The following is a 72,089-nucleotide window of genomic DNA, read 5'->3' as shown; positions in this document are numbered from 1 at the left end:
TCATAATCATCCCAATTTGGGTTGCAATTGACTTGGATTTAACAAGTAATTAAATAATTGATGCATTTTTGAAGCCTTGGCACTGAATAGATAGAAAAATGCAACTAAAATCATGAAAAACATTTGTTGATTTCAAATAGATAATGTTAACACAATTCATGATGTATCTAATCGATGCTAAGTTTTTGCCAAATGTTGAGGCTGGATATTATTCAATTATTGGGACTAAAAGCTTGTTCCAGATTATATAATGATGCATTATGGGGATTTCTATGATGAAAACCCCATATGAGTAGACAATGTGCAATCAATTTTAAAATGTATACATTAAAATCAACTTGCTACATCTTTTGAGACACTTTCAAAATGTTTTCGTGTCATTTATAAAGCCTAACTGGAAGACAAATCACTAAACTAATTACATTTTATTGTCAGAACTTTAACTCTCAATGCATGACTAACTAGAAAGTACTTATTTAGGTTAGTGAAAGCAAATGCTTACCTATTATTGAACTATTACAAGTCAGATCGACCACTATTCATATATTTAGGCTTGAGCTCTTCTATTCTCTTAATGAAGTCCGTCTTCTCGATGCAGCCGTCGCACACCTCGTCCCAGTCGTTGAGGATCTTCTTCAGGTCTCTGACTTTCAATTTCTTTAAATCAACATTGTTTAAGTCAATCTGCTTATCGAATCGCAGATCACAGATCTGGGCGTCCTTTTTCCTTAACTTTTCACAGATTTTATCAGCGGGCATTGACCAACTGAGCGGCTTCGAGAGCTCACCCAAGATACCAGTTGCGGACTCTTCTAGGCCACCTAAATAGTAGCAAAACCTGTTCTCCTTGCTCTTAGAGTTTTTGCAGAACTTCTTGAACTCGGCCTCTATCAATTTAGGGTCTTTCTTTACGCTGTCTGATAACGTGGCTCCGAATTTCTCGACTGTTTTCACGCACACCTCACATTCGCCTTCTCTTAAAGCGAACGCCCCCTGCAGCACAGCCGCAAGTAATAGTAAATTAAACACACTGAATTTCAACATTATAAATACGTTTCTGTAACAAAATAATTTATACTACTTTTAACTTCAGCACTTTTAGCAGAGAGAGCGTCGAGATCGAAATAAAATGAAAGGAAGGAAGGAATCTCGTCCATTCATGAAAATGAAGACGTTGACAGCTTTACTTGGCGAGCTGTGATTGGCGCACGTTTCACAGTCCAGAACTCCAGATGCAGTCCAGTTATGAAACGTTCCGGCTAATGTCGATATTAATATTTTAAATTGATATCAATAAATTTATTTGAAACCAGTAAATTTCACAGAAATTAAATTCTTTAATATTTTAATCTAGTATTTGCATACATTTGATTCAGTGAGTGCTTTGGCTGCAAAATACTCGGTTTTTAGTTAGTTTGCCTCTTTTTAGAATAGAACCTTTAAAAAATCAAATGTCAAATTTGTGTCGTCATGGAAACCACATTTTGTTTATCAATATTCAAAAAAGTGTGGTCTAGTCGATAAAACGACATTATTTCCAAGCATACAAAAATTGCTAAATACAATAATGACTGAATCTCAGAAAACACAATTTGAGGCGAACCCTCGTGCGTTCCTTGAGCAGCACATCACCGCTTTACAAAGCGAGTCGAAGATTACCCGAAAACAGGCCCTGGTTAAGATCAACGAAGAGATATTTGAGAACCCGGAGCACAAAGATTGCGACTTAACTGTCGTTTTCCCAGACGTCTATGCTTACGTCTTGAAGAGTATCGCTGATTCTTCCGAGGCTTGTCGAGAGATTGCAGCAGCAATAATCTCCAACTTCATCGGCCGGTTACCGCTAAACGATTATTATTTAACGTATATTTTACCAGTTCTAGTCCGTCGGATTGGTTGTCCAGAGATTGTAGAAGAATCTGAAGAGATTCGTTTAATTTTAGTACAGCTAGTTCACCAGATAATTATGAAATACAATGTGACACATCTCCTTAGTCCATTCATCAATGATTTCACAAGCATCCTCGCGAAGACCAGCACGGACCCGTTTCCGAAGGTAAAGCTGGAGGCCTGCGAGTGCATCATTCTGCTGTCGAGGACCCTGGCTCGGGACTTCCATTTCCAGAGTGAGAGCTATGTGAAACCAGTCCTGTCTAACTTTGCTCATCAACATTATAAGGTTCGGGTGGCGTCAGTTAGAGCTATTGGTAAGTTTTACGATAAATTAGTAGTTTAAACAGAAGTTATAAGTAATAAAGGTAAAAGTATTAAATATATAAAGATAAATGCCTAATATGCTCCCTTGCCTTATACCTATAATTACTTAGGCATTGCTTATGCACAATGGACAATGGCTTAAGCTTAAGCTTCCCAAACTGTGCGCCACGCCAGTAGAGAGGGGTGCCGTGAGGCAATCCAACACCATAAAAATAGATAGGTTACATGGTGAGGACAACCTATTACCTATCTATTTCGAATAGAAGAGAAGAGAATCAAGGTTAGGGCACCGCCACCGAAATTTTAAACTTGCAAGTGCACCGTGGATTGGAAAAGATTGAGAACCCCTGGCCTAAGCTATTCAATGTTAGAACTGTTAATTTTCCACATTGTTGTTATAGTCAACCTACTCATTGAATATTATGAATATTTACTACAGCTAGTTTGGGGCTAAATATGGTCATGGTGTGCTACTCGTGTACACACGCTCTCCCTTTTTTTTCTAGGAGCAATAGTAATAGCCGGAAACGCTAAGTGTTTTGAGCTGTCCATCACTCCAATGGCTGAAAAGCTGTTTGACGAGAATAGCCAAGTCCGGCTGGCGGTCACGGAGGAGGTTGGCAACTGGATGCTGAACTACCGAGACCGTTACTCGTTCTGGCATCGCATGATTCCTCTGCTGTTGACCAGGCAAGTTTACATTGTCCTCAGATGATTAAAGTGTAACTTAAAAAGTAATTACAAGAAAGCGTGTCTATTTTAAATTTATTTGTTTATCATTAGTTAAAATTCCTACGATTAAATTTGTAGGAGGTAATAACAATTTATTTATTCCATTGGTGACACATGAAAAACTTCTCAGACTAAAATGGTTTGTTATGTGGTTTTATTAATTTAATTAAGATTTAGTTTAAGAATGTTACACATAGTTGCTGAGTAGATAGATAGATACGTCCGTATTCTTGGTTTTCATTGTAAATGTAAAATTATTATAGAAATAAGTAACCAATTTGTACCCAAGGTTATCTATTGCGGTTCATCGCGGAAACGCAGCGAGCGTGTTGGGAACTTTTGCGCCTGGAATGACCCGGGGTGGGTTATTTGATTAGTTGTTATTGTGCTTTTATGTTGACTGTTTTTTTGTTTTGTAATTTAATCATATAACGAATTGCTGTCATCCTGAAAGATAATAAACTAATAAAGTATATTTCACTTTTAATTTGTACCCTCTCACTTATTATTAAGTCCCAATTAAAATTATATGAACTTATTAGTAACAAATTTTTCAGCATGAGTGATGTAATAGAAAACATCAGAGAAACAGCCGCAAAGCTCTGGACGGACATCGGCCTTCAATACATGGAAGAAAATGAGGAGGACCTCAAGAAAAGAACGGACTTCCTCAAGGACGTGCCGTCACATTACCCCGACGTGAAGAGACCCAATCTGGGCTGCAGGCAGCTGGTGCAGAGCAATATTGGGAAGATTGTGCCGGCTATTGGAAGAGGTAACAATAAGACATAATCATACAATAAAAATATTATAAACAAATCATTGCAATAAGGGCCAATTTTTTTGACGTTTTTATTTTAATTTCGATTAAGTTTCGATAATATTTAAATAAAGTTAGAGAGGGTTATAGGTGGCATAATATTGGCAAAATATTATTTAGTTATGATTCCTTAACACGATAAGAAGAAGCAGTTATTCCCTATTTTATACATCATGATTGTTCTAGAAATGGAAGGCTGGCAGGCAGACGCCCGTCTCCGCGTAGCTCAGCTACTGTGCTGGCTTGTACTATGCGCGGAAGAAGGTTCCACACAACACGCCAACACCATTGTGCGAACCCTACACCGTGGGGCTAGTGACGATGATGACCGAGTTATTCTAGAGGTGATCTTATTTTTTATAGAAATAGAGGTGATACTAGCATGGCGAGAAAATTCCAGAGAGCACGCCAACACCGCTTGCAAATGTGGTTGCTACGCCGTGGTGCACTTGACGTCTGGTAGCGGAATTATTCCTTCACAATTAAATATAAAAAATTGAGTTTACCAATTAAAACCTGAGGTCTTATTCCCTGTCCAGGTGAAACGCGCCGCGGAGCTATTCGGCTACTTCATTAGTCCAGACACGTGGTGGCCACTGCTGGAGGCCGAGATGGACTCGTGGGGGGCTCTCATCGTCCTCGCGAATATCATTAAAGGCTCCAAAGCGGATCTGGTGCTGCCCAAGTTGAAGGACATATTCAAGGAGCTGGCTGATCCAGACAGGTGTAGGGTTAGAAAGGTAAGGGGCCTCAAGATCAACCAACAAGCAACAAGGATTATTATCCAATATAGACAATTTATTAGCCCGGACACTGGTGTCCCTATGGTATCTGGTACCATCAGATATATATAGGGTCTGTACGACTAGTACTTAAACAAATTTGCAGGAAAAATACCAAAGAGGCCTCCTCTACGTGTCGGAAGCGGTGCTGGATCTTTGCGGCGAGGGATGCCAACGAGTAGCAGAAGAGTTGTTCACCATCAACTTCACCGTCTACGCCATGCCTGCGGATGATAAGGCCCAGTTCATGGCTCTATGTGAGTGCCTCTGATATAACTGGAGTTTAATACATGAATTAAATTTAGTTTTTACGCCTATAACATAGCCCGTTTGCAAATAGTCACTTCTAAAAACTACTCCGTTGTTATCTAACGTGCCAATCTGCCAATTCAACGAGTAACTATTATGTCACATGGGTCATTTTCCGAGTTGGTGTGTTGGTGGATTTCTCAAGAAGTTTCTAAGTTTTTGACTACGCTCAATAATCAAACCCCTCACTTTACTCCGATATAACATTTCTATCGCACGTATTCCGTTCCAGCAAACCTGGACAAGCTCCGTTTTGTAGAGAATTGCGGGCGTACCCTCACCACGCTATACGAGAAGCATATTCGGCACATCCTGGCCGCCATCACCTCGGAGGCCCTGACTTGGACGCTGCTGACGCCAGACAGGTGTCTTCTGGAATGCGTGCTGATGAATACTGGTACGTATTACAGCAAACCTGGAAAAGCTCCGTTTTGTAGAGAATTGCGGGCGTACCCTCACCACGCTGTACGAGAAGCATATTCGGCATATCCTGGCCGCTATCACATCGGACGCCCTGACTTGGGTGTTGATGGTGCCAGATAGATTTCAAAGGCGTGCTGATGAATACTGACAAGTTTTCTACACTGAAAAGTTTGAAACATAGGCTATCTAAGATAAATAACTTACTGGACACGCAGACTAAAAGTTTTTGATGACAAGGTAAGGAATTCACCTTACTTATGGTCCTCCGCAGACTTAACTGAATCAGATCAGACCTGAATGTCTAAGGTTATGAATAATTTCAGATCTAAGCAATTGTTCAGAATAGTGAACTCTACATATGTTCAAAGTGGCCACTATTACAATAGTGCCAAGTATAGTGTAGTTTATCCTGCAATTGCTGTTCTTATAGTGCCTTTTTGCTGTTCACTTCTCAGGTTCAGCCATGTCGTCTAACCTGCACCTCATAGCCCCCCTCTTGAAGGAATGCCTCGCGACCCCCAAAGTGGATCCCGAGGTCAAGCTGAAGATGTTCACCTCTCTCTCCACCGCGCTGTTGCGGCGGCAGGACAACTTTAACAAGTGCAGCGGCGACATACTAGAGGCTTTCTTGAAAATTATCATTGAAGGTACCACCAGTCAGCCGTAAAAGTGCATGGCGAATTTATCAATGAATTTATTTATAATTTCTCCGTGCAATTTCGCATCTCACTGTACATTATAATATGAAATCTTATTGAGCATTTGGCTCATACACTTACACCTAGGCTAGTTCCTCTATATCTAGTCTTGTGAAGGACAATTAGGCCAATATGTAGAGTATAGAAATCGCGCGTAAATAAATCAAATCCGAATATAATTCAAGTCAATATGATATGCCTTACAACATTTTGTAATCATAAGCTTCGTTTATTTTTTTTTATTTTTTTTATTAGCCTTTTTTAGTGTCTCACTGCTGTGCATCGGGCAAAGGCCTCTCGTTTCCACCACTCGACCCTGCGTTGTATATTCCCACTAATTCTGGTAGAATGTAATTGTTCATTTTATTTTATAATTCTTCACAGAGGTGATATTGGTTAATTTGGTATGGGAACCAGGCCGCACTGCTGAAGCAATTCGCACGGCAGCCATAGCATGTCTGTGTTCAGCATTACAAGAGAACCCTCGTAACGAGCTTGAGACGGAGAGCGGGGCTGACGGAGACAAGCAGGACAAAGACAAGGCAAGTTGAACTCTATTGTTACGGAAATAAAACTCAATTTGATATGATAGACACTATCCGCACGGCCGCCATAGCGTGCTTGTGTTCAGCATTACAAGAGAACCCTCACTACGAGCTGGAGACAGACAGCGGGGCTGACGGAGACAAGCAGGACACGGACAAGGCAAGTTGAACTGTATTGTAATGTGAATAAATGTCAATTTAGTGTAGCATCACAAAAGATCTTTCGTGATGTGGATGTCAATAGAAATCCGAAAGATAATGTGCTATGCGTTAAGAAGTAAAAGCATGATTCGTGAGTTCCAGACTCAGCTGTCATAGGTCTACATAATTCGGTTTGTTAGGCACCAATGCTTCTGCAAATGGCGAGTACATCACTCACCTTCGGTTTGCCGATGATATCGTAGTCATGGCTGAGACCATGGAGGACCTCAGTGCGATGCTCGCTGATCTCAGCAGAGTATCTGAACGAGTTGGTCTGAAAATGAACATGGACAAGACGAAGATCATGTCTAACGTCCATGTTGTGCCAACTCCCGTATTAATCGGAGGCTCTGCGGTCGAAGTTGTTGACGATTATGTATACCTAGGACAAACAGTCCAGTTAGGTAGGTCCAACTTCGAGAAAGAGGTCACTCGTCGAATCCGACTCGGTTGGGCAGCGTTCGGGAAGCTCCACAGTATCTTTTCGTCCAAATTGCCGCAGTGTCTTAAGTCAAAAGTCTTTGACCAGTGTGTGTTGCCAGTGATGACATACGGATCTGAGACGTGGGCGCTAACGATGGGCCTCATAAGAAGGCTCAAGGTCACGCAAAGGGCAATGGAGAGAGCTATGCTCGGGGTTTCTCTGCGTGATAGAGTCAGAAATGATGATATCCGCAGTAGAACTAGGGTCACCGATATAGCTCGCAGAATTGCAAACCTTAAGTGGCAGTGGGCGGGGCACATTGCTCGCAGAACTGATGGCCGGTGGGGCCGGAAGGTTCTGGAGTGGCGTCCGCGTACCGGAAGACGAACTGCCGGTAGGCCTCCAACGAGATGGAGCGACGACCTGGTGAAGGTCGCGGGAATTCGGTGGTTGCGAGCGGCACAGGATCGGTCGGAGTGGCGAGCCTTGGGGGAGGCCTATGTCCAGCAGTGGACGTCTATCGGCTGACATGATGATGATGATGATGAATGCTTCTGCGCAAAGCACTTTTAAGTACCTACCTATAGGTAATTAAATTATAATCTAAGTCTGACAGTGACTTTAATTAAACTATTAACTTTCCAGGAAGTAAATCTATTCCCAACAAAAGAGTCCCTGGAGCCATTCTTAGAGCAAATAGTCCCGTTGCTGAACAGTTTACTGGATGACAACTCGGCACTGACTAGACAACATACTCTTCGGGCGATTTGCTGTCTAGCTACATTGGCAACTCGGCGAGGTTGCTTCGCTGCTGAAATATTACACAAGTTGTACTTTGGTAAGTTCAATCGTGTTTACAAATCGGTTTAGAGCTGGCGTTGAAAGACGCCAAACAAAATTTCTTGTCCAACTCTTGTACAGTCGCCATCAGACATATCGGAGCGGCCAAGGTGGTCACCAATATCTGAACACGCCTCTATTGTCAAGGCGTTAGAGTGCGTGTTCAGATATTTTTGAGCACCTCGGCCGCTCCGACATATCTGATGGCGACTGTACACACAATCTATTTCTTGTTTCGTAGGTATTCAGGTTGTATGACTGTGTTTTGTTTGCGATAACCAGCAAAACGATGCAACAAGAAGTTTGGGCAAATACGGACGGAAAATCTTATACCTTTAAACGAGCAATTTATATATTTCAGGGATCTCGGAAACGGCTCAACGATTTCGATGAAATTTGCTGTATGGGGGGTTTCGGGGGCTATCGATCTAGCTAGGTTTATCTCTGGGAAAACGTGCATTTTTTTAGTTTTTATACATTTTTCCGAGCTAAGTTCGGTCTCCCAGATATTACTAATAAAAAGGTTTTATTAAAATTTTATGTTTTCATGTTGACAGGAGTGTTGAAACGTCTCGACGACAGCAACGACAAAGTCCGTTCCTTCGCCGTCCAAACCCTCACCACGTTGTTCAAAAACCGCCCTCTCCCGTACGACACCATACTCTACAACGCACACATCGATGCTACGTACAGCGCCATGCTTATACACCTTGACGACACCTCCGAGGAGTTTCGCAAGGAGATGCTAGGTAACACTTTAATGCTTGTTTTATAAGGTTTATTTTAGGACGTATAACATAATACTGCACAACGCAAATGTAAGTGCGCTATATGCACTGTACAGTCAAGGGCATAATATTATTTCTATACATTCCCATATTTTCGTGTTCACATATTTTTGAGCCATTTGTCTGGATCGATATTTTTGCCTTCGACTGTACAGCGCCATACTTTGATTTTGAATAAGTAGTTGGATGACTCCTTATGAGGAGTTCGGCAAGGAGATGGGAGGTGAGGAAATTTGGAACTTGTGGTCTAGTGATTAAGGTTCATTTTAGAACACTCTGTGACGGCTGTGTCTCCCTTATCCATCCACCCAAAAAAACACCAAGTACCTATAGTTAAAGTAACCGCTAAAGTATCCTTTGAACTACACTTTAGAATTTTCGCACATTTAAGAACAAGAAATTAATGTTAAAGTTTCATTTTACATTGTACATATTTTTGTTTTTCAGATGCCTTGATGACGCTAAGTACCATTGACGCGGCGCTTCTCATGAAAAAAGTGAAAGCAAATATTCAGCTGTACAGAAATAAAGCGGCCTATGAACGGCTGTCTAGCCATATTGAGAAGATATTGAAGTCTTAGCTTAATTTATATTTTTATTTTTATCGTAAAAGTCAATTTCCATGTAGGCCCCACCGACTAGATGGTTCGACAAGCTAAGAAGGCCACCTCAGGCAAACTCCATCAAGCGGTGAGGGATAAGGGAAATCGAGACAGATGGAGACAGACAGAGACAAATCACAGGAGCTGCAAAACCAAGTGGTCACAATCCTCAGTAATGAGGGACCGACAAATAAGTAGAAGAGTAGGGTTGACCTTACAATAATTTGGGACCTACGCAAATGGTCCTATTTATATGGAGACTTAGGGTGTGGCATCCGTGGGAATGTCCAGATCCCTCAAGAGTGTTGGGCAAAATGAGGAAAATCAATTTTCGTCATGGCTGATCAATGATCATACAAATATTGTAATAGTAAAGTGGCCTTAGTTCATGCAAAGAGGATATAATAAGATAGAGCGGTACTGTCATAGTAAATTTTGTAACTACTGTAAATTCACTGCCATCTATCGACATACTTTAAAACTAAAAATGAAGATTTATAAAAATACGTTAAAATGTGTTTAAATATGGATAAATGATTTTTTTATTTGCATTAATTATTTTTATATGATTTTGACCCATGTTCTTTAACGGATATGCGTTAAAATTATAAATAACAAACGAAACCGTCAACGCCATCCATACGGGAGTAGGCCAAAGCTAGTGGCGCTATCTGATCGAGAATCAAATTTTCGTGATTTTTGAGGCACGTTTATTCCTTAGACTGTATCCATCTATTACGGAGTTATATCTATCTTTGGTTCATGGCTTAATTTATAGTTTGTCAAAGGACTGTCTCATTTCAAACATAGACAGAGAGAATCATACTATCTTTATCTTACACTAGTACTAGCACCCAAAAGAAAAGGATGAGTATAGTATTTTTTGTTATTATTTACTGACAATTTGGCTTGACCAAATATAGCTAACGACATTAAGAAGGTGTTGCAAAAGGCTACATGTAGAGGCAGTTAGCATGAATGACTGATATCAGGTACAGCGAGCTGCAAAAGTGCTTAGCCACTATGAACGGGATTCGTTTATAAAGTGGGTATGCACTTATTTAGCTGTCTATCGCTCGAATATGCAAGAGCGATAGAGAGGCAGATAACGAAATTTCGTTTTTCGCGGTAGACCCTAAGCATAAATGGTTTCATTTTTAGCCGTAGCGAGCGCTGTGATCGTATTATTGCATAATGTTTTTTTAAATATTGAACTCTAAAAACGTTTTGGTGGTAACCACTGGGAAAAAAATCCCACCTTTTACCATTGCACCACTTGGTGGTACAATTATATTGATTAGGTATAGGTACCTAATATATTATGCAAACAAAAGTATATACTTATTGGTTTGTAATTGATTGCTGCTGGCATTAGTCAACAGAGCAGTATTCACTCAAAGCATACCATGAAGTCCCTTGTCTGCTTCTTGTTTTTTTAATAGTAATTTTATAATATTATTTACAGTAGGTAGATAGGTACATGAGTTTTTTTCATGCAGATTAAGGATGGTATATGCAGATAGCTAAATTTAGAGTTGTCTAGAGGCAACTTAATTAGTTTAATTGTAAGATCCTTTCTAGATTTTAGTTTATAGTTTAGAAGTGCAATAAATTGGTTTTATCTTGAAAGCAGTTTTATTTGTTCTGAGTAAGGGTGGTATTCCACCAATTTCTTTGTCCAATGTGCATTGCGTCTCACTCTCTCATTAAGTAAAATGTGAGACGCAAATACACATTGGGTTTGGACCAAGATAGAGGACAGATGGGATACCATCCTAAGACAAGACAGGATAATTTTTATCCTGGATACAATCTCCTGAAAATGAGCTTGAAAGTTTTTATCAAGTAGTACAGTCAGCATCAAATAGATAGTGACGGCCAAAGTAGCCAATCGTAACACACCGTTGTTATCATATAAATAAAGATCAAACTTCTATGAAATTATGACGTTTAAAATATACTTGTACAGTCTGTGCTATCAAAATCGCTGCAGAGTTAGCTTGGTTAGAGTTAGTTTTGCCAAAAACGGGTACACTTAGCGAGAAAGCGATATTTTTTCTCGCTCTTACTTATGGGTGCGTCACACACGCAACGCTTTTAAAGCTCTCGTGCCTATGGGGCCTTAGAACTTGCAGAATTAAAAAAAAAATATAGTTAGTCAAGCAAATCTTGTCAGTAGAAAAAGGCGCGAAATTCAAATTTTTTATGGGACGATATCGCGCCTACATTTTTTGAATTTGCCGCCTTTTACTACTGACAAGATTTGATTGACCAACTTTATATTCAAATCGGTTAAGTAATGACAGTTCTTAATTCGGTTAAAAACCGGAACGATCAAAAGGGGGGTGATACCCGAACGCACCTGAATGCTAAAAAGTTATGAATGACAGCTGCTCAGCTGTCAATCGTCTAGTCTAGACGAGAGCAAAGAGTAGTATTAGTATATAGAGCGGCGCGTTGTATCGCGATATCGAATATTCTTTCTTGTTTTTAATGAACTATAGGCATAAATAACGACATATCTCTAATTAAATAATTCTGAAAGGAATTAACTATTCTTTTTAATAATTTGCATCATGGAAGTCACTCGCAAAAGTACGTAAAAAAATAATAAAGTAGTGTTGCTTTGTGCACAAGGTGTTTACAAGATTCGTGTTCTTTTTTCAGATTTGAAGGAGTCCTTGCCTCTTGTGAGTGAGTCTATAAAGAGAGCGGACTTTCTAGTGATAGACGCGGAGTTTACGGGGTTAATACATGGGCCCGACGTTACTATGTTTGATTCTCCGGGGGAGTATTACTTACGGACTATGGCGGGTTGTAAGGATTTTTTGTTAATCCAGTTCGGGCTGTGTGCGTTCTACTGGGACGAGGATGCGAAGCAGTACATGAACGACGCGTATAATTTTTATCTGTTCCCGCGCGGACGGCCCGGCCCAGAGCGGATGTTTCTCTGTCAAAGCTCCAGTTTGGATTTTCTGTCAGCTCAGGGGTTTGATTTCAACAAGCTAATACGAGACGGTAAGTTGCATTGTTTACTAACGTTTTTTTATGGAATTTAAGTCATAATTTTAAAGTAAATAAAAAAAAAAAAACTATTTAGCAGTAGAGATAATATAACCTCTCAAACCCGCATATAAGCATACTTCTTTAATTGACCATGGTTTAGTATCCAACCCTTGACATAGGGTTATATAACATCTCACAATTTTTTTATTATGTTGAAATATTTTTCTTAATAGCGACTCATGCTCAACTGGTTTTATACAAATAATGCTGCTGCTGCTGCTGCTGCTACTGTGCTAAGTGAACTATGATTTAGACGTACCAGCATCAGCTGCCTGTCTAAAATGAAATAATAATAATAATAATAGATAATCTAGTCAGCGGCAAGTCACCACCTGCCTCGATAACGTGTTTTAACATTGTTATGGCAGGTGTCCGGAGATCTTTACAATAACCCAGTCTCATTGTCCACCCAAACTTCAATCCATAGATCGGTATACTGTTCATTTTTTCTGCAATAGTCCCATTGCCTGCTGCAACCGGTTCATGGATGTCTATTGTTGCGCCTGTGAACGGGTTCCAGCAGGCGTTCTACATGACATTAAAGCTCTCCAAGGGGCCTCTACGTGTTGGATCTATATCCCCACGCAAGCCTATCAAAAGACCGGGATTTATAGGCCCGTGATATCCAAGGAGATACAAATAATAATAATAATAATAATGCCAAGCTGTATATTTTTCAACTCTCCAAGTTTGATCTTTATTATAATTTACGTTGAACCATTGTAGATGTACAATACATAAAAAATCATAATTCTATACTTGTAGCTGTAGTTAATCTTGTATGGCGTATTTGTTTAGTTTGTTTACTCAAACCCCATAAATATCATCATGGGCTATGAAAATCTTAAATCAGTTAAAAGTTGTTATAAACATTAATGTTTTCATTGTGACCTACCAATTATCCTGATGTATTAAGAAAGTATATTACTGGTGGTGACTACTTTAAAACCAATGAGTTTTTCGGAATTTATGTAATTTACTCCCATCTTAAATGGCCGCCAACCCACTTGCAGGGCGACAGTAGTACAACTTTTTTTTATCAGAGTAGAATTATTTAAATTTACGTACTTCTTACAAATTAATGACATATTTTGTAGATTTGAGAGCTTGTTCCAGGCATCCCATACATGACGGAGCCAACCGAGACCCGTCTAAGAGAAATGCTCACGGAGAGACAGAAATTGTATGCCAATGAGAATAACATCATCCCGGTGCCGGACGAGAATAAACAGCAGATTGAAGATATTTGGTAAAAATCTTAACATTAGTTTTTAGTTATGCTCCTTAATCTGTAAACTTGAGAAGCTGACACACTTCTAAAGGCAGTCATGCCAGAGCCTTTTTTTCCTATTAGGATTGAAAGAGCTTATGATGCTGAGTAGAAATAACATAAAAATTACCAAATCTTTAAAAAAAGAGGAGTATAAACATGTTGTGCCGTTGAATTATTACTACGTACAATGTAATATCGTACAGTGTACAGTGTAAAGCCGTAGGACTGACCAAGAACGTTGCTCAAGACAGAAAGGCGCGGAAGGATCTTGTGGAGGCCCTATGCACCTCCGGGGTGCCCTAGGACAAGCAACACAATACAATCAATACACAATGTAATGTTAAACCAAGAATGCTATCTAATCAGAGACAGCTAAGGAAACATTAACAGTTACATTGGAAACAAACAAGTTCTTGTATCATACCTACCAGTATCATAGCTTGAAATTTTTACCAACCTGTACTTAGTGTATACCAAAAGTCCTATATACTCTCCTCTCCTATCCCTAATCCTCGTAAAGGGCAAGTATATCTAGTCTTTATTCTATTACACATCACTTTCGTAGCTTGTTAACAGATCTCTCTTCTCTAACATTGCATTTTTTTTTATTTTTTTTTTAAATAGCCTACTTTAGTGTCCCACTGCTGGGCAAAGGCCTCCCCTCGTTTCCTCCACTCGACAACATTGCATTGCATTATTATTTGCATTATTATTATTTTTTCAGTAAAAAAGTGCGTCAGTTCCTGGACGAGCAGAAATCTGAAGAGATGGAGATCGACCGCTGTAACGCGTTCATCAGGCGGCTGTGTTTCCAGGAACTTGGCTCGCGTTTCAAGGGGGAGGCGTACGTGGAAACCAAAGTACTGGAGAACAAGAACAGGTATGCCAAGCATCTAATCTGCAGAGAGGCTATGCAGAGATTTCTAACTTTTTTTCTGTATTTACCTCTGTGACCTATTAGAGAGACTGATTTTACCCCCAATTTAAAATCAATCCAGGGAAATATACAACCCTGGGCTGGTAAAACCCGACGGATTTTAAGACATTTGCGGACTTGACCGCATTTAGTGACTAAAATGTCATATGTACTTAAACTGAAATTGGTCTTGTTTTAAAGATAATGACAATTCTTGAGCAAATATGTTTCTGTAATAACTTAGTGAAAAACGCCTTTTTGGCTGCGACTATGACTATGTGACTTGGTTTAGACATACCTACTGACATACATTAAAGTTTTAAAGGAAACTCGCAATATTTGCAACAATGTTTTTAATGTTTTATTTTCGCCAAGATGTATAAGACTAACGATGTCAACGATGGCCAAGATGAGAAAGAATAACGTGTCGTGTGCAGAAAACGCAAAAAAAAAATGTTTTTTTTTTTTGCCGAATTTGACCAAAACTCATATAACAATTATAAATATATATATTAGTTACTCTCTTACCCTCATGGAATAGTTGTTTATGGGCTGGATTATTATCTTTTCGGGGGCTGGTTGTATGGAATTTGGCTTTTTCGCTGGCCAGATTGTTGACCAGTGGGCTATGGTGTTCACTTTCTATCAGGTGGAACTATTTTTATTCAATAATTAGTACTAAGACAGACCATGGCTATGATTGTTTGATTCGTAGAGTACTGAAAGTGACACGGGTAACGCCGGAGAACGCGGCTCAAGATCGAGAAGCCATGAAGAAGGACAAGGAATGGGAGGAGTTTGAAGAGGCAGTCGGTTTCTCTAAAGTGGCGCGGATGATCAGTCAGTCGGTGAGTAGTCCATCTTTACCCAGGGTTTTGTAATGACAGATAATAACCAGAAAATGCAGTGCGAGACCGTAAGGTCAAAAAAGGAGCAGGAATGAGGTTTTCTCCTTTCACTCTTCCTCCAGAAACCAGTTGGGTTTTCTAAGAGGCAATAATTAACTACTTTTTAAGTTTCATAGTTAGGTACAAAGCTCATACCGCCGGTTTCATTGCTATTTGAGTGACTTCAGGCCTTTTTTAGGCCTATTTTAAGCGTTCGTTCACGTCGCGGTGTCATATCATACTTATGTCATTACTTACTATACCTTATTTATTTTACTTATCCCTGTAACATAATGTTTTTTATACTGAATTTTAGGAGAAGCTGGTGGTCGGACATAACATGTTGTTAGATGTGCTTCACACGCTCAACCATTTCTTCCAACCGTTGCCACCAGACTACCAGACCTTCAAAGAATTTGCACACTGCATGTTTCCTAGGTGAGTATTATCATTCCATATGCCAGGCTACTAAGCCTTTGTATGACTGCGATTATTGCTGATTTATTGCGATTGCCACCTACTACAATATTCGGTCAATTTATATACTTACCAACATACTTATAAGTTCAGAGAAACTTATTGACACCGAGCCGGGGTACAAACCACGACCCCCGCTTTGGAAGTCGCGCGTCTTAGAGCTCTTGCCCACTGACGTCCAGTTTTTTGCGGGATACGGTTTTCTGCAGGATTCCGTTTTAGTAGTATACGTACTAATATAGTAACGTTCACACGAGCATTCTGTTTGCGGGATACTGCACGCATACTACGGAAAACTGGATCCCGCAGAAAACCGTACCCGCAAAAAACTGGACGTCAGTGGGAAAGCGGCCTTACCCGAGGGCCATGAAACGCACGCTCCACGGTTACGCTGACCCCACCATACATTGGTTAAAACAAATGTATGGCGGTCGGTGTCAGCGTCGACCGTACACGCACGAGCGTGCGTTTCATGGTTGGGACATTCCAGCCATAGTGGCGAGCAATCAGCGGCGCGTTCGGCTGGGCGTGAAGCGCGGAGTCCACTTAGTTTACTTTGTACTATGTTTGTACCCTTATCGCTCAGGTACTAGTGCTTTCGTATACATTTTCCCAATAAAATTATGATTACCGGCGGCACACTTAAGCTTAGCTTAATGTATGTATAGGTATATAATAAGATATGATTGTTCACAGCCTACTGGACACAAAATACATGTCCAGTTTGCCACCCTTCAAGGACAAGGTGAATTCCAGCGTGCTGCAGCATTTACTGGCCACCCTATCAGAACCGCCTTTCGGCCTGCCTACAGTCGGTAAGTTGAAACAATTAAAACTTCAAAATTGCAATGCGCTCGGAAAAAAAATGTCAATTATACATTGCAAAGGTTTTCGCAAAAATTTTAGCCTGGGAGCCCTGGGAATACTTACGGGCATGTACGGACGACTGCGATCTTTAAAGTAGTATGTATAACGCACCGTTCGCTGTGTACGAATTGGTTATATTGTTCAGTTCAGTTATTCGGATTGTTCTAAATTCGTATTCAAAGATTTCCCATGAGAGTAGTTTTAACAAGATAAAATTAGCGGAAACAAGTCGTCAAGTAATCCCCTTTCCCCTGTGTGTTCTCGAATTGTAGTAGGTATTTGTTGTTTTATATAATAACCTGCTGTTGCCCGCGACTTCGTACGCGTGGATTTGTATGTTGGTGGTTATATATTTTACATGAGCATAGAATATTATGCAGCAAAAGATATCAGTAGGGACAGTTGATCATCATCACTACATAGTATAAAACAAAGTCGCTTCCTACTGTCTGTCTGTCCCTATGTATGCTTAGATCTTTAAAACTACGCAATGGATTTTGATGCGGGTTTTTTTATAGATAGAGTGATTCAAGGGGAAGGTTTATATGTATAACCAAAGATAGATATAACTCCGTAATAGATGGATACAGTCTAAGGAAAAAACGTGCCTCGAAAATCAAAAAAAATTGATTCTCGTTCAGAGGGCGCTACTAGTTTTGGCCTACAGTCGTATAGATGGCGTTGACGGTTTCGTTTGTTATTTAACAATTTTAACGCATATCAGTGAAAGAACATTGGTCAAAATCATAAAAATAATTAATGCAAATAAAAAAAATCATTTATCTATATTTAAATACATTCTATCGTATTTTTATAAATCTTCATTTTTAGTTTTAAAGTGTGTCGACAGATGGCAGTGAATTTACTGGGGTTACAAAATTTACTATGACAGTAACGCTCTAGTATCAGTTACTCTATGGTATAACACATCAGTAAGCCGGGGCGGGTCGCTAGGTTGTTAATAATTATACAACGCATGAAGTTTACAGTTTGCTTTCACAAACTACGAAGTGGCAAGCCTCTAACTGAAAAAAAAAATATACCGGACAAGTGCGAGTCGGACTCGCCCACCGAGGGTTCCGTACTTTTTAGTATTTATTGTTATAGCGGGAACAGAAATACATCATCTGTAAAAATTTCAACTTTCTAGCTATCACGGTTTATGAGATACAGCCTGGTGACAGACAGACAGACGGACAGACGGACCGCCGGACGGGATTTAACCCCCTTAGGAGATGAATTTTCAAAAACGTCGAAATTACTTTTTTTTTGAATCGGCTATTATGGCTTTCTAAGGAGTTTCAAAGCATTTGTAATTGATTCAAACTTTCAACCCCTTTTTAAATTACTTTTCCTGTATTCTAATAATATGTCCATATACAAAGTTTCAAGTCCCGCACTTGAAAAAATTCTAGATCTCAATACAAATTTTCAACCCCTTTTTCACCACCTTAGGGGATGAATTTTCAAAAACGTTGAAATTAGTTTTCTTCTCTTTTAATTATATATCTTTCCACGAAGTTTCAAAAAGTACCTAGCTTAAAATAAAATTAGGACCCCTACGAACTTTCAACCCTTTTTTAACCCCTAAAAAAAAAGTAATTTCGACGTTTTTGAAAATTCAACTCCTAAGTTGAATTTTCAAAAACGTCGAATTTTTTTGTTTTTTGTAATCGGCTATTATGGCTTTCTAAGAAGTTTCAAAGCATTTGTAATGGATTCAAAAATTTAACCCCTTTTTAACCCTGTTAGGGGATGACTTTTTGAAAACACTGAAATTACTTTTCCTGTATTCTAATAATATGTCCATATACGAAGTTTCAAGTCCCGCACTTGAAAAAAAATTATATCTCCATACAAACTTTCAACCCCTTTTTCACCACCTTAGGGGATGAATTTTCAAAAACACTAAAATTAGTTTTCTTGTATTTTAATAGTATATCTTTTTACGAAGTTTCAAATTGCTAGCTTAAAATAAAACTTGAACCCCATACAAATTTTGGACCCTCATTTCATTCCCTTAGGGCAGGGGTCGGCAACCTTTTAGCTGCCAAGGGCCACATAGCGGTTAGCAAAATTGCAGCGGGCCGCACACTGTTAATAATTCGTGAATTTATTACGCAAAAGGTACATTGCCGTTTGTCAAAAAGGACTACTTTTAATATACATTTTTGCTGCGGCGCCCCTCATACTTTAAAGGTCGGGCTTCGCCCGACATTCACCGCGCTTGGCGCGCTCTTACATGCAGGGCGCCTGCGGCGTCCGTCACAGTTATTCAGCGCCCTGCGCGCTCTTACATACAGGGCGCCGGCGGCGCCCCTCACACTTAAAGGTCGGGCGAAGCGCGCTTACTAGCAGGGCGCCAGCGGCGCCCTCCACACTTAAAGGTCGGGCGAAGCCCGACATTCAGCGAACCCTCCACACTTAAAGGTTGGGCGAAACCCGACATTCAGCGCGCTCTTAAATTGCAATAGGCAGACACTCATATTGGCACGTCTGTGCATATTGAGTGATCAGCACATTTAATGTAGATCTTGTGATATATATATTCCTCGACCGTTATTCCAATTTACTTGGGGTCGGCCCTCCTTGTCCATCTTCTCCATTGCACGCGATTTGGTGCGGTGTCTTTATTGACGTTTAAATCTTTGAGGTCTTTCTCGACCGTCGTCAACCAGGTGGAAGGGCGTCTTCCCCGTCCTCTTTGTATCGTCGGCAAGTTTATATGGTCTTCAGGGCGTCTCTGTAGGTGCCCATAGCATCGGAGGCGTTTTTCTACTACTTTGTCAGCTATAGGTGCGACCTTGAAGCTTCCTCTTATGTAGCTATTGCGGACCTTATCTTCCTACCTTATGTGGATCTTGTGATAATGGGTCCCAACTCCAAAAAAATTAAATTGAAATTAAAGACTTTTCTGTCTCACTCCATCACTTTAGTGACGTAGGACTAATGTAGCCTGGAGGCTCGCGGGCCGCAAGCGAGGGGTTCCTGCCTTAGGGGATGAATTTTGAAAAATCCCTTCTTAGTGGATACTAACGTTATAAAAACTACCTATTGTGAAAAAATCAGCTCTCTAGGTCCAACGGTTTGGGCTGGGCGTTGATTTAAGTGAGTCAGTCAGTCAGGACTTTTACGTTTATATATATAGATACATACATATATTATATACAAGGAGAGTGTCAATGAATTATTTATCTACCATTTATGGCGTATGCGTTTCAAAATTACGCTTCATGCAAATTTTTTATGTTTTACTTTGTAAGTAATTACTATGATTTAGCGTTCTCTTTTTATTTTTAAACATCAAACCAACTTAATTTCAGAGAAATATATTTCTAAAACTTCCAAATAATTCCAGGATCGTCATCAGGCCGCGGCTACACCCTCTCAGATGACAAGCCACACGAAGCCGGCTACGACGCCTTCGTGACCGGCCTGTGCTTCCTAGCGATGCGGTCGCACGTGTCTCGCATGCGCGGAGAGAGCGAGAGGTCCGAGCCTAGCGCGGCGCTGCTCAGGCCGTTTCTTAATAAGCTATTCCTTACGAAGACTGCGTATCAGGATTCGCCGTATATGAATATTGATGGACCGGATCGTAAGTTGTTCCTATACAGTGTGCACTAGTGATCCTAGTAAAAAAGAAACCGGCCAAGTGAGAGTCGGACTCGCGCACCGAGGGTTCCGTTTTTTTTTTAAGTATTTGTTGTTATAGCGGCAGCAGAAATACATCGTCTATGAAAATTTCAACTGTCTAGCTATCACGGTTCATGAGATACAGCCTGGTGCCAGACAGACAGACGGACAGCGGAGTCTTAGTAATAGGGTCCCGTTTTTACCCTTTGGGTACGGAACCCTAAAAAAATTGTCAGTAGAACATTTTCAGAATTCAAAATTTGTGTGGTACATCGAACCTTCCCGACTACGTTTCTCAAATTTGCGGCATTTTTCTACTGACTAAATTGATTTTCAACGACACTATGTCGTAAGCGGTGCATTTTGCTGTTCACAGTAGTAGAAGTGGATGAAAAGGTACCAAAAAAAGTTTGAGCTTAGGAGAACACATTTGAGATAAACGTGTGTCAAGCAAAAATACTTTGTCGATACTATGTCATTTATGAGCGCTTATAGAAAGTTATAAACTTTGTTCTGACACACACTGACAGTGACACGACACTGTATTTTGAACGGTATGGATGGTATAGAAAGGATGCCAAAACTCTAATGGCAGAATTGTTGCAAAAGTGACCGCTTTCAGCTTTAAATAATAGTTCCTAATCTCTCCGGTGGCGCTAGGTAGGCTCTGAGACCAAAGAGTATTGTAATATATAGGAGACTCTATATTATGAACCATAGAGTTATAATAATGTAGAGATGAAAGGAGGGGAGGGGCAGCAAATAACCCGACCAAATTACGTAGGTTGTTTCTGGTATGTTGTCAGGAATGTTAAAACGTGTTTTTAATTTTGTCGCATTGCGTATGTTCTGTCCCTCACGGTCGCACATCTATATAAATACTAGGTGTATTGTCTAGGTACTTCAGTGTATGGTGGCGCCGCCTATTTACTGTTTTTTGCGGTCACTTTTTGATACATGAAGATTCATTTCCTTACCTCTACCTTCCATAGTGAACGGCGAGTGGGACGAGTTCTGGTTAGGTTACAAACGAGGCGATGAACTGATTGATGGTAGTTTGGAGAAAGGTTAGACGTCACTATTTCGTTGACTGCAAACTGTCATACGACATGATGTTGAAAGTTGAATTTTAATTAAATGAAAATATATTAAATAGGTGTCATCAGTGCCAACAGATTGCTTGTTTAGTCAATAACAAATTAAATGAAATATTTTGTTCGCAGCTACCCCGTCCAGAGACCACGTGTTCCATCTCACGTACCCCATGGAGTGGCAGAGGAATGAAATCAATCAGTTGTTCAGTCCTTTCGGTAAGATCCATAATCATCAGCGCTTTTACGGTAGCATCCAGTTGGATCTGGGGATCGCTTTGGCAAGAATGGGCGAAGGCATTGGTTTTTACGAAATTGAATGTCATCTGACCTTTCAACTCTGAGGGAAAAGATGTCTTAGTGCCATTCGACTGATTTCTTCACGAGTTTCACTTAATTGAAGAGCAACAAGTAAATATTAAATGATATTACTAACATAAGCTCTAATAAAAATAAAAACTGCCTGCCTTAGCGCTACGCCACTAGTGTACCTTTCAGTAAGTAAGATTATTAGATTTTATATTTTCGCTAAATGAAAAATTGATTACAAAGTGACACCTCTTCACAGGTCCCATAGTGGTACAGTTCATCGACGACACGTCTGCGTTCGTGGCGCTCTCGCGACGGGAGCAAGCGAGGGACGTGATGCGAACGCTCGCGAAACATTCACGGACCACACTCGTGCCGTACGCCAAGTTCAAACACGTGGTAAATATTATAGTGGTACAGTTCGTTGACGACACGTCTGCGTTCGTGGCGCGTTTTTCCTCTGAGGCGGAGATGTGTGGAGATGAGAGCAGATGTGCAGGAATCAACCAAAAAAATCTGACATTTAATGAATTCCGATAACGTTTTTTTTGCTAGCTTTTTAAATTGACCACAGATAACTTAACCGTAGATGACCATAAAGATAGCTGTATTTTCGTTTTAGTATTGTTTTGATATGTTTCTTATTTGTATATCTGTACATATGTTTTTGTAAATATATAAATATGTTTTTTATTTATTTTGTGATTTGCATGTCTTCTGGCTGAATGCGCTGATACCAATATTTATTATGTATGATAACATTTATGTACGTGCATTTGTAGCAAATAAAAAAGTTTGAGTTTAGTTGTAATACTTGTAATCCAGCGGAGAAGAGATATATTATGGATTACAACCGATGCTATTGGTTGATTCCCGCACGTCTCCTCTCATCATTTTCAGAGCTCAACAAGGGAAAGGAGTGTTAGGGTTGCCAGAGCTCAACAAGGGAGAGGAGTGTTAGGGTCGGCAACGCGCGTGTAATTTTCCGGTGTTGCAGGCGTCCATAGGCTACGGTAACTGCTTACCATCAGGCGGGCCGTATGCTTGATTGCCACCGACGTGGTATAAAAAAAAAATCTCCGTCTCAGTGAAAAGGCAACCTAACGATTTTTTTTTACCAACAGGCTATTCAAGATAGCAGACACTGGCGCAAGGAGGAGTACACGTGCGTATATCACTTACTTATCGCTGTTATAGCCGTAGGCTTTTTTTTCCTTCTGTTCTTGGTATCCAAGGTAGCGGAGCCAATGATTCTTAAATAGTTAGATTAAACTTTAGACGTCCAGGATATTTGGCGATTCTCCTCTAGCCACCCAGATACCTATAAAAAGGTCTCACGTACCATTCTAGTTTGGATCTTTATTTTGACAAATCAAACTTGCATTTGTCTTGGCAAGTTTGACGAGTGGGCGGATAGAGGTTAAGATTAGAAGAAAGAAATAAATTGAAAATTGAAATATGTAATCACTTAATCATGAAAAAATACGAAAGACTAAAAGAAAATCGAATTTTTGCTTATGAAATATTGATGATGTAAAAATTTTACACCTTCACGGTTTCCTTCTATTTTATGGAAGTAAATACGTAGGTACCTATTATTATAGGTAAAAAGCATTTATATTATATAATATACATTAAATAGGATCATAGGTAAATAAGGTACAGTCGCCATCAGATATATCGGAGCGGCCGTGGTGCTCAAAAATATCTGAACACGCGCTCTAGCGCCTTGACAATAGAGGCGTGTTCAGATATTTGTGAGCACCTTGGCCGCTCCCATATATCTGATGGCGACTGTACCTATTTAAAAAAATATTGGTGTCTAGACACAGACATACTTCTCGAAATTTTAATATAGTGACATTGTTTTAAATATACTTCTTGACCTTAATTTTAAATTACCTTCTTAAAACGTAAATTTATAGAATCGTCATTTAGGTTGAATCTGACAAAGAAAGCTTGTTAACTCTTTGAACGCTACACCCATAACGCGATTAACGCGTCGTCGTAAACCCTATCGGAATGTAGGAAGGTTGATATTACACTGTAAACATGCGCGTCTATTGACGTTTTTGGCGGACAAAGGGTTGAACATATTATTAAAAATATAATTCATATAATATCATTCTCGTCCAGGGGCCTATTGTATAATAAAATACAAGCTAATACCAAAGATATACATATGTAACTCGGTATAGGTATAAGATAAGTAAAGTCTAAGGAAAAAACGTGCCTCGGAAATCAAGAAAAAGTTATGCTCGAATAGATGGCGCCACACCTTCGGCCTATACTCGTGTAGATAGCGTTTGCGACACGGTTTGACATTTAACAATTTTAACTCATATCAGTGAAAGAACATGGGCCAAAGTCATATGGCGTTCTAAAAAAAATACATATATAGTTGGTCAAACCCTCAAACAAATTGTCAGTAAATAAGAACAAAAAAAAAACTATACTCATCCTTTTCTTTTGGGTGCTAGTACTAGTGTAAGACAAATATAGTATGATTCTCTCTGTCTATGTTTGAAATAAGGCAGTCCTTTGACAAACTATACATATACATTTTTTGATATTTTTATACATTTTCATTTTTAGTTTTAATCCTGTGTCGATAGATGGCACTAAATTTACTGTGTCTACAAAATGTACTATCTATGACAATAACCCTCTATACACTCTATTCTCTCGCTTGTATTTTATTATGCAATAGGTCCCACCCCAGGTGTCAAAAATAAAAATAAAACACATTTCCTGTTGAATCATTTTCAGTAGGGATCATTTTCTTTTACACTTACTAAGTGAAGAAGCATTCCGATTTATTTTATTTTTAATAATTTTAGGAGTTTTTTTTGTTGATATTTCGTAGTCTTAGATATTTCCTGTGCATTTTGGCTATGAAACATATGATCTGAGAATATAAAATTATGTTAGATACTGTTTACAGGTATGTACAGTCGCCATCAGATATATCTGAGCGGCCAAAGCGTTCACAAATATCTGAACACGCCTCTATTGTCAAGGCGCTAGATGCGTGTTCAGATATTTTTAAGCGCTTCAACCGCTCCGATATATCTAATGGCGACTGTACATCATGTAGTAGATTAATATAATTAAGGTTTTTAGGTTTTTTTTTGTTTTTTGATTTTTAATGTTGGGCTGGGCCACACATTTATAAAATGTCGTATGTCGTATAATGCTTAGTTAAGTAAGTGTTTTTCTACTGCTTTATTTCGCATAAACTTGTTTTACGAAAGTCGGTTACTTTATGAATAGGTATTATATTGTTTGCGGCTTACGAAAGATCCTCAGAAATATTACGTTTGTAGTTAAAAAAAATTGCAATATTTTTAACATCAGGTACATACTTGGTGTACTTGCCTGCATTGAAACAACTTTTGTGCGAAAATAAGTGCCCTCTATTAAGTTACCAATTTCCGTGTTCTTATTACGTTTATGTCACGTATATGATACATTTTATCCGAATCTCACCAATTAAATCCTAGCGATGTTGCGTACCAGTTGGTTCGGAATTTTTAGGTTATTGTCGAAATATATTGAAAAAATGAAACGCATTGCTGATTTGAACACCAGCATATAACCAATAGACTAAGGATCTCTGGAATGCCATAAATTGATCAAAATTTAATAGCCATTGAAGATATTAAATCACAATTTCAAGTACCCTCTGTATTGAGACGTTGATTGGCAATTTTTAAGCCCATTATGTAATACGCCGAACGTATGTAAACGTGACATGACTCGAAATAACAATGTGACTCTAACGTTATAATCTGTATTGAGACGTTGATTGGCAATTTTTAAGCCCATTATGTAACACGCCGAACGTATGTAAACGTGACATGACTCGAAATAACAATGTGACTCTAACGTTATAATTATTTAAGGCTGACACTCGGTTGCACAAAGTCCATTAGGGCCAGTCCTATCATTCAAAATATTTATTGGCGAGTGCAAATACTCATGTTTTTGTGTCTTCAAAGTTGTATGTCGTATCCCATAGTCTTGACTTATTCAGCTCACTAAATTTTGCCGGTTATAGAAAATTTCGGGTTTTCAGTAAATGGAATGAAATACTAACTTTTTACGAATTAGAAAAGGATAACACATGCCCACATGCCACCTCTTTTTATTTCTTGAAGATATAAAGTGATAGCATCCGACTAGGCGACATTGTTTTAAGCGACACTTGTGCAAGTGAGTAATACATATACATACATAATGTAAGATCTCATAGATTTAAGTGTCTTTTGAAAATAAATATTACTTTTCTGCAAATTTGTTTTATTTGTTAGAGTCATATTGTTATATAGGGTGATTTTGAAATGAACGCATTCCTTTAGGGAGCTAATACTAAAGTTTATTTACAACAAATAAGTCCGTTTCGCGATTTGGGGGTTGGTCCCATAGTAAAAGTAGCTCAGTATAATCCCAAAACCTCCCTGGCAACGGGAATGCACTTATTTTTTAGCCACCCTGTATAGTCCGTAACTCTACATATATAATATGCCCTAGCGATAGTGCTCGTTTTACAACGGTTTTAAATTTTGCATCCGTGAGCTCAACTAGTTTACTTAGGTATATAATATTTTTTCCATTTTTAAATTAAATAAAAAAATATATATTTATTTGGTAGCATACAATGTTTCGGTAATTGGGCTAGTATCTCTTTTTAAGTATTGTAAATACTTGTATTAAGAGAATACCGCTCTTCCACTATAGGTAAGTTACAGATATTTACATTAGTTGTAGTTTTTTTTATTTACAATTACAATTTAACATTAAAATTAAAATAACAATATCATGCTAAAATATGAACATAATACAAATCAGCTTCATGCAGGCAAGCTTTCAACCGGTCCATTGCTGTATTGGCAGTCCATAATAACTTCTTAGCTTCTTACAAACCTCAGTTAAACGGTATATAGACCTATATCTAATTTACGGAATACGTTTCAAAAGTAGAATAACCGTTTAAACCAGAGACTAGTAAATATTTAAGACGAACAAACTCCATACAACACCGCGTTCCTCGCGAAGCTTTTTACTAGTTTTCCATTTTAGCTTTATACGTATAAAATCTGTCGTGTCGAATGGCGCGATCTAATTTAAAATATTTTAAACCTTTATTTGTGCTTTACTTCAATCCTTTTTTATGACTTTTAACTGCGCGGTCAGTCAAGTCCAATTTTACGTTTAGAAATTATAAATAAGAAGCAGTAGCGTTGCAGTTTTCAGACGCAAATAACTAAAATGTAAAAATTATATTTAATGTCATTTATTTACAACATTGACGATACTCGCAGCGTTGTATTGAGGCTGGGTCATACACATATTTTTATAGTATGCTTAACTTGTTCGTGTCTTTCCTGTGGTCATCGCAAAGTTAATGGAATCTAAAGCTGTCTTGTAAACTGCACCCTTACAGGCGGGATACATTTTTTCAGTATTTTAGACTAAGAAAAAAGGCATATACTTATATGCACCGGAGTTGTTAACTTTTATAGAATTGTCCACAGAAGTGACCTTTTCTAAAATGTGTTTGACCCGGCTGTCAGTCTTCTTTATTTACTAGAGACTGGTTTAAACATAGGTTCGTTAAACAAAGTCGCGTATTCTGTAACGGCACAGCGTATTTCAGTGCGCATTCTAGTTTTATAGGAGCTATTGTACGGCGCGGAATCGTGAGAGGATATCGGTAAGGTGACCACGCTGCAAAAAGTATCTTAAATTCCGTATTTATTTTCGCAATTTGGAAGTGTCTGGAGAACAATGTTATATAGATAGCATGTTTATTAGAAACATTAGAATCTCACAATCTCACTGAAAGTAGAATCGATTGACATCTTTCAAAAAATTCATACATGATGCTTGTAATTGGCACTCTTTGAATATAGGTACAGGATGTTTAAGCCAAATTGACTGCTCCTTTTGAGGAAAACTCTGGAACCTTAGGTAAGACATACGAAAATTTGTTTTTAGGAGTTACCAGGATTTTCCTTTGATTGATAAAAAAACATGTTTTCTCTTACCTATGGTTCCCTAGTTGACCAAGGAGGATATATATAAACATAAATATCCCAAAAACATTTTATTACGGAAGAATCAAAAGCGCGTCCCCGGCGGCGTCCCCCGTTTCGTTCTAAATGCTGCGACACTATGTGGTATACTGACAAGTTAAATCGGCACCTCTTTATGAAACGTAAAAGATGTTTACTATATGGATGGACTTAGTAAGAGACACGTTTCGTTTGTTCGATTTAAATTTTGCCCTATATGTATGTGCAAAATTTGCCAGTGGCGGATTTGCCCTAAGGCCCAGTAGGCTCGGGCCTAGGTCGGCCAGATATTAGGGGCGGCAGTCTATATGATGGGTGCTGAAAAGGGGCGGTTACTACAAGCTTAGGGCGGCCAACACTGCAAATCCGCCACTGATTGAAAGAGCAAAACGATGTTTTATTTTGTTTTTCTGTAGGTAGATATTTTCGTAAAATCATAACTGCCACAAAGTTATTTTTGTATACTAAATTAGTGTATAATAGTCTTTTTTTCTACGGCCAGCCTATGGTCACCCCACGGCTGGACAATGGCGCGTGGCGATACGGCGACCCCGCGACCTCGCGCGCCGCTTCCGCCATCTCGCATTCGAATGCGCGCGCATTTGCATGTCGCCGACACGTGCGCGCTAGCCTCATTTACGTGCTGGCTTTTAATATTGTTGGCGAAGAGATCAAAACCAGACAATAAGTCGATCATAAATGCATTGACAAACGTATTTACAGTTTTTGCTGACTATTATCAAAAATATGTACCTCTAGAACAACTGATTGATCTTAAATAGTTCAAAAATTGTACAAAAGCAGGATATAAAAACAGTTTAACTGAAACGGTGATGGTATCTACGCATACCTTGAGAATGTATTTAGTAACCATAGGGATTTAGGTTCTTAATTCATAATCGTGTACTACATAATATTAACAGTCGGTAGTGATCCTGCTTAGGAAGCAGGAGGTCCCGGGTTCAAATCCTGGTAAGGGCATTTAATTGTGTGTTCATCACTAACATAGTATAAAACAAAGTCGCTTTCCGCTGTCTGTCCGTCTGACCCTATGTATGCTTCGAACGGATTTTGATGCGTTTTTTTAATAGATAGAGTGATTCAAGAGGAAAGTTTATGTGTATAATTTGTAAAGGTTTTATGTAAATTAGTTGAACTACCCGTGCGAAGCCGGGGCGGGTCGCTTAGTCACAGATATTTATTTCTGAGTTAGGTATGGATGTTTTCTATATATTAAAGTGTGTATTATATATATCGTCGTCTAGTACCCACACCGCAACACAAGCCTTATTGAGCTTTCTGTGAGGCTAGGTACATAGATTTGTGTAAGATTGTCCCATAATATTTATTCATTTATTATTATTTATAATATTTATATACGTGTACTTTTTAAACAAGACTAGTAAAGATGTGTATAGTAGGACTAGTTACACTTACGCGTCATCATTAGCATGCCAGGAGTCACGCGCAGCAGATGTATCGATCTAACCATTACCGCCACACATTTAATGTTCTATGGACGACTTATAGTATCCGCTATTATGCAGATACACTATAATATTAAACAAGAAAACAAGTAATATTAGGGCCACCCTACACTACCCTAGTAGCATTTTGGTTGGCATTTTACTGGGCCTCTGTTTATTTATAGAGGCCCAACAAAATGCCGTACCAAAATACTACTAGGGTAGCGTCTCCCGAGCGTCGGCGTCTAGTCAACTTTATGGCTGTTGCTCGACGCAACGTTGGCGCAACCGCGCAGCGATGCCATTTTCCATAGCGCTTACTAGACGAGGACGAGACGACGTTAAGCCCACGTGATCATTTGCATGTCAGCTGCCGTGCGCGGATGACGTGTCGATCTGACGATTCCCGCCCACCCACTACTATATTCAATGACGATGTTAGCAGCTTGAGCTAGGAATATGGTTTTATGAGAATTGATTTCCATTGTGGCGTTACGTTCAGTAGCTGGTTGCTTTAATATATCGAGTATTGGTGAAACTAAACTAGTTGGGTTCTAGGCATGTCGCAGAAGGAGGCAGCGGAGCGTGCGCGTGAGAACGACCCTAACGCGCATCCACTCCGCCGACGACGGGCTGGGGGCAGAGCCAGGCGCTATGCGCGCCTGCTGCCTCCACCGTAGCGGGCTGCGCAGGGCTCCGGGGGAGTCCCTGCGGTTTTTCTAGCTCACAGGACGGGTCACTCACCAAGTGGCACCCAAAAATGCTCACGGCCTGCGGGCCGCCCGCCGGGGCGCTTGCGGTCGAATGCTTTTAGCGACCCTGCGGCACCCCATCTAAGGCGGATTCGGCACTCGTTGGTGGTTTTAGACGGTAGTCCTCTGGTTAGTCCGTCATCCCTCCTGGTTCCCCCGGACCAGGTGGCATGCGTAAACGCATTTCCCCAACGTTAAAAAAAAAAAAAAAAGGCATGTCCTGGAAAGAAAGACATTTTATTGTCAGTTTTGTATGTAAGACGCTAATTGAGCGCGCACTAGTTATGGTTATGCTTTCCTTTAAATATACAAAACATCTTACGTTACTTTGTAAAGCTAATAGGTACTTCGTACCTTCTTAGGACTTGATCTTTTACCGGACACGAATTACGAGCGAAGCAGGTTAATTACTTCATAAATTCATAATGAAGACACCTTATTATGAACATTAGAGACCAAAATCATCAAAATGCCGTTACTATATCGTAGAGACGTAGACAAATAAATTTTTGCTTACATAGTAGTTTATAATGTAGTTACCTATAGTTCGTTTTTTTAGCATTAGAAAAAAGGTAAATAATCTTGACATGTACAATACAATTGAAAAATATTGAAAAAGCTTTAAAAAAATAGTTTATATTACTTATGAAAGTAAAAGAATGTAAAAGATCGTATATGATTTATAATTGTAACGTATTTGCTGTGACTTATTTTTAAGTAGTAATCGTAAGTAGGCGATCATTTTCATTGCTCACGAGTACAGTTTTAACGACTTTATGTATTAAAACATGGTATATGTAGCGCTCCCTAATGATAACTACGTCAATTAATTTTTATATCGGCTGGTATCTAATGCAAATTAGTCGATGGCATTTAAGCTTATCTTTATGTCTTTATACAAGAATGTTACATCGGCAATTTTAAAGTTGTTAAACTGTGAAATTTTGCAAGTTACTTCGTAATAATAATAAGGCATGTAGATGTACCTAGATAATGAATAAATGTCGCCGCCTTTGATAAACCTTTTATGTTATCAAGAGATTAAATTCATTAAAATATTGTTGACTAGCTTTTGCCCGCGACTTCGTCTGCCTGGACTAAGTAACCGCAGCTAGAGTAAGAATAGCGCCTGAATAAAGTCTAATGGCAATCATTCAATTTGAGCATATGCTTAATTGCTTACACAAATTATCAGGCAAGTCATTAATTATCTCAATTCCACCCCGCCTTTGACCCTCTTAAGGGATGATTTTCGGGATAAAAACTATCCTATGTCTTTCTCCGGGACTCAAAGTATCTATATGCCAAATTTCAACTAAATCGGACACAGACAGACAGACGGACTTTCGCATTTATGATATTAGTATGGATAGTATGGATTATGCCACAGTGTTTGCTATACTCAAATGCAATCTGTCTTTTGCTGTATCTTTTAGCGAATCGTGTAGTACAACTAAGGGATCGTGCCGACGACACTATCCAACGTCAATTTCACTTGACATGTCACGAAGTCCACCGACTGTCGTTTCAAAATGTCAAGCCTGTCATCTTGACAGCTTTTAACTCGTTTAGGATGTCACGATCGGATGATAATCCTTTGACCTTCGCGAGCTTCGCCGTGACAAAAATAAGTTGATGGGATATTTTTTGACGGGTGTGTTTGATGTTTTATACCTACAAAATTTTGATTTGTCGTTCTGAAATTTGTATAGGTGTTTTTTCTCTTCCTACTTCTAACCAAAAAAAACTGTACTCAGTTTTTACTTGAGTAGGTATACCTATCTTTCAAAAACGGCAATTACATCCACGAACACATAGATCCTGCTCTGATTTGTTTGTACAAGCTTTAATCGAAAGCTCAGCTCATAACATTCGTCCCCGATGTACCGATAAGCGAACAAATGATACATACAAAACCAAAACAGCATACAGAAAAACAGAGTTCCCTTTAAATTTGAACTTAATTCCCTTTTAATACGGTCGGATTTTAAATGGCTGAGTGCTTACAGTTATTGCGTTCGGTGTTGAAACGAACAAAAGTCAAAAACAATTGCAAGCGCAATCCGCGCATCGTAAAGAGTCATCGCGCGTGCGCGGGATGTGTATTCTCATTGGTTGCACGATTTTGCGTTCAAGTCAAGTTCTTGGGTGAACCATCGAAACGTGAGCTAGATGTCTGTAACTAGCATCTTCAAACGGCCTCACGGACTCACGGATAATCATGCAATCAAGCATGCGATTTGCAATACATTGCGGCATCTGATCGATCGATTGAATTCGTTGCTTCTCCTTCGCCAGAAATGATCTAAAATCGCATGACATTTGTTGCAAGGTCTGTAGAAGCCTTAAACCAATTTGTCAGTAGGAAAGAGTTTGCCAGAATTGGGTCTAGGTACTGCCATATTCATTTGACGCTTGTTTGCATTTTGCATGACAAAGGAACGACACCGTGTCCAACGTGGCGTTTGCTTATCGTCATTAAGCTTATTCTGCAGTCAGTCAGTACCTAGAATACTATTTCATATAATTAAATGTTTTTTAATAACTTTTTGAGATAACCACTTAAACATCACTGACAGATATCACTATCTCTTTTAACCCATTTGACTGCAAAAAACGTCAACTGACGCGCGCGGCTACAGCCACAGAATAAATAATAGTACGTACAAAAAGGAAATTTCCTACAAAACCGAAGTTTGACAGCGGTTCAGGGACGAATCATGCTGTCCCTTTCTAATATATGGCACTATCCCTTTCGGCTTTTTAGGGTTGTCAAAATTCAAGTCATTATGTTATCTGTGGTCGTGCACGCAAAGGGACGTCAAGTTGTGTCAACCCTAATAATTGCTCGGAGCAATGCTGAGCCGAACGGAGCCGAGAATACCCGAAAGGAGGGGTTTCACACCCCTGCTACAGCCCAGTACCTTCCTGCATTCCAACAAGGTTCACGATGACGCACCACACACGATAGGCGCGGCGTTCAAAGGGTTAAAAGTCGCTCGAGCCATAATTGGCGTTTACTCGGCAAGCATCAGTAACAACACGTCAGATGCTATCTCCACTGAGTTACGTGTCCATACAACAGAACAGCTGTTCTCTAGATAGCTTGAGATGATTTAGGCTACACAGTGGTCACTAGCACGTGGACATCAGTTAAAGATATCGAGGAAAAACACATTTCAGGAAAAGGTCACTTCTGGGGACAAAACTTCAAAAGTTAACGACCCGGGTACATACTTGAGTCTCCAGTACTGAGAAAACTTTACGCTGTCTACAGGAAAGACGCGAACGAGTTAAGCATACAATAAAACGTGTATGACCCACATAGTTGTTCATGTTTATATTTATTTGTAAGCGATACGAATTATTATACGAGTGATACAATGTGCCTGTACTGCTTGTTGATAGCTTTTCATTGATGAGTTTCATGAGTGGGGTCGTGAATTGGTGCTTGGGTTACATTTGAAAGCTTTTTTAGGGTTTCCAATTTATCATGTATCTAGTATGTATGTAATTTGTTATGTATCTCCGAATAAACATAATAAGCCAGTGAACAGTTGATATTTAAGCACTAACACTTTTTTTGAGTTATCAGGAAATAAAAACAGAATTCGAAAGGAAATTTAGTTTACATTGCATCGCAACGAAATATGAATTTTTGGTTAGTGGTAGATGGAAACTACATAAAGTGTTAAAAAATAAGCGATCGCGCCAAAACACATTAAAAAAACGGTACTTTGTTTAGTTGTTTACGTTTTATGGCTGCCTCACTTATCGCTTGCAATAATAAAACATAACGCACACACACATAATATTGGGGCAATTATGGTGTGGTATTGGCAGCATTACTTACTTTTTTCTGTTTTTCCGAGTGATCCATTACTAACCGTTTTTAAAGGCATACTAGATACTTTAAATTCCTTCAACGTCTGATACTGATTTCTTTCCCGCAGTCCACACATCTTTTACGGTCATTTAAGTTTCACAGGCCATAAGCGGCAGTGTGAAAACACCCTAATTACACGGGCTCCATTGCCTTGTACAGGACGGCAAAAAATAGATAACACGAGATAACAGCTCTGTAACATTGGTGTGACATGAGCCGTAATTGATCGCGTGTAAGGAGACATCTGTACGGTTAGTAAATAGAAATAGTGAAGCAGAAGGAATCGAAACTCATTATTGTTATCTTTTAACACTTGATTGGAGCAGCTACATCGTTGATTGTCACAAGTCACAACCTCCTTTTTTCTGTCCCTGGGTCAGTGATAACTGACCGGCCATTTGCGAATTAAAGAGCTCACTGTTTCGACTTTGACGCCCCGCCCGCTGTGTCACAAGTTACTAGCCCTCAAACTTTTATCGACATCGCAACTTGTCGTGATCGAAATACACAAACTTAATTTACGCGGACATATGACGATATGACACCTAGGACACCTAGGCCACAAAATGTTGAATTTCGCTTCTTACTGGTGATATCTCCAGTTTTATTTACCGGGCACAAGCTGTCTTTAAAACATGGACTAGAGCTCCAGCATGTGCCGACCTTTTACTCGCACTTCCATGTTAGTCCGCTACCTGAACCACACACGACTATAATTGACACACGGTCGCGTGTCAAGTGTCCAAATACGTGCGCGAAACGCCGCCGGCGCAATTTGCCCCGGACGCGTCACTCACCTGTAATTGGCTGCCATTAACTAATGAGATCCGACGATAACATCGCCGGTACGCGCAAAGCGGGTATCACCGCGATCGCTCCGTTAGTTTTTGGTCGAGGGATGCGCTGAGATTTGGACGACGCCGAATTTCTCCGGTACGCGCTACGTGTGAAACGCTTTTTTACTGAAACTAATTTCCGATCCTGGTATTCTTTATATTCAGTATTAACTTACCGCCAGGCGAAGGACATCTATCCGACAGCGTGATATCGGATTACAAAGCGATTGGAACAGTTAGGTACTCACTTGTAACCATGCTCATCAGCAGGGAGGGGGCAGGGTAGATAGAGCCTCACTCAACGGGGTGTTTCATTAAAAATGGAGGTACAAGGGACGATGAGGGTATTTATTTGTAGGAAATAAAAGGCACCATTAATGTGCCTTTCGGATGTAGGTAGTCTAGAGGTTCGCTGGTTACAATAGGTCGTGCACAATATACATTGCACTTAAGTTCATTATGGATTTACTATAAATCACTTCACAATATAAAATATAAACTTAGAAAACGATGTAGGAAAATAATGTTTACTGATCGAAGATTTGTATTGAACTGAGAAATCTGAGCCTGCGAAAGGAATTCCAAGAAGGATTTAAATTTGAAAAGGGAATTTAAAATGTTAAGTGGCAGAAATAGTATGAAGGTTGATAACACTATGTGTATGTGTGTTGTGTGTTACACAACGCTCCGTAACACGCATCGTTACATAAATATCAAGAAAATCTGAATCATCAAAAGGGCTCTTCGGAGAAACTTTTTAGTGACGATGTCACCTCACCGACATTCTAATGATTTGATGTGTGATGCAATTATAGCATATACCTAATAGCCTTTTGTAGTGATGCTCTCTCTACTTATCTACTACTGATTACTGAATACCCGATGTCCGTGTCATCTCACCGACAGCCAAAGGATACCCGATGGCGAGTCGGTGTCGAGTTCTCCGATATCGTTGTATGAACTAATTGCAGCAGATACCTGCTTGTAGCGATGATCTCATCCTTAGCGCCCATAGCGCCTTAGCATCCATACCGCCGTAAAATCAGCAACCGACCCTAACAAATTGCCGAAAAATATATCGCCGAATCCAATTCCCCTCACTACCAGTGTCCGTGTCACCTCACCGACAGCCGAAGGATACCCGACGGCGTGTCGAGATCTTCGATACCGATGTGCGAACCGATTGCAGCAGATACCTGCTTGTAGCGATGCTCTCGATCGATTTCGTCACCGGTAAAAGGGACGCCGCGCGTTTCGCTAATTATAAAAGGTATTTTGTAGTGGCAAATAACGGGTTCGTTTCGTTGTAACCAAAAATTATTGCATTCATAACACTGGCTAATCATGTGTCATCTACAGAATTTGTATGAAAAGTGAAATTATACTTTTTACGATTTATGTAGCTTTACCTGCCCGGGTGTCGGTCAGTAATAATTGGATAAGTCTTTGACCACGGACTTCCCGGTTATCCATTAACCTTTGATTTCTGGCGCCTTAGTTTATTCTTAATGTGTAGTAGAAGTTATCACAGCAATTTAAAACATAACGGCTTCAATATCGATGAAAAAAAAGTGTGGCAGGAAACCTTAACGGAAACGCGCAAAAATATTATGCGAAACTCTGCCAGGGCGCCACTACCACAATCTGAGGGTCTATCGTGAAACAAGAAAAAGTTGATGTAATAGAAGCCTTCATAGCATAACGAAAAGCCAGTGTAAAATCGACATAAACTTATCTAATCCCATTATCTCCAAGGGCTTTAGAAATTCGCTTCAACATTCAAAACTTATTACACGAAATTAATCAGCTTAAATCATTTACGCTCACAAACACGGTATCTGCGATCATTTCATTACCTCCATCCTCTATCACAAACAAATCAAGACAACCTTCAAGAGACATTTATCACGCGTCATATTCCTGAATAAAACAGTTTATAAAAAGGCATAAAAACCAAGCTGTCCTTAATGCAATATGTCTTTTAGTTAATTGTTTCCTATTTGGTTGTTTACGGTCTCTGTCGCGCACGAGGCTCGTTACGCAAGTGAGAAAGGGAAGCGTGCTCTTAACACGTCAGGTTGGCAGCCGTGACAAACGTTCGCTATTCTGCCAGTCGCCTTGGATTAGAAGTTTAGAACTATAGTGAGAGCACGGTGGGTTAAGGCAAGGGCGTTTAGAGTTGCACAATTCTGTAGATTCTGACGAGTCGTCGTTTTCTTCACTTCAAAATAAATGCAAGCAGACAAAGACGAGACGCAGGCACAGAATAAATAATAGTACTACCGTACGGAAAGGAAACTTCCTACAAAAAAATTTGACAACGTTACAGGGTCGAATCATGATGTCCCTTTCTAATATTATACGATACGGCACTATCCCTTTCGGCTATTAAGGGTTGTCAAAATTCAGGTCATTATCTTGTGGTCGTGCACGCAAAGGGACGTCAAGTTGTGCCTGTTCAGCGGTGAGGTGGAATGGCTGGTTCAGTAAGGCGAGGAAGGAAAGCCCGTCTTGATGGTCACAATTTATTGTATTTAAAGCACACACAATGTAAGCACCTGTAAGGTGAATGTGAAGGATAGATTCTAATTGTTATCCGTTTACATGGAAACAGAAAAAGTAAAATAACAGAGTGTAAAAAGGAGTTAATACGTTATATAACAAGTATGTTCTGTTGGACTTGCCAACAGTGCCAACCCTAATAATTGCTCGGACCAATGCGAAAGTTTTTAATGTTATAAACTCTGCACGGTTCGGGCAGAGTTTATAACATTAAAAACTTTCGCGTTTTGACCACATTTTAAATCACATTTAGTTAGCCGCGACCACGACCAGTGAAACCTGTATCGAAACGTCGGTAAATAAAGGTAACAAAATAAATTCGCGATAGACCCGATTTTAAATGTGATTTAATATGGAGCCGAGTTTGCCCGAAGCGAGGAGTTTCGCACCCCTGACGCAGGTTATATACAATTTTGTGTGTTACGACCACAACACATCTCTTCAACTTGTTTTACTAGAAATATAAGAAGAACTTGCCTAACTGTAATGGACACTTAATGAATAAGAATAATGGAAGTACAAAAGAGTAATATAATTAACTCAAACTCCAGCTACTAGTGTGGAGTATAAGCTCTTCAAGTCGACAGTAAGAGCTTAGCAAAAAAAGAGGTACAGGTTTTTAAAGAATCGGCTATCTGTATGTAAAGCCTTGAAGTTGCAAACATCTAAAGAATAAAACGCCCTTTGGTTAACTACCAACTTGACACACGTGAATAAATAGCTGAACAGACAAGAGCAAGATCGTGTGTAACATGCATTGTGGACCAATCAGGCTCCCGTTCCGGATTCTAAATAGAATCGCACCCGCGTACGCGCAGTTTGTCTTTCAGAAAGAGACAAAACATGTGCACCGAAGCAAGGGCAAGTAGGACAGGAGATTGAGATAACGTTGACGTTGGAGTAATAGCGCCACCCGTCGACTTGCGATTTATCGCACGAGAGGCTTCTGTTAACGACGGTATAAGTCCTCTTTTCAAGTGTGTGGAATGTAATTCTGGAATAACAAGAGTCGGGTTACGGACACGGAAGCTGTTTGTATAAACTTTAGAATAAAAGACGGCAGCCTTGTTGGCTGAGACCCGGCCTCATACGAAGCCGGCGGTCTTGGGTTCGAAACTAGGGCATACTAGTGTGATGAACATATACAGTTTTCATGCATAAGTCACGTTTTATACGTATTTATAAGTATGACTGCATGGGATCGGGCTTCTATTTAGCGCATAGATTGGCAAAGGGGTCGAAAGCTATCATCTGACTGTCCTAAGTAACTCAGATTAACGGACAGATTGATCACACCGAGATCAAGTGTTCTACAATTTATTTTAAAATGTTATGTGTCGATCACCAAAAAGATGGATTTTGGGTGTAGGCATTATGACAGCCTCAAGTACTGCTGTAAACTATATGGAAATCATAATTAAATATTCATGCAATTAATCAAATATCGTACTTACTTCGTTGAAGGATTAACGCAATAATCGCGACCGACATCGGCGCATGCGATCTGCATAAATAAATATAATGTGCTTGAGCGTGATAAGAATTATTCGTCGTGATTAACGTTGTACCTTATTATATCACCAATCTATTATATATGAAATCACATTTAAACCAGAGGAGTCCAGTTAATCTTATCAGTCCAATTGTGTTTTGAATCTTTGATGGTTATATTAGCAAAGTCTATTCGAATCCTGGTCAGGGCACCAATAAATAAGTTAATAAATTAGTTACTATAGTAACCGTTTCACAAGGAAATAAACGTCAAAGATATAAATGTAGTTTCTACAACCATAAATATAGTCCGACAGGAAATAGTATAAAATAATTTAGGGCGCCACTCCCTACGTAACTGCCACATTTTTCACGAATGCTTAAACATGGCAACAATTTAGTATGGAGTTTTTTTAGTTCCATTTTATTTAATTTCTACTATTTTGTGTCGCACTATACATAAACTGATGTTTTTCCTTCGTAATTTTGATACTGTCAGTCACACAGTCAAATTGAACATATTATGGTCCATTACATATCGTAAACGACCAAGACATACAACTCGTGATATACATCAGCTGTCATGAGACAATATCGTATTGCACCCCTGTTGACTGCGCACGCGCATACTCGTGTGGTAACCATTATTTATTTACAAATAAGACAGCGTACAAGACCTATCACCGTTAAACCCCGCGCATCTAAGCTTTGTTAACAAAAGCTCTCATGTTTTATCCTTTCTTGTCCTGTAATATTACTAGTAGCGCGAGCGCGAGCGAGTGAAATTCCTGGTCTAACTGGTGTACCGTGAGCTCTAGATACGTAAAAACTATTCTTAATCGGAGAGCTCTGTTATACTGGTATCAATAACGACCAAATTCAACCACACTCGGTATATGCGTGTTGAACAACACCCCTGGAATCCAGCCCGTTTTGCCAAGCTAACAACCCACTTGCAAAACTACAACGACCCATGTTGTTCCACCCCAAAGTCACTTAAGCCGTACTTCCTTTATTTTTAAATCCGTTTAGTAGACTAACAACGCACGTTTAGAAGAATAATGTAGCTTTTCACTACACGCTCTAAACCCACTTTGGACACTTTAGGGACCTGATCAGTTTAAGTTCACACGGTTCAAAGAATAACATCCCAACTCACTCTGGCCTTCATATGCACATGGGACGTTCTTCTATTAAATTTCTATCCGTTTAGTCGAAGCTAACAACATGGTTTTAGAAGAAGAAGAGCGTATGTCGTTGGATGTGTCGGTGTGACACGGACATTGTTGTGTTGAGGGTTTAGGGGTGGGTTGAGATATAGAGCCGTTTGGCGATCCGACGCACGCGACGCGCGATTAGTGGACGACAGTTGGGTTTACATGGGCGAGGAGGCTCATCTTACCAGTGCGACTGTGACGTGTGACGTCGAGGTCTGGGAGGCTGCCGTAAACGTCATAATTCGAAGATCGAATATCTCCCATCTCTGTCAACACACAAAATTCGATTATCTTGAGTTCGCGCTAGGCGCCTTACAACAACTGAGCAATCGGAAAACACACTTCTACTACGCGTTGGATTGGCCTTTGCTTGGTTAGCTTTTATTCAATACGATACAAACATCAAAATGAAGAAAATCATCAAAAAGAATAACGTCTGAGCTCCAATGATTCCAATGACAGAGGGGCTCATTTCGAATCGGCTACATCCTCTCATCTAGCGAAGCGATTGGTTAGTTTCTTTGGCGGCCCTGGTTTACTCCGTTTTATCAACTTCATGGTACACTTAAATTCCAAATTCCGTACAAACACGACCGTCGCATGTAAGCCCCGCAGATGTCGTTAAAGGTGATATACCAGCGCGCGCCTTGTCGTCGCCGGTTTAACAAACGATAAATACGGGTAGCGATTTAGAGACGCGTCCTCAGACACCTCGGTTTATACGTACAGTGTTTTCGGACGGGGTTACATGGGGCTACAAGACAAAGTATACATACCTTTCGTAAAGATATACAAAAGTCTACACTGCACTACACTACACATATGTACCTGCAATGTGTTTTATAGAGATGCAGTGAAATTTCATTGTACATTGTACTATTTCCGCGCACACCCTTCGCAATACTGGTCTGGCACTTTGCTATTCGGCCGACGAATACGCGTGCCCGGTGTGGCACTGCTCTGCCCACGCAGGACAAGTTACCTCGGCACTCAATGACACCTGCCGCATAATTACCGGATGCCTCAAACCAACTCCGCTTAATAAGCTATACCCTCTGGCAGGAATTGCGCCCCCGGAAACCCGTAGAGAAGTGGCGTGTAGCGTCGAAAAATTGAAGCAGGTACAAGACCCAAGGCATCCTCTCCACGGCCACAAGCTACCACCGTCTCGTCTGAAGAGCCGTAGGAGCTTTATGCGGTGCACTGCAGCCATCCGGATTCCGCCGTCCCAGAATCGACCAGCCCACTGGGAATATACCCGCGCCCCTCCTGACGACTACGTCCGCCCCGCTGAAACGCTTCCCGCTGGGCATAAACAGCCGTGGCCGATCTGGAAAGCCTTGAACCGATTGCGCTCCCGGGTCGGCCGTAGCAAGGAGAACATGCTGAAGTGGGGCGCCCTAAGCGGCTCAGACACCCAATCCCAATGTGGGACAGCTCCACAAACGATGGAGCACATGATATCCTGTCCAGCATGCCCGCAGGCCTGCTCTGAGCGGGATCTCCGTGATGCGACAGACAGGGCGCTAAATGTCGCTACCTTCTGGTCCCGCACAGTCTGAAACCATCGACACGAGAAGAAGAAGATTGTACTATTTAAAGAATAAATAGGTAGGTAATAGGTACAATCAGCTGCAGAGATAAGTAGTAGACTAAGTATATTCGTAGTGCGTATGTTTATTTGCAGCCAACTATCTCTGTAGTGTACTGTACGTAGTAGGAGTAGGTACTAATGTTGAACACAAAGCGTGCCAATGTAACTTAAGTATCACCAGAAAATGAGAAATTACACATAGAAGACGTCAGAGGAGTCATAAAAAAACTAATGTTACATTTTGCATTGTGAAAATGTGAAATTCTGTTTATATTTAGACAATTTGCTGCCACGGGGAGAGGTACTTCCATTCGGGGCGGGGTTAGGGATGCCATACGTCAGGATTTCCCCTGACATGTCAGGACTTTTGGTCCTTGTCAGGATTGGGGGGGCAATTGGAGAGTGTCAGGGTTTTTCAATAGAAACCTCAACTAACCACTAGAAACTAGCTAAAAGTTTAGTTTAGTGAGTTGGGCAGAGGATAGGGAAGGTTATGATGTAGCTACAGCATACGGTGGCGAGTTAAAGGTCTAGTGGCCCACTGGTTAATCTTTTGGAGAAATTATCGTCCAGGAAATTATATCAGGGTTTATAGGGTGATGTCCGGACTTTTGTCAGGATGTTCCATTTGTTCATATGACAACCCTAGGCGGGATGGAGCGTGTCCGTTCTGTATGAAATATTATTACTTATTCTGTGACACGAGCCCCGCAATCTCCGCATGCCAAAACGTGTGCCATTAGCGAGCCGCGAAAATTTGCGACACGCGAACTGTCGCATGCAACATTTCCGACGAATTGATTGATTTGCTAAACCGGGAGTAATGCTCGTTTGGTACGTGTGGAGTCTTAATTACACTCGTGTTTACGGTAATCAAAATAGTTGGCGCGCATTTATGATCATGCAATATTCTGTTAATTTGTTCTGGTAGCTTGGGGTGTTGGTTTCTCTCACTTATTAATGATTCACACCACTTAGCCTAATTTGGCCTGACACATATCTGCGCTGACTGCAGGTAGTAATATATTCTACAGCTTATTCTCTGAGCTATTTATACTAACAATAACAGAAATCCACCGCCATAATAATACTAAGTACTACTATTTTGCACGAAGTGTTCCGTTCGTGATGGCGACAAGTCGCCAAGTCCCTTAAGATAATGGCTCCTCTACACGATGGGCCATCATACTGGCCCACTAAGATGGGCCCGCGTGTAGAGGGTAGTGGTGTCGGATGGCTTATGGCCATGGCTCATGGCAAAAAAAAAAAAAAAAAAAAAAGTGAGATACTCATCTTCCGAGCTGGTAACAAGACCCTACCAATAGTTGAGCCGGTGACACTCGGCGGCGTGGCCTTGAACAGAGTATCCAGTTTTAAATACCTGGGACATGTAATCACCGAGGATCTAAAGGACGATGCGGATATAGAGAGGAAACGCAGGGCACTGGCAGTAAGAGCTAATATGTTGATTCGCAGGTTTGCGCGTTGTACAGTGGAGGTTAAGAAAACATTGTTCATGTCGTATTGCCAATCATTCTACACGTGCGGCCTGTGGATCAATTATAAGAAGCGTGCTTACAGTGCTCTGCGTGTCAAGATGTACTAACTCTAATATTATAAGTCTGTATATAACTAACAATCTATGGGCAATCAGGCCTGAAATAAAGAATTTTATTATTATTATTTATTATGGCGCGGCGGGATGGCGATGGGATGGCCGCGGTGTCGGTTTTTCGTCTGCACTTCGAAGGAAGTGGGCCAGTGATGGTGCGTACGTATCTACACGTGGCCTATTCCATAGTGAGTGCTCTCAACCATCGCATGGCCATCTCGCTGGACCAGCGCTGGGCCATCATGTAGAGGCGGCATAAGATATTACACTGTGTTGTCGGCGAGGGGTCCTGCATTTAAGAGGGAACTACGTGTTCGTCCATACAAAAAGAGAACATGATTTTCCACTTCTAAATATATATTTTTTAAAGCGAAACCTATAAACAAAGTGATTTATTAAGATTTAGTTAGTGGAAACCGTTTAAGGAATAATCCTTTTAACACAGTAAATCATCGTAGGTATAGTAGGTATATATAAAGGGCGGAAAGCATATGACACCTCTGCATTTGCAAGGATCTATCTATACGATACGCGATCAGTCCGCTTACTATTCTTCACTACTGTTTATCACCATTTAAAAAAAACATCTCTTTTGCCAGAAACGTCACAAATATAGCAGGTTTTCTTTAAAGGCAAGCGAAATTCATTTATCCATAAGAAGAGCGGTGGATTTTCATAATGCCGTCAGCGAGACGCGCGCGGGTCAATCAAATACAATTACTATGTGGCTTACAACGGGAGGTAGCCCAGTCAACAAGGGTTCCGGTACGTAAGGGGCACGGTATAATGATACAAAGGCCTGTTCATGATAATTATTTTGCAGTTTGGATAATTTGAGTAGCAGGACTAGAATAGAAACGTAGAAGGGTGTCCATAAATTTATTCTTTTATGTATTAGTCGTATTGCGATACTTTAAAGTTACATTGCTTATTATTATTTTCCCCTGTATCTGTAAAACGCGTTTTGATTGAAAGTTACTTTATGTAGGTATTTGACAGTCGATGATAGCTATATTATCTTCTCATGACACTTGTACCCAAACCAAAAATAAATAAAAAAAGTTGTTAAGATTTGTTGGTTCGTTGCATTCGGTCAATCCTGTAGAAAATATGGAACCTTGTATGTTATGGCAGATTATCAGTACCTTTAATTTGAAATACGGGTAAACGCCTAACCGTCGGACCCACGAATTAATAAACTAGTGGATGTGAAATGACTCCTATTTAGTATGAAAACCAGTGTCGCTAAACTCACACATTCATAGCCACGTTAAAATACGTCACACACTTACAAAATTGCTCTGATTCGTAGCAACTTTCCATACCAAAAGGTTATTACCGGTGGACATTTCTCGAACGAATATCAACTGTAGGCTACATGAGTGACGGTTTAAAGTATAATGTCAAAGCTATATGACATACGACTCTTTCATTATCTCATTAATCTCACAAAAGCTCGCTCAACGTTCACCTAATACAACTACTCAACACCAGATGGCGTTATTTTATATAGTTTTAAAATCACTTACTTTTTACAGGCGAGAAAAGGGCTAAAAAACCAGTATAAGTAAGGTCTAATTACGCATGGTTTGTTACGGATCTCACGGTCACGTTACACTAGTGTTTTCGAGATCTCTACACGCCTGCGAGTAGCTAACCGTTGGAACTTCGTTCCATTCGATATAGGGAGGGGACAGTGTAATCGGAGTGTTTTATCGATATTTGTGTGTTCAGTTAGGTATTGATATTTCATTACCGTATGTTTTAACACATTTAGATGATACTTTATTTATGATTATAATATAGGTAGTGATAATCGTGATTGTATGAAAAATAATATGTAGTACAGTACAACAAATATCTAACTAGAAATTTGTTTCTTATTAATTGACCAACTAGGTTGTTAATGTGAACATTAAATATATCTTAAAGTCAAACAGATAAAATCATAGTTCTTTAAAGGTCTATTAACTCGGTATTGCTGTTATTTTGTAATAACAAATCTGCAATTACTTACATAGGTAAGTATTCGTCTTTAACAATATATTTACTTGTAGCAGCATTTAAGGTCAATCTAGACGGGACAACCTGATTAAATTGTCAAATTAATTGTATGGTGTGAAAGCATACATGAAACTGGCTCATCGATCCCACTTGATTTGATTGTAAGATTGTGACCTATCAAATCAGGAAGGGGGGCGGCAAAATTCCAATATTTGACGCTAGTTTGCGTGGTATGGAACACTTTTTATTAATTTAGTGAGCCCGAATGTCGCTAATAATTGCTAAATTAGTAACTAAGTTTTAGGCGCGTGGACGCTAGATGAGATGTATGGCAATTTTATCCCCAGAAATCTTTCTCTAAGAAATGCTCCGAGCTAGTAGTAGTGCTATATTTCTGCGGAAACTAATTTTCTTGCCCAGTAGCATTGATCCATTTATTTTTAATATCGGCATCTTGTGGGAACCTACAATAATTAATAATAAAGAAATAGAAAATATAAATCGTTTATTCATGGCACATTGCATGCATTGTACGCATAAGTACATTAAGTACCTAGTCTAATTATTTTAACGATGAAAATATGATGGGTGTAAAAAACAAAAACGTATGTAAAGGAATACGAAGGTTTGAAAGGTTGCCATGAAATGACCCCGACTTAACTTAGTGCTTGATGACCAGAGCTGCCATATTTACTTAGACATTGATTATCCCAAATAATAATTAGAAACGTGTCTAAAATAATAATTTATTACGAACCCAACATCAAACTTGAAATATCGTAACTTTAACTTTATCGATATAAATATCGACATTGCGCAGCATCTGAGTAGCGAAGTTATTTGACATTTAGGATAGCGAATATTCCAGATAAACGTAAAGAATAGTGACAAAGGATTGTAAACTCTAAGTTCTAACTGATAAAATATAGATTTACTTAACGAACATTCGTAAATAATGCAAAGTAAACAGATTTTTCGTATTTATCGGATTATATTTAAATAAATAACCACCGGTGATAGGAAATACCTCCACGTGAAAGATTTTTTAAACCGCTGTGATTTCTGCAGCTTAATACTGCACAATACGGCATTTTAAATTTAATTATCAATTTTTGTTAGACGAGCGTACGTACGACGTGGATGTCATTCGAGCATGAAGTTTACACAACAACTGAGCATAGTCTGTGCATAAAGTAAGTCGGTCGCTACTAACTGTCGGATAGACGGGAACGCCCACTTGCCATCTCCATCCTACTCCGTGAGTAACACCACGAATTAATAAACTAGTGGATGTGAAATGACTCCTATTTAGTATGAAAACCAGTGTCGCTAAACTCACACATTCATAGCCACGTTAAAATACGTCACACACTTACAAAATTGCTCTGATTCGTAGCAACTTTCCATACCAAAAGGTTATTACCGGTGGACATTTCTCGAACGAATATCAACTGTAGGCTACATGAGTGACGGTTTAAAGTATAATGTCAAAGCTATATGACATACGACTCTTTCATTATCTCATTAATCTCACAAAAGCTCGCTCAACGTTCACCTAATACAACTACTCAACACCAGATGGCGTTATTTTATATAGTTTTAAAATCACTTACTTTTTACAGGCGAGAAAAGGGCTAAAAAACCAGTATAAGTAAGGTCTAATTACGCATGGTTTGTTACGGATCTCACGGTCACGTTACACTAGTGTTTTCGAGATCTCTACACGCCTGCGAGTAGCTAACCGTTGGAACTTCGTTCCATTCGATATAGGGAGGGGACAGTGTAATCGGAGTGTTTTATCGATATTTGTGTGTTCAGTTAGGTATTGATATTTCATTACCGTATGTTTTAACACATTTAGATGATACTTTATTTATGATTATAATATAGGTAGTGATAATCGTGATTGTATGAAAAATAATATGTAGTACAGTACAACAAATATCTAACTAGAAATTTGTTTCTTATTAATTGACCAACTAGGTTGTTAATGTGAACATTAAATATATCTTAAAGTCAAAAAGATAAAATCATAGTTCTTTAAAGGTCTATTAACTCGGTATTGCTGTTATTTTGTAATAACAAATCTGCAATTACTTACATAGGTAAGTATTCGTCTTTAACAATATATTTACTTGTAGCAGCATTTAAGGTCAATCTAGACGGGACAACCTGATTAAATTGTCAAATTAATTGTATGGTGTGAAAGCATACATGAAACTGGCTCATCGATCCCACTTGATTTGATTGTAAGATTGTGACCTATCAAATCAGGAAGTGGGGCGGCAAAATTCCAATATTTGACGCTAGTTTGCGTGGTATGGAACACTTTTTATTAATTTAGTGAGCCCGAATGTCACTAATAATTACTAAATTAGTAACTAAGTTTTAGGCGCGTGGACGCTAGATGAGATGTATGGCAATTTTATCCCCAGAAATCTTTCTCTAAGAAATGCTCCGAGCAAATGGTGCTATATTTCTGCGGAAACTAATTTTCTTGCCCAGTAGCATTGATCCATTTATTTTTAATATCGGCATCTTGTGGGAACCTACAATAATTAATAATAAAGAAATAGAAAATATAAATCGTTTATTCATGGCACATTGCATGCATTGTACGCATAAGTACATTAAGTACCTAGTCTAATTATTTTAACGATGAAAATATGATGGGTGTAAAAAACAAAAACGTATGTAAAGGAATACGAAGGTTTGAAAGGTTGCCATGAAATGACCCCGACTTAACTTAGTGCTTGATGACCAGAGCTACCATATTTACTTAGACATTGATTATCCCAAATAATAATTAGAAACGTGTCTAAAATAATAATTTATTACGAACCAAACATCAAACTTGAAATATCGTAACTTTAACTTTATCGATATAAATATCGACATTGCGCAGCATCTGAGTAGCGAAGTTATTTGACATTTAGGATAGCGAATATTCCAGATAAACGTAAAGAATAGTGACAAAGGATTGTAAACTCTAAGTTCTAACTGATAAAATATAGATTTACTTAACGAACATTCGTAAATAATGCAAAGTAAACAGATTTTTCGTATTTATCGGATTATATTTAAATAAATAACCACCGGTGATAGGAAATACCTCCACGTGAAAGATTTTTTAAACCGCTGTGATTTCTGCAGCTTAATACTGCACAATACGGCATTTTAAATTTAATTATCAATTTTTGTTAGACGAGCGTACGTACGACGTGAATGTCATTCGAGCATGAAGTTTACACAACAACTGAGCATAGTCTGTGCATAAAGTAAGTCGGTCGCTACTAACTGTCGGATAGACGGGAACGCCCACTTGCCATCTCCATCCTACTCCGTGGTCGGACCTAATGGTCACTCAAATGTTAACACCACATACCTTTACATCGTGTAGATATAGGTACCGTGTGATCTAACTCGTTGACTAGACTAGCAACTATTTATTCAGCGTATGTCTCGCGCTGTGACGCTGACGCTAACTGTCGCCATTTTGGCGCGGATGGCCATCCAAGATGGAGGCGGCGTGTGCGCAATATTAGCATTGCTGTTAGGGAATATTGTTAGCATGATCTACCGGTCATCAGAAAACAAAAGTGCGCCGACGTAATTATTCTAACTTGTATATACTAGCCGGATAAATGGATTGACGATCGATTTAGAACTCTGTGCGTAAAGTATTTGAAGTCATAATTTAAGTAGGGTTCTCTGATGGAAAACTGCTTTGGAAGTTAGTTTGATCGTGAATATGTTGATGTAGTGTAGTCGCTTTTAGATGTAAGATTTACAAATAGCAAACTGGTTAAAGGTATATTTTTGATCGACTTGATGATTTTTGTAGCATGCGTATTTATTTACGCCACGCACGACTATTTTATACATATAATTAGGATTGCATTAAGGTGAACCGTGCGCGTTTGTGGACGTTTTTGGCGGTCAAAGCCGTTTTTGGTCTGCACCCAAAACTATGAACTGCTTAAGTCATAATACAAATGATGTAAAAAAAATGTCTCATAATTCTTTATTACTGAACCTGGCTAATATTATCTCTAGCAATCTTCAATTTACGACAAATTGACCTTTGCTTTACGCTCACAATCTCTAGGGTCTAAACTCAAATATTTACTAGTTTAAAATAAACACAAAGACTCGTCTGTAATGTCTGTATGATTTTTTGGCAAGCATAATATGGTAACAGTCTTGTGAAAATTCCGCTCTATCTACATTCGAGAACCTGTTCACTTATATACTTAACAAGCTTTTGCCCGCGACTTCGTCTGCATGGAATCAGTAACAGCAGCTAGAGTAAGTATAGCCCCTGGATAAAGTGTAATAGCCATCATTCAATTTGAGCATAAGCTTAATAATCTTAATATGCTTACATCAATTATCAGTGAACTCATTGACTCTCTTCTCATCTCTCTTCTCAATTCCACCCTGCTTTTCACTCTATTTAGGGATAATTTTCGACTTAAAAACTATCCTATGTCCTTTCCCGGGACTCAAACTATCTTCAAGTTTGAAGAGGCAACAGACAGACAGACACACTTTCGCATTTATATACCTAGTATGGATAGCTGAACCATAAGGTACAGAATTGAATGACATACACCCAAGCTCAGTAGAACTGCTGTCTTAATTCGAATAAGTCGTATTACCATTTGACACAAGTCGAGAGTTACGACGTTTAGTCGGTTCAAGTGTTAAAGTTCAGTGTTGAGAAGATTAACAGTCATTGTGTGGCGATAACCTACAGTTAGTGTTTAGACTTTAGACTCTTTAGAGATCAGTAGACGCTTCAGGCTATCATGCTCTCATTAGCAGTGGCCTACTGGAGTGAGTGAATATCTTGTAGGTACGAGTAGTAAAACAAATACAGGATGTGTTCAAAATTATTTTAAACGGGTAATTCACGTATTATTAAGTCGAATAAACACTCGATATGTTTCCATCCAATTTTCGAGGATCTTCTTGAGAAAACATGTCGAGCGTTTATTCGACTTAATATACGTGAGTGACCCGTTTAAAATAATTGTATTATGTTAAATATGGCCCAAAAATACTTAGACAATAAATTTTACTGCGGCATATTGTTGATAAGTTGGACCTATTGTTCCACATTTTTTTATTATAAATAATCAGTGATCAGCGATAGCGATCGGTTATCACTGCTGTAAATTGTTTTATTAGTAAATTGTAAATTGGATAAGAGTACATTGTGGCAATACTTCAGAATGTTCCATACATGTTAGTACTTAATACTATAAATACAATATTGCGGGTCTACCATACAAATCCATATAGTTATCCATACAAACATTTCTACTAGGAAACTATTAGATTCCGCGATGTAGCAACCGCATCACCGATCACTGTAAATAACTTAACGCTCCTGTTAATTACTCTTTTAACCCTAAATTCCAGTTTTTTCCAAACGCGATGAAGCACATCCCAATAACGAGTCTTATTAGTGACCGTACAAAACCTCGGATACGAGTCAATCATCGGACGGTAGCGCCAGGCGCGCCGAGAACCATATACGGCACGAGTGATTTGCGACGCGTCGGTTACTGTAATAACATAATACTATATTTATTTCCTATGATAAGTATAATTAGGTCAGTGAAAAGTGCAAATGTGAAAAAACACCGCGAAAACATCGTACGAAGAGTAGGAAATGACAGTTACAATAGTATTAAAACATCTTAAAAGAGCACATTTTCGAAGGTTTATATTCAGGTTGAAAATTAATGAAAATGAATCTGTGGAGGAATTAATGTTTCTGATTGATTAATTAATCGTCGTTAAATACAGTAAACTTACAGAAGTGTCAATTAAAATCTGAAAATCTCGATTACATTGCAGAGAGTTTGGTAAAATCGGCCCTAAAAAGAGAAAATATATATTAAAAAAAAAATTAAATACGTCTTGCGTAACTTCTCGATATTAGGCAGTATACTCAATTACTAATAAATGCAAGTCTTGATTCTTTCCTTCCGTTCTTCTTCAAATTCTTAGGTTGACTCTACTTTGCTCTGCTGCTGCCAAGTTTCCATGACCTGACTGTAGTCACTACAGTGTAGTGTCTAATCTAATGGATACGGGAAGCCAACCATTGATACCATGCGCATGCGTCGCGACAGGCAGCCGTTTCTTTCATCAAAACTTGTGACATCTCTTGGTGTCAGCTCGATTTCTGAGGATTTTTATTTCTATTTTAAACGTTACATCGGAGTTGGTACTTAGTCGTTAAACAGAAAACAACTAGAGATTAGCCTCCACAAGACGATGCTTGGATCAAAATATATGTAATAAACTTGCTGGCAACAGCAGACTTTTGTTTAAAGTACTTTATTAATCGGATTCCTTTGTTCATCCATTTTGTTTTTGTGATTGACTGATCGTTATCTATTTTACTATTTAAATTCGCTTGTCGCGCCCGGGAATTCCAAAAAATAAACACTATTTTATTCTACTAGTCGATACAGTTAATGTCAATGATAATATTTCTCTAAGAAACACGAGATTTTACACTCGTCTGTCGTACAAAATATCCATAAAATCGAATATTCAGTACTCAAGAATGTTTTTAGACAAGCAAAATTAGAGAAAATGAAAAATCTTTGAATGCAGTTTTGTTTCTTTTTAAAAATAAAATTATGTTTCTTTGTAAAATGAGCTAACTTAGGGTTTTAAGGCACTTTCTCTCCAGGACCCAATAATTTGTTTCAGCCTATTATATATCTAGTTGACTTGTTCTTATTCAAAAGTATCTGCTACAGTCTAATCGTACTCCAAATACTTAGGTAGAGACGTAAAATATGTAGTAGATATTTAGACGCGTAGTCTCATCCGCTATTATTGATGCTGAGTGTAAATCTGCCGGTTTTCTAATTCTACATTGAATTATGTATGAAGTATTGATCAGACGATTCTAACGTCTTTATACAAGTGTATATGTCTAAATAAGAGTAACACACGCCGAATATGGTCGGGTGGAACGTATCATTTAAGATTATGATATATTGCCGTCGCGGCCGTCATGTCCTGTTTACGTATTTATAAGTATAAATCATATAAGTGAGATGTCACGCTATTATTATGGGTTGCGCGAGCGTGTCAGTTTATGGGTAAACCAGGGTAAATTGATCTAGAGATTCGTAACAACTATACATGTCCGGAAGGAGCTTTTATCTGACTCGCCTGCGTTGGGTGAGCATTTGGGATTCCATGGACCCAAGTTCTAAAGCCGTCTAAAATGTGCCTATAATGTTTTCCTAAATTGGAATAAGTACGCTTATGAGTGCTCGCTCCATACATGGCTATCTTTACTTAAGTATTGGAGGCATGGTAAAACTTGTTATCAAAATATTTGATAACGGTTTGTGGCTGTGTTGACACGGTTTTACGTGGACAAGAAGACCAAATATTTAGATGTAACATTTTTAGAGCGTAGTGATCTCATAATCAGACTAACTTAAATAAAAAGATGAATCTAAACCATCCAATCACTCCAGCACACACAAACATTTAATTGTCATCAAAATTGATCTAAATTAATTTCTAAGAAGCAGAAACGTCTGCGATCGATGCTATTAAGCTTAGAATAAATTTAAAAGTGGAAAAATTACTGCCTTGGGTGAGACTTGAACTCACGGCCTCTGGATAAAAAAAAATGATCTAGTCAAGGTCAACAAACTCAACATTTCGGCAGTTTACACAAAAATGCATAATTATTGATAGGTTCAATTGGTTGTTAGGCTTCGTAGGTGTTTGACCGTTTGAGTATGATCCCTAAAAGTACGAGTAGGTTGTCTTAAGACTAAAAATTTTATTAAATCAGTCAGTACCTACTGAATACTGACTGTATTAAACAGAGATTTTTCGATGACACATGCAGTTATTGCAAAACAGAGCAACAAAGCAAGCTTGATAATTAAGAACACAGTTCAACGCAAGGGTATTACGACTTCGTGTAATGTCATAATTAGGGAAATGGCATTGAGTGAAATATGCTCACAATTATTCATTCCGTCAGTCTATGGAGCAAAGTAAGTGTTAGCGCGCAAATCACAGCGCGCTTTTATCTCCTACGGTCTACATCTAGGCTTTAACGGTATTGTCACGTGCTTTAATAGCCAATTAGCGTTTTAAGTACAGTTGACTTCGTATATACATGACTTCATAGAAACATGAGGTTTTTGTCCTCAAACATCTGATATTTCAAGAGAAAAATCAAAAATTTGAATTTTTTGTTGGGCTTAAGGTATTTAGTGTAACTACACAAAAATTTTGTTTATTAAGTAAAAGCACTGGCAGGTGTGTAAAATCTACTTGCGTATTGGCTGTGTAGTGCGGGAAATAGAAACAAAAAGAGATTAAATTAGGTCCTTATTCAAAACAAAATAATTTATAGAAAGCGCCAATTGTAACTTATTAATGTATGGAAATTAGTTCACATCTGCCATCCCGAATAATTCCCGATACATTTGTAGTTTTCGAATGGATTTTGTCGATAACGATTGCCATCTTGGGCATACCTCAGAGAAATATCTTTTGTTAACTTTCGTGGGCCCAAATTCTTCTAGTATTCGGCATAAACGTCAACTGCCACATATATTAATGTAGCCTAGAGCCAGGTGCTAGTCTCGCATTCCAATAATAAAATTCAAATGTACGAAACTACTTTAATATTTTGCCGTAGAGCCCTGATTAAAACTGACACTGGCTGTCAAACGCTCTCGCACACTTTATGTCGTCGTATTCAGTGCAAATTAATGGGTTACGGCCATAGCGAACTGATTAGCTTCGTGAGCTTCGTGGGCAGGATGGCCACTTGGGCAAGGTATTTCTATTGCTTACCCAGCCAGGGCGAGTCGATGGCTCTGAAAATCCAGTACAAAAAATAACGTTACGCTCATGCGATTACATTAAAGTCGAACTTTTTTCTACACTCATTACAAACTATAACCAGTTCGTAAATAAAAAAACCTTGGCCCGGGAAGAGTAGGAATAAGAAACTCAATGAGCAATAACCTATCATTTAACATAAATTAGGTAGTACATACATTATTAACAAGGCTTTTTTACCTAATATAATAATATTCCTAGGTGCGAGTGAGTCATGTTCGGTTGACAAATTGTATGGGAAAAAGCAAGTTTTCTTTAGAATCTTGGACGCAGCCATGAGGCGAATTACGTATAGTTTACTCTCTAGACGGTATCGGTATATCAGTTAACTTCCGAACTCGCTTTCTCACGTAACCGACGGGAATACACGGGCAGGTTGCGCAGGCGGTGACAATTAGCGCGGCTCGTGACCGCGGCGCCGCACGTGCATGTCACCGCGACAGGTGGATCCGCGGGGAAGAAGACCAGGTCCGAACTGTCGCGGTGATCGTACGTCCACTAATATATTGAAGCTTCTTAGTTCTCAACTGAATTACGTAGTTGATTGATTGTTCCGAACCGCCGGTGACAATTAGTGCGGCTCGTTACCGCGGCACCGCGCGCGCATTTCGCCGCGGCAGGTAGATCCGCGGGGACTAAGAGCAGGTCCGAATTGTCGATCGTACGTTCGCTAAAATTTTATAGTATGGTTAGTTTCATGGTTGTCAACCGAGTTACGTTAATCAGTCCATTGATTGTAACCGCCGGTGACAAAATACAGATAAATGTAAGTTCTATATAGCTTTCCCTCATTTTTCACCTTAAAAAAATATTTATGCGATCAGATATAAACTTTTTTCCAATTGCACAGTTGTTAGCGTTGTAATAGCGTCCGAAATTGACGTTCGCGTTTCATATGTATCATATAAGACTAAATTTTTCAACGCTATCGATTGTCTACAATGGATATCGATAAATAAGGTAAATCGTCACTTTATTTGCTTCCGTGAAATTGATTTCATGAACCTACTGATAAAATTCACCACATACAATAATTTCCGGGTTATCAGTTTCCTATGTTCAATTCAATGCAAAATGTTCCTAATTAAATTCGAAACACCCACATCAAGCGATCTATAGGTATAATCAATGTCCTATTTTAGCGCATCTACTCCACCAACTTAGTCTATGGCCTAAGACTATTAGCTATATCGGCCCCAATTAAAGATACCTCATGTTCAAATAAACGATCCTCCTAAGTGTTCGAGCCGCTTGAAGACTTAAAAATAGCCAGAACGACTTTCTAGAAGAGACTGCGTGGATTTAAATTAATTAGGATGCTGTTAATCAGGGACTTAGTCACGTATTTCCACTAAGAATTTTGTAACAGTGCCAAAAAAAACAAGAATAAAAAATCAACGTATTTACTTAAGATACCTATTTATGCGAATAGGTTTAGTAGGTGATAGTTATCTGCTTGTTACGTGTGACGTTATATAACTTATATATTACGTAAACATTTTAGTATACGGCACTTATGATTGAATTAATCATTACGCATGTTCAATCACTTTTATAAGACCTCTTTTGTGTATTTTTTTTTTATAATTATTTTCTGAAATAAAAAGGTTATTATTAACATGTAGGAACTTGCCTAATATAAAACTTATTTTGTTACAGAACTCCTGACACCCCCAGGCCACGGCAAGGTACCATTTTAATAGTTAACGGTTAAATAATTTAGCAAATACTACCCATGAAGATGAAATGACAACTAAGCAGTTAAAATTAACGGTTATTTTAGACAGGAAGGGTTATCAACAGGGATCTGAATAGGTATTGAATTGTTATTAGATAATGATATTGAACAGATAGTATGGACATGGCCGGACATTGCAGTACGTTGTGTAATCTGTGGAAATGAAATTATTTGTGGTATTTTCTATAAAAAAGGGACCTTATTGTCGATGGCGCTTACGCCATTATTAATGATGCTCCGATATAAATACAATGCCGCGCGACGCTGTGCGGCGTAAGCGCCATCGACAATACGGTCCCTTTTCATAGAAAATGCCCCATTTATTGCATGGTAATCGCTTGACATGTGTAGCTAATTTGATAAAGCCTTTTTTTTCTTAAAAAAACAGCACTCGAACACTGTAAGCTCAAAATTATGATATTGCATATCCTTGTACTTAATGTCAATCAACGAATTATCATCATCTGTAGGCTATGTAAATTCAATTAAATTTCCTACCCATTTTGTACTTTGTCATAGTGAGAATAGTATGAGGTCTCTAGCGACTTTAAGTGTATTGATTGTCACTGTGACAAAGTACGAAATGGATCGGAAATTAAATTATTTGACTGTACCTACCTATCTATGTTCCTTTAATAGTCACGAACACAACAAACGAATAAAAATTTAAGTAATTTTGTTGGCTTGTTGCGTACTTTAACTAGGGCCACTACAAAATGGTTACACGTTTAAGTACAGTCAGCAATAGTATTCGCTTAGCACCTTTGCATACAAACTTTGCATGCATGGGAGGTTACTCTTCTCTACAGCTGACTGTACATGAAATTTGTTGAGCAGGAAATTAAATCCAAACCGCCACGAAAATACCTCGCCACAGATTGTCATAGTTAATTCCTAAAACAAGATATTGGATTTAAAACGTTTGGCATGTCCATGTTCAGACTGCGTACCTCAAACTCGTGAAATTTAATCCTATTCAGACCATTGGTTAGCCAGACAGTGCGACTATTACTTAAGATTTACAGTAGTGTAGAATTGTGATGATTAGAGCAAACATTTATTGTGCGTTTTTATTGGCCATAAAGTTGCGTTATAAAGACAATTTTCTTGGCGTGGGAGCTCTAGTGCCTTACCACTAACCTCTTGCCGCTTAGGCTTCCCTGTTCAAACCTTATTTTAGACAACTAAAATTTTTTCTCAAAAATGGACGGCAAAGTAGACGTTGCCGGTTAAAAAGTATGTCGCGAAGTGCGTAGTTTATGGTCAGTCAAAAATTTAAAAGTTAAAAACATTGCAGTCTCAATTTCGGGACTGCAATGTTGCATACAAATTCCATTATTTGTCGAGTTGCAAACTTTTTAAAAGTTGAAGTGACCATATCAAATGAAGGCATAGGTCCATTAAACAGCCAAACAGATGATCAGTACTTATTATTATAATGTTGGTACCGCGACTATTTAGGTGTCTCAAATAGGTTGGCGTATTTTCAGCAGAAAAATACACTTCCATTTTTAATTAAAAAAATAAAACGGCGGCAAATCAAATCATTTACTTTTTTCTGTGAAAATATATACATAAGAACGTTGCTTCTGTAAAATATTTCTATTATATTTGCATTTATTGCGCCATTTTTGAGAAAAGCACTATATATGACTCGGCTGGAAGGCTACTTGCTGGCTTCGGATTCAATTAAACGGACTCCCAAGATCGTCCGTTTAAAACGAATCCTCAGCCAGCAAGTAGCTACTTCCGAGCCTCGACAATAATGTACTATATATGACCTGAGAACAAATTGATCGATTATAATCATATACTGACAGTCATAATCACGTTCGCTAAAATTGTACTTAGGTACTTCTAGAAAACAAGCTTCTGCCCGAGACTTCGTCGCGTGTGATGATAATGATGATTGATAAAACTGTCCTGTCCTTCCTCGGGCCACAAACTATCTCCATACCAAATTTCATCTCAATCGGTTCTGTGGTTTAAGCGTGAAGAGGTAACAGACAAACAGTTCCTTTTACATAATATAAATTAGAGATTTGACAACTGCTTTACGTTAATCGAGACGTTGCATTGATGATACGAGATATACGAGTAATCTCCTAAATATACTGGGGTGGCTAAAAAAAAGCGTGTAAAGCTCCGAATATGTTTTCTGAATTTGAAAAGTTATAAAAATAATGGGTTTGTTTTGTTTCTCTAGCCGTTAGTACAACAAGCGTCTCTCCTGCTCCTCCAAAGTCTCCCGTCAAGGACCTTAAAGAACCCACCAAAGAGCGCCAGCGCAGCAATAGCCTGACGTCACCACCGCCCAGCAGGAAGAGGACCAGCTCCGGTATGTTCCAGGTGAGTTCCACGGTGAAATATGTATTGTGACGTAAATATCAAAGTACTCCGCCCATAAGCTTGGGCTACCACCGCCGTCAAACAGAAAAAGGAGCACAGGTGAGTCGCACATTAATATATACACAGGCATAACTTAAGACATATGATGGTGGATGGCGAGTTAATGTGCGAAAGACCGGCATATAAAATTGTTGGTTGTGAAGAGCGGCATAGGGCAAGAACTCTCGTATTTATATACGTACTTCGCTCAGACACAGAAAGGAAGAGATTCCCTCCTTCTGCTCAACCGACCTTCTTTAAGTAGAGTATGTGTACAAGTGCAAGAGTTAGAAGCGACGAAGCTTGTCGACGTTATTACCTGATCTAGACGGTCTTGTTCACATTGATCGTACCTATATATTCTGGCTTCTCTTATTGAGAAACAAGATTTATTACTAGATAAAGTCAATATGGGTAATTTTTTTTACTAGGTAACACCAACCTTTTCAGATACAAAATTTAGACAGTAAGCGGTACTTTTTCACAGGTTGACGAAACGGAGCCGCCGCCAAAGAAGCCCGAGCCCTCCCGAAAGAGGCCCGAAGTCAACGGCAAGAAGGACTCCAGTGAACCTAAGAAGGGGAAGCAAGAAAAGGACAACGCAAAGGCGAAGAAGCAGCAAAAGAAAGTGATAGAACGATTCGATGAAGAGGCTAAGACGGAATGCGTGTCTGCTTTCAAAGAGAGCGATAGTTGGGATTAAGAATAAATGTTTAAATCTGTATTTCTTGGATTTTATTACATTCCTGCCTTTACTTATTGGACAAAGACACAGACCCCTGGTTAATTAAAGTGGTCCTTTCATTTGACGAGATAAAAAATTATTGCTTCTAAATATAAGCATGATAAGACCCATGATGTATGTGAGCGAGAAAGCTTTAAATGTTTTTAGGGTTCCTTACCCAAGGGGTAAAAACGGGACCCTATTACTAAGACACCGCTGTCCGTTCGTCCGTCTGTCTGTCTGTCCGTCTGTCACCAGGCTGTATCTCATGAACCGTGATAGCTAGACAGTTGAAATTTGATGATGTATTTCTGATGCCGCTATAACAACAAGTACTAAAAACAGAATAAAATAAATATTTTAATGGGGCTCCCATACAACAAACTTGATATTTTTTTGCCGTCTTTTACGTAATGGTACGGAACCACAGAACTATATCACGTAACCCTTCGTGAACATCTTATGACTGTCATTGGCGATCGGCCGACCGCATATCTTCAAGCTTTATAAAACGGGAGTGTTGTGAATCCATAACCCTGCTTTGGGAAATACAATATACAGGAAACATAACAAACACGTAACACGATATACAGGAAATAATTCATTCAGAAGCACAATACGATGTTTTCCATTCCTGCAGCGAAGCTCGGCGTCGCCAGCACGTTTGGGATTTCCAAGGGCATTGCATTAGGGAGGCACATGCCACTTTGAAACCCCAGCTATGCGGCGACTCTTAATGAAGGCACCTACATAACACCATGTACAAAAGTTCTTATGTCAAGTTGCATATATAGAAGTTTTAGCAGGAAACGTATTAAGAAACGTATAATATGATACCGTGCATGTCAATGCGTAGCAATTGTGACGCTTTCAACCAAAAGGTACCACATTGTCGCTTGTCGATAAGGTTGATTTCTAATTGAAGCTATATGGAAATAGCGCCTTACTGACAAGCGACAATAAGTACCCTTTTGGTTAAAAATGGCACAATTAGACATATTAAATATGCAACGATATTTAAATTTTTCTCTACACCTGCTTATGAAATAATTTTCATTATAACCTGTTTATTATAGTAACCGTAACATAATTATTTCGAGTACAAACAGTTGACCTCCTACGTTGACGGAACAGTGGGGATTGTCCCATACAATGTCAAGTATCTTCATTAGCCTTGATTGAGCGCTTTGAGCAGGCCGCGCATTGTGCGATCGAAGAAATGCTCCAAGCTACCTACATACATGTGTAGTGTATTGCTAATTTTCGACAGAAATGCTTGCACGACTGGCGCAAATTCTTTGTCTTGTAAAAGTCAACGATCTTTTATTGATCATAGGGATTAGCCCTGTCTTAAGGTGACGTAACGTGAAGATCAGGCCAATACAAGATAAAGTCACAGAATCGCGCTTGCTCTGGTACAGCCATGTCATGAGAAGACCAGATGAACACAAGACAAAAAGTGCGTTAAGCCTCATATCAGGACCAAATCCTGGTGGCAGACCCCGTACTACATGGATGTCAGTTATTAAAAAGGATCTGTCCAATAACAATTTGGACCCAGCGACGACCCAGAAACGATATCTCTGGAGAAGGAGGATTAGGAGAGCCGACCCTAATTAGAAATGGGACAAGGCCGGAAGAAGAAGAAGTTGTTGCCACCGCTGTATCTGTGAATTTTCTTAAGGGATAAGGGACGTTGACCACCGCATTACTGCCGCGATTATGACGTTCATTCCGTCATAAATTTTATCAAGGAAATTGACAGCTACAGTGGGGGCAACAACGACGCGGCAACAGTAATGCAGCTGCATTTGACATCTGAAGATCACCTTTTGTCTTGCAAAAGTCAACGATCTTTTATTCATCACGTGACTTCGCTCGCATCTGTTATCCCGATACATTTTACTTATTGATTGGCGTTTGACGATTAACGATTGGCATATTAGCTACGGCCCCAGAATGGAAATTTACTAAATAAATAAAAATTATACAGACAGGTGTTTACCTACGTAAGAAATGTCTTAAAGTCAAAACCCTTCTTTTTATACCTAGTTCGTATTTATACGAACTATATTATAGGTAATATAATGAACATCAAAGCTATCACAGTCGTCGCATAAAGCAAATAAGCTGGATTTATGTTAGTGCTTCCTCCCGGCGCATGTTAACTTAGTTTATAAGCAGACACAAAAATGATTTCTAACACAATTTACAAAAAGAAACGAAATTGCGAACGAGCAAACAAAAAAACACAAAAAACTAAAGTACATTTCTAGAAAATTTAACCGTGACCTTAACTTCTACATACGAGTACTTTTGATCTAAACCTAATTTTATTCCGTCCGTTCCGAAATTCCGTCTGTCTTAAATTGCGGCGCACACATTATACCTCTCGCGTCGAATGATGGACCTATGACAGTTCATTTTTAGGGTTCCGTACCCAAAGGGTAAAAACGGGACCCCATTACTAAGACTCCGCTGTCTGTCTGTCCGTCTGTCACCAGGCTGTATCTCATGAACCGTAATAGCAGACAGTTGAAATTTTCACAGATGATGTATTTCTGTTGCCGCTATAACAACAAATACTAAAAACAGAATAAAATAAATATTTAAGTGGGGCTCCCATACAACAAACGTGATTTTTTTTCCGCTTTTTGCGTAATGGTACGGAACCTTTCGTGCGCGAGTCCGACTCGCACTTGGCCGGATTTTTATATGGAGTAACTGTCACGTAAAATGTTTGCAGACATTTTTTGGAAGCCCTTTTTTGGTTCGTTTTTTTTGGTTTTTTGGATTTAGACCTGTAGGTATAATTTAAGTATCTTTATCCTTTTTTTTAATTAAGCCAAACCGAAAGAGACTTGAAGAAACTGTCATAGGCACCATTATTCGACACGAAAGGTATAGTATTTCGTGATCAAATATGACGAACATAATATACACATGGGGGCGGTACATGTTTGGGCGAGGTTTCTTGTCTGTAGCATAGCTAGCCTTGGCTTGGGACTTAGCAGGCCAGTACGATTGGTACGCACCGGGCCGCTAAGACCCTGGCCGAGGCGAGCGGGTCTTTCTTCTGTTATCTGGGACCTGTAGGTGACACTGTGATAGCGAACCTATAAAAAAAAGGATGATAATGTTAATATCCACTCCATAACTCAGTTCAGTCTTAGCGTCATATTATTAAACTTCAAAGCCAGAGGGTATTGGAATCGGAAGTATTTTTGTGACGTTTTTCACATATTTTGTATGGATTGCTTCCTTGAAAAAAAAAATGAATGCAAACCCAAACCTTTTAAAACTGACTCATTTTTGCATGCAAAAGTATGGCTATGTATTTATTTGCACTAGTAGGTACAGTTTTCTAATATATATATATATATATTTTTATGTGATATTCAGCAAACGAGCTGACGAGCCGCCTGATGGGAAGCAGTCATCGTCGCCCATGGACGTAAGCAACATCACAGGAGCCACTTAAGCATTGCCGACCCTTGAGAACCCTAAATACCCGCTTCTTGAAGAATCCCATGTCGTAGCACAAAGGAAATACCTCAGGAGGCAACTCATTCCACATTCTGCACGTTCTGGGAAGAAACGAGCGGGATGCCCGCTTTTTTTTTTTTTTTTTTTTTTTATGAAATAGGAGGCAAACGAGCAGACGGATCACCTGATGGTAAGCGATTATCGCCGCCCATGGACACCCGCAACCGGCCTTTAAGATGGGAGTACGCTCTTTTCTTGAAGGTTTGAAGGTCATATCGGTCCGCTTAATAATGGTATGCCATGTGTCTAAGAAGTGAGGATGAGCTTTGCTCCTTTGGCGGGAGGTGCGGTGATAGAAACGAGACGATGGCACCAGATCAAAAAGTTCTTCGGAACATTCCCCATTGTACAGACGGTAGAACATGCAAAGAGAGCCAACGTCTCTCCGAAGACTAAGAGGTTCTAAGCCGTCAGTAAGTTCGGAATTGCCGACAATACGAACTGCCCGACGTTGGATGGAGTCAAGGGGAAGGAGCTGGTATTGTGGAGCGCCAGGCCAGAGATGCGAACAGTACTCCATATGGGGTCGAACCTGCGCTGTATATAACAAAAGTCGGTGACCCGATGTGAAGTACTGTTTGGCTCTGTTAAGCACCCCAAGCTTTTTGGAGGCCAGTTTGGCTTTTTGTTCCAGATGACTACGAAACTGGACTTCGTTCGTAATGTGGACACCAAGTATCCCGATACTTTTAGCGGTGGTAAGAGGAATGCCCTGAAACTTTGGCGCCGTGACAAATGGGGTTTTTTTGGCGGAGAACGCGCAGACTTGTGTTTTACTGGGGTTGAACTGGACGAGGTTACGTCTACCCCATTCGGAGACCTGTTCAAGGGACGTCTCGATCTCAGACACAAGTCGCATCCTGCACTCCGACACCTGCTCAGGGGGGGCGTTTGCACGACCTGTATAACAGCTATCGCCAGTGCTGTCGTCTGCATAGCAATGAATATTGTTAGTTAATAACATATCATTGATATGCAGAAGGAACAGGGTAGGCGATAGTACAGATCCTTGGGGTACTCCAGCGTTTATAGGCTTATAATCCGAGCATATTCCGTCAGTGACGACTGAAATGCTACGCCCAGATAGAAAGCTGGAGACCCATGTGCACAACCCCTTAGGAAGCCCGTACGAGGGAAGTTTGGAAAGAAGTGCCTTATGCCAAACTCTATCGAAGGCCTTTGCGATATCCAGGCTAACAGCCAGTGCCTCTCCCTTGCTCTCTATGGCGGAGGCCCATCGGTGAGTGAGGTAAACAAGAAGGTCTCCCGCGCCGCGACCACGGCGAAACCCGTATTGCCGGTCGCTAATTAGCTGGTGGTCTTCGAGGTACTTAAGGAGCTGGTTGTTTACCACACGCTCCATTACTTTAGAGAGCTAATATTAAAAGTACTTATATAAAGGTTCAATCCCATTTGCGACTGGATATTCGCGCCGGGAAAATATACTTACTACGTAGAATACGTACTGATCTTGCTCGTTAATTACCTGAAAGAAATACATTTCGTTAATGATATCGAAAACAAACGTCATGCACAATATTCACTTATATAAGTACAACTTTTTATGAGCGCGTTGAAATCTTTCCTTCTATTCGGTCCAGCCTCATACGACGGCGGATCAATACGAGTAGGTATTTGTAGTTGTATTACCTACGGCGGGTTTATTCATCGAGGATAGTACAGTCATCAACAGCATAATCCTGGCTTAATTCAGTACACTCAGCGTCAAATACTCTGTAGCAGTCAAAGTGGCCAAATAGTTCGGTACAACATATCAAATATATGGTGTACCGAACTATTTGACTACTTTGGTTGCTACAAAGTATTTGTCGCTGAGTGTACCTAACAGCAGTCTATTTTAATACCTTGTTATATGTAGATGTACCTACGAATAAGGTTTTGAGCAAGCCGACCCAAATTAAAAAAAAAAAACTTTCCTATTTCTGACAGTCAAGAGCCTCTTATTTCATTATAAATACAATAAATTAAAACCAAATAAATTAATTGATGTATCTAAGTATCATTCAGAAGCTATTACTTATTTCTTTTATTCCTACCATAGACAAATAGCTACAGTCCACCATGTGGCCATAACTTCAATCGGAGTGCAATTAATTCAGCAGTCGCGAATCTGGCGCAGATAGCTTCGGGGGCCTTCGGGCATCCTCGGCCACACTCGGTCATTAATCTTCGCGGAGCTCGGCAGGTGAGCAATGGCCCTCGTGGTGCCCTAAGGCATCTAGAACAATACGAGACGTCGTTAAAGTAGCCGATGTAATGCCGATTATAATTGCTGATGAAGGAAGCTGTAACTGGGTTATTGAGTGGACTTTTATTGTCTCGGTGCCGTAAAATTAGCTGACATGGACCGCCCGCCCCTCGTAGGGTTTGATGCGCTCCAGTCAATAAGGAGGTACATTAAACTAGATTAACCTAGCTTGATCATATCATACATTAAATGCTGCTTCAATTAGCTGGCGTAAATAAATCGGTCAGATGTCTGTTCAATCTTTACAGTTTATTTGAAATAGGTGAAAGGTGAAGTAGGTAGGTACCTACACTGGTATCTACTTAAAATAAAATGATAAACCGTATGAATAATTCATCTATCATATCAAACGTACAAAAGATTAGGAATAACTGTGATTTAACAGGTAAGTAAATGTTTATTGAAAATAATTTACTTACATGCCAAAATTACGCAGCATAGATAGGTACCTATTAAAGAAGGTTAGTTTTATAAGGATACATAACTATCATAACAAGAGAGACGTTTTTGTGTTTTTGGACATTTATTTGAATAAAAAACTTGATTTTCTAGCTCAAGTAGGTTTATCTTATGATGTCATTATGGAGATCTAGGCGCATACTCATATTACCCAATATCCATGAATCAAAAGCAATAATAATAACGCTGCTCGTTGACTGGGCTATATTCGACGCGGAAGGTTTCTTTGGTGTCAGTATAGTAAAAGCGGTAAAATGATTAAAATATGGCCGAATAAAATGTCACGATAATTGCGCCTGCGTTTCCGAGCAGGATACGCACGATTTGTGTAAGCACCTCATTTACTTATACCTGAAAGCTATTTGCCTCGAGAGAGGCACATATATTTCTTTTATAATTTTAGGATAAACAGTTTAGAAGTTATTCAAGAAAGTAGGCAAAAAATTACCCCCTCCCCTTTATCTCCGAAACTACTGGGTCTAACATTAAAAAAATAGACAAAATAGTTATTTACCTATAGATGACAGGAAAACCTATTAAAAATGTGCAGTCAAGCGTGAACCGGAATTAATTACTTAGTTTTTGATCCGACTCCTACGGGTTTTTTAAAGACATTTCACTCACGTTTCACATAAATACTCGTATGGTAGATACATGGTTACTTGTTATAATGTCCAATCAAATAGTCTCCTTAAAGTGGAAAGTGTTTTGGCAAATGTTCTACCTTCTTAGCAAGCGCGGACTTCTGGCCGAAGGGTGTGGTGTTTCGGCGGTTCCGGGGCAACCTGCCGAATCCTGCACCAAGTCAGACGACGCAACTGAGCCACGCTGTTATGTCGTCGCCCAAATCTATCGTTCTATATGTTCAAAATACTATCTATGTATGCAGATTTGTCCCCTCCCCCCCCCCTCGTCACACATCCCGCCCGCGCGGCCATCTAATTAGTTGACACGACCTATGACAGACGTAAAATAGACATGCACCTGGCCGCCGGTGTGGTGCTCCTTGTGAACCTCGTGAATTCGGATACCTACCTGAAGAGTTGTGCCCTGCCCGAGTCCTGTCTGCGGATCCCATCTCCCGGAAAGGTTAGTGGTGCTGTCTCGACGATCTGACAAATATTTTCCAAAATTACCTACTTGCCCCTTTCTTAAACACTATATATCGTTGTCTGAGTACCCATAACACAAGCCTCCTTGGGCGTACCATGGGACTTAGTCAATCTGTGTAAGAATGTTCTATAATATTTATTTATTTATTTATAAATCGAATGTTTAATTTGTCTTTGGTTTTTATTTGTAGTTTTCTTTTCGTTTCCTTGTGTTCTTATTTTGTAGTTTCACCGTGCCTTGGTTTTTACTGTAATGCTGTGTCACTTATTTGAATAATAAATAAATAAATATGTGTTATTGATGCTGTATGTTTCCCAACACAATAAAAAAAATGTGATGTACCTCACACAAACTAGACCATTCTCCCCCGATTGCCATCCCTCGATTTAGAAATGCAAACGTAAATCGGCCATACAGATAAACTTAAATAGCTAACGCATCTGTAATCCGGCATCAATAATAAAGGAAGCTACAATAACCTACCGATTTCTGCTATTTCGCGGTACATCACTACCGTATTGAGTCCACGTCCTGTAACCCGCAGTAATGACGGCAAGCCTGTGGTTACCACGTGTCAATGGCTATCGAGTGGTGGAGCGCCCCGAGCCGTGATAATGCGGGGATAATAAGCATGTGAATAGATGCTGCGGGCGCAGAAAAATTGCGGTCGGAGTAATGGTTGCATTTGTTTTGATTGGAAGTATAGTTGGATGTAAAAAAAGTATAGTCAGCTACAATAATATTAGAAACAACAATGCCAAAATTATCTGCCACACTAGTATACTTACAAATAAAGGTGTCCTAAGTATCTCTCTATGCAGTTTCAGTTTGATGCGTTCAAATGTTTCTACCATTTTTGATACTTTCTGTGATAATTTTAATGTATTATCATATCCGATACTTTTGCAGCTGGCTGTACTTAAAGTAAGTTTTGCAGACATATCAATCAATCCCCGAATTGAGAAATAATAAACATGTCAGAGAAAAGCGATTCTATAAACTTAAGTACCGGAAAACAGCAAAGTGGTCAAATGCAGTACCTAGGTATGTATGTAAGTGCAAAGGCGTCTTTTAGGTAATATTTGACGCCCTGGGCCGTCCTATGTAATAAAAACAAAAGCATTTTCTTCAGCAGCTGCAGGAGAACAGAGCTTGGAATTGAACCTATGGCCGAGCTTCGCATAGGACCGGCGGTCCGGAGTGTTCCATTGCGGTGCGCTTTCCTGTGAGGCTTAAAGCTGAACTGCTGAGGAGCAGAGCTTAAACCAATGGTCAAGCGTAAGCGAGGCCGGGCTGCACCGCCCTTCGCAACTTGCTGCCCCGGCCCCAGTTACCCATAGTTTAGGTCCTGGGTAAGTGCTGTTTTCTGTAAGTGTACCTTTACCTATATCTAATTTGTATTGTGAATAGGACGAATCGCGAATGTCGAGAGTATCGAACAATCCGTCGTAACAAGTAAGTACTTCCTCGATGCAAAAATTGTAAATATACACTCACAGAAGCCAAGCATTTTATTTGGAAAGTAATCTTCTACTCGTAACTGTTGTTGATTATGCACTGTTTGCTTGTCATTTGTGCACCGCAATTGCTATTTCAGTAATTGTTGCACTTTTGATTTTGATCCACCGACCGACAATTTAAATTCAAAATAATTTGGTTTATATAATTTAAGAATAGTAGATATTTATAATAAGACTCTCAATGTTGTTAATTAGTGTGTTTTAAGTTGCAGTGCCCTTACAGGGTTCATAGCTGATCAGAATTCTTATGTATCACCTTATTATGTACCTATGGAGGCAATTAATCAATGACTGAATACTGAAGCTGTTTTCAATTGAATTTCGTGAATGTTTTTGAATGCCCAATGGAACGATAGAGAAATTACAATCACAACGATGCTATATAGGTATTTGATAGACGTCAATGAAGGTTAGTTTATTAGCGTCACATGTTAAACACATTGCCTGTATGTGCAGGAGGTGACAAACGCGCGCTGCAGGCGCAACGGGTATTACGAAATAAACCTTTTGTCGGGACAGTGACCACGGCTACGAGTAAATATCAAAGTCAACTAAGATCTAACAAACGTTTGTAGCTAATTATTACGCTGCTATGTTTCGATGAGATAGATGTATGTGATGAAGCCACATACATTATATCAATCTCATCCTGGGTAGGTATATGTGGAGGACTTGTAAATAAGGTTGCTTTAAATGTGGAGTTATGCTGAGTTTTGACTTCTTTAGGGAGCGTGCGTGAACTATAGAGGCAGGAAGAGAGCTTACTCGCTCCCTCAAAAGGAGTCCCTCTTACGCTTAAAGGAGCGAGTAACTAGTAGAGGGCGACACCTGCTTATTAGAGTAAACTATGGAAAGTTTAGGTTTTTGATTTAGGCCACTAGGAGACAGACCCTCCAACGTGCACTTGCAAAATTCCCTCTAATGGACCCTTGCATCTGTAAAACTTTCGTGAATACGAGAAAATCTCTCCGCCTTTTATAGTTCCAGTCCAGTTTCGATAAAACAGACCGTCATAAGCCCGTAGGGGCATTATTAGTACTTGTAGTCTTGGCCACAGCAGCAATTTATATCAAACCTAGATATCCTACTCACAAATCGTAGCTATGCTTGTTTATGAAATTTATGTGAGATTTACAATGTATATGTTAGAATTTTTCAAAATACTAGGTAATTACGTATAAGTATTACGGAATATTTTAATTTTTTTTATACTACGTCGGTGGCAAATAAACATACGCCCGCCCGGTGTTAAGCAGTCTCCGTAGCCTATGTATTTACTTTCAATAAAAGTTATACATGCAATTTTTATAAAGATATACTTCTTTGCCTTTAATACTGCTATGTAAAATGCCAAGCAAAGCTTACCTAACTGTTTAGATCTATTACAAATTGATATGCAATATGTGCATATTTTTTATTCTTCAATCCTATTAAGTTGTGATTTATATTTACCATAAATCTCTTGGTCAGGCAGTGAGCAAAAACGTCCTGTTAATATATGCAGCAATATAAGGCCAGTATCACATGCAACCATCCGTTATACCGGCACCCCGATAACGTATAGACTGTCACTCGCCCTCAGGCTCCATGTATCGAATAATAGAAATTGTCGGCAACAATTCAACGAGTTGGTTATTATACGGAGTGTTGATGGGAAATCGAGGTAGGAATCGATTATATTCGATTGTAATGTAATACAGCCGCGGGGCCAAATAAATAGAATGAGGAATGGAGAGGGATAAAAGCATTGTTGTAAATCGAAGGATATCTTTCATAGGCTCGTATCGAAGTAAATTTAATAGGAATTTGAACTTTAAAATCGTGGAATACAATTTATTTTACTGTGGTGTGCATGGAAGATGCAATCTTGCGAAAGTTTTCCTTTCGAAATAGGTTTCGTGATAGTAAATATTGAGTATGTTTGCAGTTTTTGTCGGTCATATTTTAGTTTGGTATCGGTAGCTGTAGGCCGAGCACATGATTGGCGCGACAGTATCTCGCCGCCCGCGAGATAGACTACCCGTCTTTTACTAACTGTATGAATTAAAGGGGGACGGGTAGTCTATGTCGCGGCGAGATACTCTCGCGCCAATCATGTGCTAGCCCGGCTGGTATTAATCGTCGATGAATTTGGTCTAATGCCTATTATTCGAATTACAATCCAGCTGTTACCGAGTCTTAATTGCAAAATAAAGATAATATATTGTCTTATTATTCAATACGACCATTCCACATTTTACAATAACGATACATCTCCATTCTAAGACGCACCGATATATCAACCAGCCTGCTCTACGATAAAATCACTATTTTAGAAATTCAAAGCAAGCGCAAGCCATTAGTAACAATAGTTGGTATTAAAATAGTTAACAAAGGGGCTCGTCATTAAAACGGGAGTTATAGTATGTATCTGATGCATTATTTATCGATGCTAACGGTGCTAAGCTATTGTTGCGAATTTTGCTGATATTTTATCCTTAAGCTGCTAGCTGGTAGGCGATTTCAAAATTGAAGGTTCAAATCTTGGTTCGGTGATTAATGAGTTTCTTGAAATGTATGTATGTACGGAGAATGATTGGATAATTCCTAGCTTTTTGATAAATCAAAAATGAGGAAATCAGCCAAAGAAAAAAGCCAATGGAAAGCACGTTGGCCGCTCTGACTGTCCCAATCAGAACATGGCTACCTAATGTGCTTGAAACACAGCACAGACAATTGGCACCTTAAATTCAAAGCAATGTACTCAGGTAACCATAGTCCTGTCAGAACTATGGTCCAAATTTTAATGTTAATTATTGGCGAGCCTATTTGAATTATATACTCTTCACATTTATTTTCGAGCGATAGAATATATGTAGACAAACGCTTGTTTATATCACACACTTAACATTATTTCTGAAATATATACATTTCACATAAGTACATATTTTAGACGAACACGAATTTGGACCATAGTTGTGGACTAAGGGTCAGCTGCATCAACCCACCCACAATCAGCAGTAAACTATGAAACTTCCCTATTTAGCTAAAGCTTTAACGAGTGACAGAACGGTTTGGTACAACCGACTCTAAAGTTATCTGAATTTACGGTTTGTCAAACTTTGGGGTGCTTATTTAACCCGCATCCTCATAAGATATCGGTTCGACATCGAATAATTCGGTAGCGGAAAGGTTTTCGACAAGGTTACCGCACCGATATGTATCGGTCTATCATAATGATATATGATCACCGTGATGCGACGGACAGGGCGATAAATGTCGCTGCCTTTTGGTCCCGCATAGTCTGAAAGTCTGAAACCATCGACACGAGAAGAAGAAGAAGATAATGATATATAAAGCTTGTCACAAGCTATTTTTAAACGATTCAAACAGGACTGGAGTGCTTTGATAGGATTTACATGTGACATTTTGAAATTCGAGACGTATTGCAGTCTCCATTGTTGTTATTGTTGAAGCAAAGCACGGGCCTGTAAAGAACCAATCTTATTAAAAAGCCAGGCTAATAATTTACCTTAGCCACCGGGTGGTAGTCCTGAATCCAATCGCATTGATATATTCTCCGTAAGGTACACTCAGCTCCAAAAGTGCATGGCGACTTTATGAATGAATCCTATTCATAACGTGTCCATGCAATTTTGCAGCTTGCTGTACGTAGCCAATGAGATATCTTTAAACGAGAAGCCAAACTAAAAACCTTACACTGGCATTAGAGAATAATAAAAATTCACGCGTAATCACATCAGAATCATTCGGCACGACTACATATACCTATGTGTGTAGGTATAGCAAGATTGTTATGTTTTCGGTAGTGACACTGACATCCGACGCAACGCATGCAGTGTTTTTCTAGCCCACTGCCGATGCCAATACCACGAGTGATGGTGTAAACACACAATTTGAAACACCATGGAATTTCTAATGTGATGTGCACGTCGGGTCTCGAAAAGTGCGTCATATCAATAGGCTTAGTACACACACTTATAACATTTAAAACTATCGCGTTTTGAACACATATTAACTCA

The 72,089-nt window shown here is 39.3% G+C and overlaps 3 protein-coding genes across 3 annotated transcripts in view; 2 read left to right on the top strand and 1 right to left on the bottom strand.

The window, feature by feature from the left end:
* The window catches only part of LOC134744136 (mesencephalic astrocyte-derived neurotrophic factor homolog), a 1,686-nt gene extending 556 nt beyond the window's left edge, over nt 1-1,130 (bottom strand). The window contains exon 1 of the mRNA XM_063677832.1: nt 503-1,130. Coding sequence (XP_063533902.1) covers nt 517-1,044 — 528 coding nt within the window. The 5' untranslated portion in view covers nt 1,045-1,130 and the 3' untranslated portion in view covers nt 503-516. The remainder of the gene's footprint in view (nt 1-502) is intronic.
* A 354-nt stretch (nt 1,131-1,484) lies between these two features.
* Nucleotides 1,485-11,010, top strand: LOC134744134 (dynein axonemal assembly factor 5). Its single transcript, XM_063677831.1, has 12 exons — nt 1,485-2,207; nt 2,724-2,907; nt 3,507-3,724; nt 3,956-4,113; nt 4,309-4,509; nt 4,658-4,808; nt 5,093-5,257; nt 5,739-5,930; nt 6,366-6,527; nt 7,801-7,989; nt 8,549-8,740; nt 9,227-11,010. The coding sequence occupies exons 1-12, from the start codon at nt 1,568-1,570 to the stop codon at nt 9,358-9,360; spliced, it is 2,586 nt and encodes an 861-aa protein (XP_063533901.1). The 5' UTR covers nt 1,485-1,567; the 3' UTR covers nt 9,361-11,010.
* Nucleotides 11,011-11,833: 823 nt separating this feature from the next.
* On the top strand, nt 11,834-59,192 carry LOC134744133 (poly(A)-specific ribonuclease PARN-like). Its single transcript, XM_063677830.1, has 14 exons — nt 11,834-11,976; nt 12,049-12,399; nt 13,564-13,696; nt 14,445-14,600; nt 15,352-15,484; nt 15,840-15,961; nt 16,697-16,815; nt 20,226-20,462; nt 21,724-21,810; nt 22,160-22,299; nt 23,025-23,065; nt 55,970-55,998; nt 58,255-58,397; nt 58,924-59,192. The coding sequence occupies exons 1-14, from the start codon at nt 11,958-11,960 to the stop codon at nt 59,137-59,139; spliced, it is 1,926 nt and encodes a 641-aa protein (XP_063533900.1). The 5' UTR covers nt 11,834-11,957; the 3' UTR covers nt 59,140-59,192.
* The last annotated feature ends 12,897 nt before the right edge of the window (nt 59,193-72,089 follow it).

This window comes from Cydia strobilella, chromosome 9 (genome assembly GCF_947568885.1).
Source record: "Cydia strobilella chromosome 9, ilCydStro3.1, whole genome shotgun sequence".
Lineage (NCBI taxonomy): Eukaryota > Metazoa > Arthropoda > Insecta > Lepidoptera > Tortricidae > Cydia > Cydia strobilella.
Note: the sequence above shows the minus strand (reverse complement) of the source record. Positions and strands in the feature narration are given on the sequence as shown.

Coding starts and splice junctions, on each gene's coding strand:
- LOC134744134 (XM_063677831.1), top strand. CDS start 1,568: ATGACTGAATCTCAGAAAACACAATTTGAGGCGAACCCTCGTGCGTTC. Junction 6,528..7,800: donor GCAGGACAAAGACAAGGCAA/GTTGAACTCTAT, acceptor CTTTCCAGGAAG/TAAATCTATTCCCAACAAAA. Junction 8,741..9,226: donor GTTTCGCAAGGAGATGCTAG/GTAACACTTTAA, acceptor TTTGTTTTTCAG/ATGCCTTGATGACGCTAAGT.
- LOC134744133 (XM_063677830.1), top strand. Junction 13,697..14,444: donor CAGCAGATTGAAGATATTTG/GTAAAAATCTTA, acceptor TTATTTTTTCAG/TAAAAAAGTGCGTCAGTTCC. Junction 55,999..58,254: donor CACCCCCAGGCCACGGCAAG/GTACCATTTTAA, acceptor TTGTTTCTCTAG/CCGTTAGTACAACAAGCGTC.